General features: G+C 36.1%; 2 protein-coding genes across 2 annotated transcripts in view; both read right to left on the bottom strand.

The window, feature by feature from the left end:
* Positions 1-6,148: 6,148 nt before the first annotated feature.
* LOC113232227 (stress response protein NST1) lies at positions 6,149-42,686 on the bottom strand. The gene is made up of 3 exons (XM_026466883.1): positions 40,212-42,686; positions 7,669-7,790; positions 6,149-7,448 (listed from the first exon to the last, which is right to left on the bottom strand). The coding sequence occupies exons 1-3, from the start codon at positions 42,321-42,323 to the stop codon at positions 6,578-6,580; spliced, it is 3,105 nt and encodes a 1,034-aa protein (XP_026322668.1). The 5' UTR covers positions 42,324-42,686; the 3' UTR covers positions 6,149-6,577.
* A 13,305-nt stretch (positions 42,687-55,991) lies between these two features.
* LOC113232172 (fatty acyl-CoA reductase 1-like) overlaps positions 55,992-57,182 on the bottom strand; it is a 31,027-nt gene continuing 29,836 nt past the window's right edge. The window contains exon 15 of the mRNA XM_026466809.1: positions 55,992-56,580. Coding sequence (XP_026322594.1) covers positions 56,403-56,580 — 178 coding nt within the window. The 3' untranslated portion in view covers positions 55,992-56,402. The remainder of the gene's footprint in view (positions 56,581-57,182) is intronic.

Below are 57,182 nucleotides of genomic sequence, written 5' to 3'. Positions count from 1 at the left end.
AATTCAACGTTTTAGCTTTTTCATATTCCTTTACATGTCACTACGTTTAAATAGGTTGACTTGGGACATTTTTTTCGTGGTTTTTGTATTAGACCCGTCGTCCATTTATTTGTAAGTCAATGGGCACGACAGATGATTTACAGCTTGTACTTGTATTTTTTACAAGAAGCCGATAAAGACAACGATAGTTATTTTCAAAAAGTCCAAAAACATGCTCCTCTAGCTTGTGGTGTTCAATCGAAACAGAGAGTATTTTAAAAGAAAATAATAAAAACGATAAATCAGTTTCTTTTCGGTCACCTAACAAGGTACGAAAAGAAACAATACATTTGTTAGTTATGTATTGTTCATTAATAACTGGAAAAATATTCATTTTTACTTATATAAAAGCTCACTTTATTTACTTTATATTTTTGTTAACTTCTTTATTGAAATGGAGTAAATAAGTGTTATTAAAAATAGGGAAATAGTTTAACAGCTCTATATAGAGTTCACACGGAGATCAAAACAAAACAACAATAAGGTACTTTGTTCAAAAATCAAATTCGACTGTGAAATGGCAACCGGTATACTATCTAAATTTTCTAAACATATCACTTTTTAATACCATTATAAAACTATCTCATACACCGCAGCGTTGCAAGAAATTTCGACTACATTAAACTTGTACTAACTTCTAACCAGATGCTATATAAATGACGCAAACAATTCTTTTCTTCATCCTGCCAGTTCACAATCGTTATTATGGATTTTAAATCTAATAATTAATGGGCGCGGAAATTAATCGTGTGCATTCGATGATTGCATTCAGAAAATAGAAGCACTCACTGTACGTTCAATTATCATAGTCTCACTATGCTACGGTAACAAAAATCACATTTATTTTCAGGTTGATAACGCTGTATAAAAAGGCCAGCAAACTGACCACCTTACTTTCATACTTCACTTGCAACAGCTGGAGATTCCTTGACGATAATTTGATGAAGTTGTCCAAAAGTATGTCACAGACAGACAGAACTATATACAACTTCGACATAGCCTGTTTAGATTGGCATGAACAATTGATAATATGGTCAATCGGTATTCGAAAATATATGATTAAAGATGGTTTAAAACATACCGAGTATGCATTGAAGAAACAACGGTTATTAAAATATTTGAATTACATAGTTTTGGCTTTGTATTGTTATTTATGGTACAATGTTTTGTATTTTATTGTCCATGGATTAGGTTTTGTCTTTAGAGCGGTTTTTACTGTTTAATTTAATACGTTTTATATTTAAAATAACCGACTTCAAAAGTACGTGGAATCTATTTGCAAAGTTTCATTGAATCCGTTAACGGAAAACGGATTTAACCCAACAAACCGAATTCGGATTGGCAGCCTTAGAGGTGGAATATCTTCTTTTTGAATGCGATCACTAATAAGGTACACCCAACAAAAAAGAAGAACCACATCTTTAAAGTCGGGTAAATATATGTATGTAAGTTATCCTAATTATATAGGAACTTTGGGAGACACGAAGCGAACCTTGCTCCGCCATTGTTGGGATTTTTATTTAAAGAAATAAAAGTTTTCTCAAAAAATACATTCACAATTTTTTTTTATTTGAAATCAAACACCTTTTAATTACAGAAATTTACAATTAAGTAATTTACATTAACCATAACTAACATTTATATTTACGAAAATTATACATTATATACAAAGAAATGGTTTATTCCACAAATGCCATGGTGCTAACTTTTAAGATCCAGGAGTCGATTTTCGACTACCTTTAAACGAAAACCTAATCCATGAATCTTCGTTTTCAATCAAAGGCAGTCAATCGTAAATCGAGTAGTCGAAAATCGATTCGACGTTCTTTTAAAAGTTAGTCGAAAATCCATTCGAGGCTCTTTTGAAAGATAGTCGAAAATCGACTAAAGTCTCTTAAAAGGTTGCCGAATACCGTATCCAGGCTATTTAAATAAATACAGTCGCCCTCAGGGGACTGCTGGGCCTGCTTCGACACTGTAGCGCCTCAGGGATGTTCGGGTAATCAACAAGAATTGACAATTTTCAGCCATCCCTGTTGGCCAGAGTGAAGGGCAGCACCAGAAGTTCTTAAGGTGGTAGCAGAGAGGATGTCCATCCTAGTTCATGAAAATTAACATTTTGCATTGTACTAACAAAGTTGCAAGTACCTACTCACACTATATGAACCTGTAACTATACAGTCTGAAATAAATAAATTCTTTGTTTCTTTCAACTTAGTCGAAAATAGATTCGAGGCTAATTTAAAAGTTTTTCGAAAATCATTTCGAGGTTAAAGGTCGTTAAACTCAGAAATTCAGCTGTTTCAATCGAATAAAATCCAGTTTATCCGTCGGGATAAGACGACGATGGCGAGATCCACCAAAGTAAATAAAAATGGAAATTTGTGGAACAAACCAGAAAAAAAATACGGGAATAGATTTCGTTTAAATAAACGGAACGAATAGGGAAATCGTAAAATAACGATATAAGTTTTACACAAACTTATCTGTGTTACGGCATAAATTGAACTTAACGCTAAGTCACTATTATAACCGGCAATCCCGCATAGACACTAGCGACACCACACGTACCACAGATAACTTGGTGTGGAGTCTGTAAGAATTAAAATATTGCTAACTCGATTATTACTACAGTAAATACATATACTAATTTTTAAACATACATTGTCATCATTTTGAGTGGCGTCCACCGGTAGACACAGTTGCCGGCAACATTATTATTTTAATTTTTTTTAAATTTGGCTCGCTGGTCCTTGCAAAAAGAACCGATGACACGATTCACCGAAGTTAATTGAAACTTTGATAATGGAATGTCTATCCAATGCGTAGGCGCACGAGCATTCCGGTTTAATTATGCGCGTGCCACTATAAAGTTAATATGCAAGCGCTGTTTCTGCCTTGCTTTTGACAAATATGTTCACCAGTGGACTATTTCAAACTGATGTCATTAATAAAACCTTTATACAAATGTTTTAATAACACCATCTAGAGGCTCGTGCACAGTAATGGGATATAAATACAAGATAGCGTATCGTCAATGGAAAGGTTAACAAGGTTGCAAAGCTACTCTTAAACAGAACTCATCATGTGAAAGCGCCAAATGGATAGGTGCAGAAAAAAATATTCAAACCCATAATATAAAGACTCATTTTCGCGTAATGCTTTACAATTTCAACCCCTGCACTGACGATTTACAAATAAAATAAAGGACAACCTCATGAGAGGTAAAATTGTCCGGTATTAACGAGACTTATCTATTTACTAAACACCAAACTTTGTCACAATCGAGTACTACGGAACTCGGCAATTGCATTGTTAACTTATTTCATTGTAATGTAATCAATTATTCCACATTGTAATTTTCACGCTCCTTCGATAATTAAAATATAGAATACCAATGCATACCTTAACCGAATATTAACCTTATGTCTAAAGACATTATGTAAATTTTCATTTGCAGGAGCGAAATGATACGAGCGAGAAAATTATAATGTCAAATAACAAAATTAAACAACAATGCAATCATCGAGTTTCGTAAAACTCGAATAGCTCGGAATTTAGAAAATTTGTACAGAACTTACACATCCGATCGGTGGGGGCTGTCCAATTGTCCACCACTAACTAATCAATCTTGATAAGTTTTCTTTTTCAAAAGTATTATGGAGTTATTAATGGATAGTGGTGGGTGGATGCTCCGGAAAGTACAGTCGATGTCCTAAGATACTTCACCCTCTAGCAGACGTTTTGGTTCTGAGAGTCTTCTTACGCAGTTAACAAAAAAATTGTTTTAGTATTTAAGTAATGTAATTAAAGATCAAACTGGCTTAAAAGGTTATTTGTGATACACAGTTTATAAAGTTGTTACAGGAATTAATCACATCGATCCGAAAGCTTTTATGTAATTTTTAATATACCATACGATGCTGTCCAATGAATGCAACCGAAAACTAATAAAACATAATAACAATGGCACGTATTAGAATATTTATGTACGGATGCCCACAATTTATTTAACTTTCGACATATGCATGCCTCCGAAGTTCCGTAATTATTGACATACGTTTGTATATTTATGGCTAGGCAAACAATGCAATGGACTCTTCTATTTTTTTTATTTTAGTGAAGCTACTTGCTCGTTAGCTCCGATATTTATCCGAGCCAATAGATTATATAACGAACATTATTCAAGTTGATCAATTTTGGTACCTGTCTAATAAATAATAATGAAATGCAAAAGAAAACGCATTAGGACATCACTGATTGATGAATACCTATTTGAGCTGTCAAAAATTAAATAAATGGTTGGAGGGAGTATAGTCGTCTCAACGCGCTTTTCATTATTATGCGAATTAGGCGTCCGTACACGGCGCGCTGTTATTTTGTACGGAGTTACCGTACTCTTTTAATTCTACAATGGTTAAGTATCTTAGGGCATCGACTGTACATTTGGTACTTAGCCAGTATGGTGACCTCACAACAGCTATTGACGCATCTTTGTGAATCCTGATTTCTCAAATGTCAGTAACCATTTCACATTCCAAGGAATATCGGTTTTACATTTGTACATGAATATGTTTTTTATTGGGTCAAGTGACAGGACGAACTAGTCGTGCGCCTGATGGTAAGCGTGTACACACCCGTAACAGCTGCAGTGCTGTTAAGAGCTTTAAATAGCAAAGATCTGAGGAACACTGCCACTGCGCCTGCACCCGTCACAAAGTCTCATGTCCCTGTACTTTTATCAGCATCTATATAGTAATATACAGTCTCTCTAAATTTTTTCAAGGAAGCATGTTGTAGGTTTTAACGTCTGTTTTGAAATATTTACGACCTGTTTTAATATTCCATTTCAATTAAGTTTAAAACTTGACAACTTAAATATGGTTAATATAGGGAGGTATACAAAAATATTTCAATCCATTATTTATGTAAAGGCGCTTTCAGATTACATAAGCTTACTTTAGATTAGATAAATTTACTTTACTAATTGGACGTAGTTAAATAAAAAGGATCCAATCCACAAAATTATCAAATACTGAGTTATATGTATCAAACGGTTCCTAAAGTCTAATCTCTCAGATCAGCAAAAAAATCCAACATATATACATAAATAAATATCTCTGGATTTACACGACATTATAAGTTTTAAAAATAAAACAAGAGTGAGAAACACATTTAAACTTCAAACTGCTATATCTCGAAAGTTACTGGATGTGCGTTGGATCTTTTTTGATTGACTAAGTCTAATTGTGACTGCAAAAGTGGCGCTGCAACTGCTCTTCTACAAATTGTATGAAAATTAGTAATGGCGCCTATATACCGCTTTATAAGCGTGTAATTTTAGAAGAAGAATTTGAAGCCGCATACTTAACACCGGAATTTGAATAGAAATGAAGAAGTTGTTTGATGAACTATCAACAATTTAAGCAGCAAAAGCGTAGCATTGCCAGGTACGCCTTATATACTTAAATTATTAACAATAAATCGCAATTAAAACAATATTTTAATACAGTTGCTCGAAACGTGGTATTTTTCGTACTACAAATCGTGCCGAAAGTTGGAATTTTCGCACTAGTGCTTTTTATTTTTCCATTTTTTTTAAATTTACTGTTGTTTCTAGTCTTAATCATAGAAGAACTAAAGAGGTTGTGTATTTATTTAATATTTATGTGCTTTGTGACGTAAATCATTCCTCATTAAAACTTATATTTACTTACAAACATCTCATTTGTTTAAATTGCGTAGGTGTTTTATAAAACAACGGGTTACATTTAAAAATACCAAAATATTTTCCATAAAGATGGCTGATTGGGTATGAACAATGACCTTAGGCGAGTATTACTCGAAAGCGCTGCGCGCCGCGCCACTAAAATAGTATTTTTAATGTGGCTGAACACTGGCAACAGTTGCCTTTGTACTCTGAATTTTTATCAGACAAAGAAATAAAATGAGTTTTTTTTTTAAATACTGTTGTTATTTTACTTTCAATGTAGTGTTTTCGCAAATGTATTAAAAAACGTCGTTTGATACACGTGCGGATTTGTCATTTTTCACTTGTCTCGAGAAGCCTCGAGACACGTGAATAATGACTAACTTTCCGCACTTGTGTCAAAAATAATTTATTATTTAAACTAACTTATTTTAGAAAAACCTTTTCAATATTTAAGTTTTAAGAAAGTTGATATACTTTTGCTTGAAAAAAAAATTGTACGGCACAAATTAGATACATTAACTGCAGAAGTAAGATCTTTTCTTAATATTATTTTACTCGTCAAAATTTCCGTCAAAATATGAAATGGCTGAAACAAACTGACAACTCCCAACAGATTTTGTAATATAATTATTTCAATTGACATACCATTTAGAGATACCATTTTTTGTGAATATTGAAAGAACACGAATGGATATGAAGGATAAGGTTACTACAGTTTTTGAGACCATACCTGGTCTGACAGTGACATCCGGCAGGTCCTGTTTTCATAGGAAGTTAAAAAACGTTTGCCTATTTTTGAGTTCTCAAATTAAACTGAGATCGCAGTCAATCATTAACAGTTATAATTTTGTTTTTACTTTGATTTTCAGTATCGGTTTTGATAATATCATTCGTTTCAAAATTATTAAGTTTAACTACGTCTTTGTAATTTTCAATTTTTATACACGTTTTGTTAAGACAATTTTTTTTGTTACTTTCGGGTTTCGTGGTACTAGAATTTTGTTTTATATTCTTTTGTTGTATTTTTTCTTTGTTTATTTCGACTTGGTTTTTAACATTACATTGCTTACCTCTTTTAACATTCTGATCATCTTGATTCAATGTTGTTCCTTGTATAGCTATTTGGTTCAGATCTTGTTTAACACATACTTGGTTATTCACGTCTTGGTGTACTGGTGCCGTGTCGCTTCTACTGTCTGAAGGTATTTCTGTAACTTCAATCTGGTTTTTACTATTAAGTTTCGTATCAGCATCTATATTTTTCTTTTCTATAGACATTTTATCGAAGTGTTCTTCAGGATTTTTTTTATCTTGTAGGTCCTTTCCCACATGGTAATCAATAGTATCTCTTTCATTGTCTTGTAGTTTTCCGGAATCTTTCTGTTCATTCAATAGTTCTTCTCGTCTCTTTTCTTCAACCTTTCCCCCAAGATCATCATTTTCGTCTAGGTGTTTTGTTTCTTCAGACCCCTTGTGCATTTGTTCTTCCAATAGCATTGCTTCTTTTTCTTGTTCTTCTTTCAATATTTTCTCTTGTCTGATTTCCTCTTCCTTCTTTCTCTTTTCTGCCTCTTTCTTTTCGGCAAGTTCTTTCCTCTTCTGCGCATTCCACCAGGGCATGAATCGTTGGAACATCACTCTGGACCGGTGTTGAGGCTTCAGCACCCATGATACAGCCATGTCGACGTCAGCGATCCTGGAATGTTAAGGAAACTATGTCAAAATGCATTCAACCGTCTGATATAAATCGGTCGTATCTGCAATAAAATTATAATTTTTAGTTTAGGTTAAAGTGGTGAAGGGGTTATGGACTCCTTCAAGTCCAGTATCACTGGTAAGTATTAAACTGAACCACATTGAACCCTTTCGTAAAATCTCGCTGCAAATACAATAATAATGGCGATTTTTAAATGTACCTCCTCTTGAATCTCTCGCGGTCAAGCACATAACGCTCCCATGGCCCAGGGCGCGCCTGTCTCGCAGCAAACGCCCAGACCCGCATCACGCGCACTTTCGGCGGTTTCTCTGAGAATCGCACCTGTGGGTAAAAAACAATTTCATAAGTAACTAGACAAAAAACACATCTTGCTTATTAAGTTTGAGCTGAACGGGACAGTGGCATTTTGCTCCTCAGGTCTTTGCGATTTAAAGCTCTGAGTGGCACTGTAATTGTTATGGGCAGAGTAACTTGAAGGAAGTAATACAAATAGTCATTTTAGTAGCAGTAGAGCTCCTTGTGAAGTACTGCCACTTTATCTATTTCTGCCGCCAAGCTGTAACGTGGGCATTATGTAACAGTAATGTAATTTGCGCTTTAGAAGGGCAGGGGGAACTGCCACTGCGCCCGTACTCTGAGACATAAGTTGACAAGTCCCATGTGCCTGTAATATCACCAGCATTTTTACCCTTTAAAACCGAAGCAGAAGAAGAAGCGGTAGAGATAGGTAACTTGACAGTATAGTAGGTACGTTATTATATTTAGTATATATTATTGTACGGACAACGGCACATCAGACTACACATTTTTGTTCGAAAATCGCCTCCAGTGCAACGGAACAAGATACGTCAATGTGTAGCTTGATGTGCTGGCGTGTGTACATTTACGCACAACGCACACAATATATAGGGAAAACCCTGTGTCGCGGGTGCCATGGACACACACATAGACAACCACAAATTACACCCAAACTCACGAGAAAAACAAATGTAGTAGTAACCTAACAAATATTTCTCCCGGCCCGCGAATCGAACCTGGGACCTCTTCGTGGCAGTCCGGCATGGTAACCGTTCGGCCACACAGGCAGTTTAACGCTATGCACATTAGGCGCTAAACGCTTTTCCCATTGTACAGTCAATACTCGCTGGGGGCTTCTGTGTTGTGCGCAGCAAGCGCGTTTTAGTAAGGGGCCTGAAGCGAGGAGACAAACGGGGCACGTGAGTTGCCCTTTAAGTTGGAAGCTATATCCGGACACCGTCACAGGACACTGCGACTGGCATCTCCAGTACTGGCCCGGAGAGCTAGTAGAGGATAAGTTGGACATTCTCCAGCCGCTTAGGTTATTGGGAACTGAAGAGAAGCCGTTTTTCGGCGTCGGGAAGTGAGCAGCTCCGCCACTGATGAGGAGATTTGGTAGTGGACTTTACGAGTACATCGACTTAGCGGTGGCAACCGCTAGTTGTGCAATACGCAACGGGAAGTGAGCGTGCCTACGGCTCCGGTGCCTATCTGGAAAATAGGGATGGTATTATACGTGTACCTGAAGCGGTTCACCCTAGGCACTAGCCTCTCGAGAACCGGATGCAGTCAAGTGACATGTACACGCTAAGCACGTTATTAAAGTCGAAATTAATTTTGTAATATTAAACATTTTGTATTTATGAACATTTCTTTTTGCATCTTTATTGGGTGTCTTAAAAAACTTTAGTGCGATTGTACAGAGATTACGGTTGTTTTTTATTATTTCTTTATATTATTATAAAATTATTTGCGTCATTAATAGTAAGGATGCCTTCGCGTGTGTTACTGTAGTGCCGCTGCAACTGCGCACTGTGATTCCCCCATAGGCCATAAATCAAAAAAAATCATTGGCTTATCCCGGTTAGATCAACTCACTAAGTTAGTAACTAGTTAACAAGCTTCCAAAAACTATAAATATCAATGTAATTAGGTCACGTTATCATTCACTTTTGTGCATCGGAAGTGAGCGCATCGCGAGACTAATTATCACCAAGTGTGAGTCATCGAAACTTAATCACTTTGTTTTTGAGTGTCACTATTCCAAATCAAGTGTTTACGTGTTGTGAAAGCATGGAGATCCAAGAGCATGGTATGTACTTTTATTATCAATTTTTTTTATTTTTTTTTATGCATATTTTTTTTTATATAATTTTTTTATTGAAGGCAGTTTTTTGGTGAAAATTTTTGGCATAACTTAATTTCCTTTAGACCTACAACTTTTGGCTGCGCTGAGCTGCACCTGAGGTATATGGTTTTTGAATAAGGAGTATGTCCTTATTAAGAGCTATAAGTTTCATTTGCATCTTGCTGCCTCTTCTTGGCTTAAAGGGGTGTCAAAGTATGCATGTCCATAGTATTGAATTTTTAATTTTTTTTTAAGTTCAGCTTTCATATTGTTTTAGGTACATTTTTCAAATGTTCTGTATCGAGGATGACAATTTTTGATATTTGGCACTCTAAAGTGGGTAATCCAAATGAAAAAATGCAACACGTCCTGAGCACTTTGACCGAAACATCATCCCTTTCTGACGACATCGAAAATATTGATTTAGAGACTTTAAGCCTTAAAATTAAGAATATTTGTAAACGAATTTCCCACTACTGGGCAAAGTCGAATCGTACTAGATCTAAATTCTTAGAAAAATATTCAGATTGGCTGCATGTCGTTGAAAATATTGATGTACAGCGAACTGAGTTACGTGTATCTCAGAGCTTTGACGAAGTTAAACCATCAACTTCTTCATCGCATGGCCGTCCGAGAATTAACTTTGACGACACCAGTAAACGTACAAAAAGGAGAAGATTGGCTAGTTTGTCTAACCAAGACCCTTCTCTTGTACAGTCATTGCTCAATGCGTCCGATAGCTTGTCTTGTCCTGAAATCGATTCTAGCGAAGTTTTATCGCTCATTGTTGAAGCTCAGTTAACTCGACATCAATATATATTAGTAAAGAAATTTATAGACAATAAGTTTTCAAAAACCATTTTCCCATCTTACCAAAGTGTCGTGGAATCTAAAAAACACTGTTATCCTTCAGATATTACTGTTACAGAATCATCCGCCGAAGTCGAACTTCAAAGTTTATTAGATCATACTGCCAATCGGATTCTCAAGTCTCAAAAAGATGCTTTGGATAGTGTACCTAATGAGTCTCTAGATAAGATATCTTTGATAGGGAAATGGGGTTTCGATGGCAGTACAGGGCATTCAGAATATAAACAGTGTTTTTCTGACTCCACTCTTGAAGACAGTAGCCTGTTTGTTACTTCGTATGTGCCACTTCAGCTTGTTTTGACAACAGATAACAAAGAAAATTCAGTAGTTTTGTGAAAAAATCCTCGTCCTTCATCAACTCGATACTGTCGTCCTATACGCCTCCGATATTTGAAGGAATCGACTGCAGTGTCAGTTGAGGAAGAAGCTCATTTTAAAGATAAAATAAGGAACTTGCAGCCTACTGTTTTCAAGGAAGAAGATCGCGAATATCGCATTACTCATTGTTTGCAACTTACTATGGTAGTTGGTAAAGTGTGTAATGCACTTAGTGGTGTTTCTTCATCAAAATGTTTTATTTGTAACGCCTTGCCCAGTGAAATGAACAAAATTGACGAATGTTTAAATAAGGAAGTCGATGAGAGTAAATATGAATTTGGTTTATCACCTCTTCACGCGTTAATACGTTTTTTTGAATATTTTGTTCATGTCGCGTACAAGTTAGATGTTAGGAAATGGCAAGCTAGGTCCGCTAATGACAAAATGCTTGTTGCTGCAAAAAAATCATATGTTCAGACTCAATTTAGAGAAAGATTAGGGCTTATAGTGGATAAGCCTAAAAGTGGCGGAAGCGGAACATCAAACGATGGTAATACAGCCAGGCGGTTTTTCTCGAATTCAGAAATTTCCGCTGAAATTACTGGGATCAAGAAGGATCTCCTAGATCGTTGCTGGATCATCCTTCAATGTTTAAATTCGGGATATAATATTAATAAGACGAACTTCGAAGAGTTCGCTTTAGAGACGGCTCGGTAGTTAGTTGCCGAGTATCCGTGGTATAACATGCCTGCTTCCGTTCACAAAGTTCTAATTCATGGTGCTAATGTTATAGATTACGGTTTGTTGTCAATCGGAGAGTTGTCTGAAGAAGCAGCTGAAGCGACTAACAAATACATCAAGTCTTTTAGAAAAAATCATACGCGTAAAATGAGTCGCATTGTGACCAACACAGATTTAGTAAATAGGCTGCTTCTTCATTCAGATCCCTTCATAACAGGTCTACGAAAGTTACCTGTTAAAAAAAAAGGTGTACTGTCAAAAGCTGTATTAGACTTGTTATGTATTTAAAGTTAATATTGTTGAGATTTAATGTATTTTGGTATAATTTGTGTTTTGTTTGTATTTTGTAAAATGAACTTTTTTATGTATTTTTATTGTTTTAATTTATTCATTTGTGGTTATTGTTAATACAAATAATCATTATTTACACAGTTTTACCATTAAAAGTCGCAGTATAAAATGTTTTAGATACATCGTCTAAAAACAAAATTACTGCGAGACATTTTTACACCTAAATATTGTCAAATATTTTTTAAAATGTATAATTTTATTAATTTACGTTTACCTAATCATATTTTAACGTAATAAAATAAAAAAATAATAATAATTTCGGAGTTACGTATTTATGACCGCCTTAGTATGGAGCGTGAATCACCGTGCTGCGCCTCTAAACATTTCCATATAAAAATTATGTTCAAAATCAGATATTTTATTTTTAAATAACTCGTTTGAAGGCGCGTTCCTATTATGTCGCAACGTTTTTTTTATAGTTGAACGACAGTCGTGTCTAGCTGTTCCCACTAGATCGTGACGAAAATTTATCGGTTTACGATAGAATCGTTTGAAGATGCGATTATCTGTCGTCACATTGTTATGATGATGTTTTATTTATTACTTTCAAGCTCCTCCCATTGTCACGACAGTCTGTCGTCGAAACGTCAAAAAAATCGTGAACGTCAGTTAATCGTGTTGTTCTATGGGTGAACAACTTCATTTAAACATACAAGCCACGACACTTTAAACTGCACGACAATCGGAACGCGCCCTCATACTTTTAATTTAGCCTGTTTTCAGGATTTTATATGTTTTGGTTTTTCAACAAGAACTTTTGTTTTGTATATCAAAATAAAACAATAAATTTTGATAACAACGATTCAAATTTTTACTGTATAGAAAAAAGTAAGTTTTGGCAATTATGAATGAAAAATGATATCTGATAATAATGTCCACCACGACCACAGTTACAGATGTCGATTCTTTCATCAAAGTTTTTAATCACTGTTTGACAAAATGGTGCTTCTATTTCGTTAATCACTTCACGAATTTTGAGGGCTGCAATCGATTCGAATGGCTCCGTATAGACTCTCTCTTTAACATATTCCCACAAAAAAAGAATCCAGCGGTGTTAAATCACATGATCGAGCTGGCCACTTAACGGCTGAATTTCGTGAAATTATGCGATCGGGAAATTTGGTTTACAACAAATTCATTATTTCGATGGCACTATCTTGTCAGCACGATCTTTAGACAATATCCTCTAACACTGTTATTTACTAGTAAATACCTAAACCATTTGATCTAACAAAACAGTTTTTGTGACTCGCCTTAACAATGAAAGAAAACATGACGAACCTAGTTAGTCCAAGACCTTTCACAGTTATTGAAAAAAAAGACCCGTAGCTGTTGGGAGCTAGGCGTATCATACGTGACGGTGATGAAAGTATAAAAACAATACTTCTTGTATACCTAACAAACATAATCTCAGTACAGAGTACTAAAAAACCGACCTCAAAAGTACGTGGAATTACATCTATTTGCCAAGTTTTACTGAACTATCCCATAGTTCGCCACTATACAGGACTTGACACAGGAGATAATAAAAATCGGTTCTCACTGGTCAAAGTATATTGAGAGAGAAAAACGCCTTGAATTGGAGAATAACAAAATCAAACTTTAAAATAATTGCTCTTAAGTAAAATTTAGGCGCTATTTATAAAAATGAATGTCCATGCGTGATGAGCCACCCTTAGAGGTGGATGATTTTCGTCAAAATGAAATGGGACCACTATGGAGGTACCCTCTTTCCAACAAAAAAAAGAATCCAGAAAATCGGTTCACAAATACCGGAGTTATCGCGTAACATACATACAAAAAAAACATACAGTCGAATTGAGAACCTCCTCCCTTTTTTTTTAATTCGGTTAAAAAAAACAAGGTTTAAAGTCAAGTAAAGAATAATGTCATTCATTGTAACTATTGTCACATTGTCTCGAGTTTCCGAGATAATAAAGATTGTTATTGTGTTTTGTTATAGATATGTCCTTCACTCATACTTTTATGGGTACAGTCCAAGTTAATATTTATAATATAAGTGACTTGAGCGAGTACAAAAGATATTTCTCAGTGGGGTTAGCCAGAAAGTAGCGGTCATTAGGCTGCCAAGTTTATTTATTTTATTAGTATTCCTATTAAAGCGTGAAACACACTGACAGCGGGTGCGGGTCAGGCGCGTGTCGGGTCGGGTGTAATTCCATGTATTTATTGGACGACAATACACCACGTACAGGCGCGAGACGCTCGTGGTGTGTTGTCGTCCATATAAATACACGGAATTACACCCGCCGTGCACCCGACCCGACACATGTGCGACTCGCACCCGTTCTCTGTATGTTTCACGCTTAAAACTCTACAAAATAATAAACGTGTATGTGACATCCATTGTATGTTCAAAGCGATAACCATATTTTAAAATTATATTAGTTATAATTGGAAACGTTGAACTTACGTAACAAATACACGTTCAATTATTTCTTAATTCTATTGACTAACGCGAGGTCACGGTTCTTTAATTTGGAATAACAATTTTGCACAGTGATAAGTTGAAATAATTATTAGGAATTAACAAATAAAGATAATAATTTTTAAGTTGATTAAATGTCACAATGTTTGACCACCATGATACATAGGGCTCACTACAAGTTTCCGGAACTGGCCACTTACATAATCAATATTTAAAAAGCAAGTACAACATTTGAAAATAGAACTCTTTGGCTGTAGAATAGGTACAGTTTGTTTCCTCTGACTGTCACTTGGTTTTACATTGTGGCGTCATTTTAGAAATTGGTTGTCTACATCACCATGGATTTAACTCAAGAAAATTTTCGTTGTATGATTCTCTTCGACTTCAAGTGTAACTTAACAGCTCAGCGGAGCTTCGCTCGGCTTCAAACTGCTTTTGGCGATGAAGCACCATGCAAGACGACTATTTATAACTGGTTTGCAGAATTCAAACGCGGTTGTGTGAATCTTAGTGACGAATTTCGTGAGGGTCGCCGTCTACTGCTGTGAACAACAAAAACATCGATGCTGTGCGCCGTGTGATCAAAACAGACAGGAATGTGACATACCATAAGATTCGGGCATATTTAGGCATAGGCATGAGTCAAATACAAGCAAACTACACAAACATTTGGGTGTGAAGAAGCTGTGCTTTCGGTGGATCCCACACAATTTGACTGAGGCTCAAAAAACGGATCGCGTCACTTGGTGCAATGCCTTGCCTACCAGATTCAACGAAGGGGCGTTAAATTTGGTGTGGGACATAGTAACAGGTGACAAAACATGGATTTATAGTCACGATCCCAAAACAAAGCAGCAATCGAGCGTATGGGTCTTTCGAAATAAGCCGAAAACAACCAAAGTGGCGTGCGTGCAAAGTGCCTCTAAGCGGATGATTGCTTCTTTTTTTAATAAAACTGGACACGTGGCTACTGTTGCTTTGGAGAATCGTTGTACCGTGAATAGTGATTGGTATACGACCATTTGTTTGCCGGAAGTTATTGACAAACTCCGTAAAAATAACCGTAAACGCCGTATCATCTTGCTCCACGATAATGCCAGTTCTCGCACGCAAGGTTGTCCTTACAAGCCAATCCGCGTACGGTCCCGACCTGGCACCTTGTGACTTTTATTTATTTGCAAAAATTAAGAGCCAGTTACGTGGTCAACGACTTTCACCACCTGAAGAGGCTGTCGAAGAGTATGAAAAATATGTTTCAGAGATTGTTACGGAGGAGTGGCATAAATGTTTTCAAAATTAGTTCATTCATATGAAAAAGTGCATTAACGCTAACGGAGAATATTTTGTGAAAAAATAAATTTATTTCTGACCATTTATAGTATTTTTTTCTTATTCATTCCGGAAACTTATATTGCACCCCACGTATTTAATTATTTTTGTGAAATTACTCCACTTATTTGTTATAATTATTAATACAAAAATCGAACACTAAGAAAAACATTCCTTCGATCCGGCTGGATTCGAACCAGCGCCTTACAGCAAATCATGCCAGTTTTTTCGCGCCAAAGGTCTCAAAGCATTGAAATTTATGTACCTTATCATTGACTTACAAATAAATGGACGACGGGTCTAATACAAAAACCACGAAAAAAATGTCCCAAGTCAACCTATTCGAAATTTAAATTGTAATGTCATCGCAGTATCGCGCTGTCAGTAGAACAAATGAAGACTAAAGCGGAGTGTCGCGCTCTGTATACGATTTTAGCGCCTTACAAGTGCGGACACTTTTTAGCGCGGACCCGACGTCCATATAATTGTAAGTCAATGTACCTTATTACAAATTGGAATAGTATAAAATAAGCATTGACAAATTTCATATTCTCTGCCTTCCTACACGGGTGGGTGTTGCAATAGAGTCTCTTTTCGCAATACATGTCTAATAGTAATTTTTATTTATCAATAACACTATCTGTGGTTGATAACAAGTACGCTCGGCGTGGCACCACTGAATTGATAAAAACTTTATAAATGTACGCCTTCCTAAGTATCGACTTCCTAATTTTTTAGTAGCTTGTCAAGTTGAATTAAGCGGCTAACCCAGGAAGCGTGGTTGAAGCTTTCGGCGAAGTTCGGCTATTATCGTTTTCACTTCCGCACGCAGCGCCGGCGACCAGAAGATAGTGTTTTTAAGGATTTGTGAGTAAAGCGTGAAACACATAGCGGGTGCGGGTCATATTAGATTGTAGTAGCAGTACAGCTTCTAGTGAAATAGTATGTCCTGGGAAGTACTGCCACCTTACCTATTTCTGCCGACAAGCAGTAATGTGAGTTTTACTGTGTTTTGGTTGTAAAAGGTAAGAGTGCTGGTGAAATTACAGGCACATGAGACTTGTTAACTTATGTCTCAGGGTGATGGGCGCAGTGGCAGTGCGCCTCAGATCTTTGCGATCTTACCATCAGGCGCACGAATTGTATTGCCCGTCACTTGATATTATAAATATATATATAAACAATCTACAAAACACGGATTTGTTGTTTTTTGTTTTAATTTTCCAACACTTAAATAATTATTTGGGTGGCAATCATTGACTTACAAATAAATGGACGACGGGTCTAATACAAAAACCACGAAAAAAATGTCCCAAGTCAACCTATTTAAGCGTAGTGACATGTAAAAGAATTTGATAAAGCTAAAATGTTGAATTTAAATTGTAATGTCATCGCAGTACTGTCTAATTTTGCTTTCTTCGCTGTCAGTCGAACAAACGAAGACTAAAGCGTGAATGACGCTCTATATACGATTTTAATGCCATATAAGTTCGGACACTTTTCATCGCGGACCCGACGTCCATATAATTGTAAGTCAATGGTGGCAATACAAAAATATCCGAAAAAACCGGGTAACCGACATAAACCTAAAAAACCGATTTTCGAAATCGCTCCGTTTTTGCATGTAATCATAAGTAAGCAAATGACACTACCATCGTCATATTAATAATAATCAATATATCCACACCCCATATCTCTATTTTACATACTGATATAGATATACAAATAATTCATATTTGTGTATCCGTGTTGTATCTAGAATATTCCGACATTCATTGAATTAAGGGCAAACTAATAGGATTGAGAGGTGTTTTTAAATATGTCAATAAAAGTATAGTGAATATTTGTTTGTACAATTTTGTCTCATATGTGTTCCACTGTTGTTCATGTAACACAAACCGGTAAAAGTTTCTGAGGCATTAGAACTATTTTAAAATATCAGGTGGGCCAGTTGCTTCAACAAATGCCTGTCTCTAATAAAAGTGTTCTTGATTTGTTTTTTGTTATAATTAGAGAAGTTAAATCTCATTGAACCTGTTAAGAGCCATAAATAATTACATTTAGTAGCAGTAGACGTCCTTGTGAAAGAGTTCGTCTAGTCAAGTACTGCCACCTTCCCTATTTCTGTCGCCAAGCATATTACACACATAGCTTCTGCGTACTTTGATGACAAAAATCTGCAGTAGTGATTCGATTAGCTCTTGCTAGCTTGCTTGCTTGTTTGAAATAAATATTGTAAATGAGAAACATATTCTTTCAAATCTATATTTACAAAGAGCAACCCCTCAGTCTTCTCAGGGGAATCTGCTTTATGAACAAGCAGTAGAGTTTAATTAATATGACGATGTTAGTGTAATTTGCTTACTTATGATTACATGCAAAAACGGAGCGATTTTGAAAATCATTTTTTTTAGATATATGTCGGTTATCCGGTTTGCTGGACTTCCCTGGACGAACTTTGACACAAGAGCTCTACTGCTACTAAATGTGCACTCGCGGGCACTCAAAGGCACTTGCACACGCACGCACGCCTTGCTACCTCGCTCATCTCTGGTGGAATCGCAGCTTTATCGAATCTGGGATGTTACATTACAAGCGAATGCTCTTCGGTGAAGGAGATAGTTTGTAATGTAATACTTAACGAATCTTGAATATTACATTACACGCCTGTAATGTTCGCGGTAAGGGAGCGCCCTTAAGTTAATAAATACTTGAATATTTCTGATGAAATATAACGAACGATACGTTGCGATAAGGTCGTATGAAGTGCATTGATTGTACGTACTCGCATATAAGGTTAGTGCAGGGTTTCTCTATGACGTCGTGGTGAATGTTCACTGATCCCACGGCGCCGACTCAACCGGCGAGAGGGAAACCCGGGGGGTTTTAGTGGGGTAGGCCCTCCAGTCTGGAGGGAGAGTTCCCACATAACCCCTGAGTCTGCTCAGGGGTATCAATAAAGAGTTCCCCCCGGTCAAAAAAAAAAAGGGTTTCTCTATGAGTCTGTGTGTTATTATTGCCTTGATGACCAACTGAGTCAGTAAAGTCGATTCTTTAAGTCAACAACACTATTTAAAAAAAATATATAGCACTAAATATCAGTAATTAAAAATCCGAATAGTCAATACGTATAACACAAAGTAGCGCGCAATACGTACATGTATTTACATATAAATGTGTATGTAACCTTGATGGTAAATAGTATAATTAACCGTTTAGTAACTTTCAAGAATTTATTATTGCAATAATCTATTTAAACAGGTGTCCGGTTGTTTTGTATTATTAACGCAAGAGCGGTCGGTAGTCATGACGACCTTTGAGGAAGATGCATGGACGTCTTTCGGCTGAAACGATGATCTTTTCTAACTGACTTCAAAAAAGGAGGAGGTTCTCAATACGACTGCATTACTTTTTGTACGCATGTGTCGAGTTGTTGTTTTTTCTAGAAACAGATCTTCAAGCTTTAAACACCTAAGCAAAGTAAGTAGAGCCAAGTGCGACTGAAATTCAACAATGTAAAAAATACTTAATTACAATATCGAGCGACATCTCTAGCCGGGGCTGGCAGCTGTAAAGGTGCCTAACTGGGTGAAGAAATACTTGCATAGATTTCTCATAGATGGCGTTACGGCTGAAAAGTCGTTAAAAACCAGATACAAAGATTCGACAAACAAGCACTTAGAAAACTCGTGACTGACTCGTGTACTGTATTGTATGCTGTAATATTTGGCGAAATAAAATATTTTGAATTTGAATTTGAAAAATCCGTGAGGTCCGCTGGTTCGTTCCGTGGCTTAGTAGGCATAGCGTCTGCCACGGTTTGCTAGAAGACGTCGGTTCGAATCTTTGTATAGTAATATAAAATTATTACATATTTATAAGGAGGAGGAGGGGAGGGGAGGCTTATGTCCAGCAGTGGATGCGTGTAAGCTGATGTGATGACGTATTTAGGATTTTTTGTTAAATAACTCCACTAGTCTCATTATGATTAATAGAATAAAATTGTTTATTTCAGACCATGATCCATAATAATGTTAATACAAAGACGACTTAATCCTACGGGTCAAGTTATCGAGTAGTCGAAATTCTCCTGTGTTTTTGTTAAAGGTCTTTGTACTGGGTATCAGCATTCTGCGTTACTAGTGACATCTAGTGAGAGATTTTAGAACCTTTTCCGGTCGAAGTTTTTTTATGTGCTCGATTTCTGTATTAACAATAATATAGGTACATATATAGTTCATCTGTACTACCAATACATTTACATTGTGATTTCCGCTTGCGTTATTTTTCAAGGCAAACCGCGTTCCGCCCGAATATCTATGTCGCAGTATAAGATATGACCAACTTAGCGCACGATTATCAACCTTTATCATGGATTGTCTGATTACGGGTATTAAGAGGCCGCCAACTGAATGTTATCGACCTGTAAGTCCAATATGCCATATCGTGCTGGATATGATAAACAACAAGAAGCCGGGGCAGCCTAATAATAATAATCAGAAGTTCATGCAGATGGAAGAGTACGAAGTAGGATCTTATTACACACCCACCACATACTCGTGATACACGCCATACTGCATTTACTTGACATAGGTCCGTAAATGTGGTTAAAACCAGCTAACTAGCTGAGAAGGCTAAAGTAAATAATAATAATAATAACGCACACACTCAACATAGCCCCGCACTATGGAAACCCTGTGTCGCGGGTGCCATGGACACACACATAGACAACTACAAATTACACCCAAACTCACGAGAGAAATAAATGTAGGCCATACAAATATTTCTCCCGGCCCGGGAATGGAACCTGGGCATAGTAACCGTTCGGCCACGGGGGCAGTACCGCCTTTCAATGCCGTGGGTTCGAATCCGGGCTTGAGTTTCTCGAAAATTAATTTGAAATTTATATATCGTGATAAAACCTGCACGCCGATGAGAGGTCACAACCCTCGGATATGTTATTTAAAACTGTATTAAACTCCCTTTGTTTCTTACATACTTGTGTTTTTTTATACTATCAAGTGACTGGACGAACGATGTAAGTTACACGCCTGTCCATAACAGTTCTAGTGCAGCTCAAAGGGCACCGCCACTACGCCCGACACTGCGACATAAGTAGACAAGTCCCATACCAAGGAGCACACTTTGTACGCCTCAAAACTATTATATCTATAAACAGTCTTATTATGGTATAGGTTTAGATAATAGTTCTCTATAAATGGTTTTAGAAAAAAAAAATGGTCTTATAGACTTATTTCAATCAAGTCGAAATTTTAAAACCTTCTTAATATTAAACAACTTAATTAAGTGGGATCTCTCTTAAGATTTACTCTTATAGTCCTTATTTTAAGTCAGTTCATCTGTAGATAAAATTAACACACGTATCCAGTAAAGTCTATTAATACGCTAAAAACTAGTGTTCTTAAGTTTATTTTTGATATATTTCATTTATAGACATTCTGTAGTAAATGCTTATTGACAAACACGTTATAGCTCGTCTTCAGTGGATTTTATTTTAAAAAATACTGGAATAATTAGAGTTTTTACTCTATTGGACGTTGTAAGAGTTCATGCAAAATGGATAAAGTAAAAAAGATCTGGTGAAGAAGGTTCACCCTTGGATATTATGTCACATCATTCGATACATAGTCTGTAATTTGCGCGCGAGCCGGGCATGTGCATTTTTGTTTGTTGACAAATAAATAAATATTGTGATATAATTCCGTGTTCTGAAGTGATAAAAACAATTGAAATGAGCGCGTAAACTACTGTACTTCCATGTTGTGTATGTGTATTGTGCCATCTATCAATAGAATACAGTGAAATCATTATGTGAAATGTGGTTGGCGTGAAGAAATAATCTAAATTTTGTAATGAAAATTTTATTTCTTCCAACATAAGTTAGGTATATCATTGAAATATACCTTATCTGACAGGGAATTTATCCATCTTTTTATCATATATAACACATTCCATATAATTATACAGAAAAACGTTTTATTGCGACAAATTGGATTTTTTCAATTGTTTTTTTGACCTTGTGTTTTGAAAAATTTTTTGCATAATACGCTCACCATTCCTATAACTTTTACTCCATAAAAAGGTTTTGTAATACTGTCAAAAGAAAAAATCGCTTAGAAACATCGCGTTTTGTAGACAATCATAAAAGCTTCATAGAAGTGAATATTCTTCTACAAGATCAACTACACTCAAGGAAGTAAAAATAATCTTTTAGTATTCTAAAGTTTTTCTATAGATAAAGCCACAGACAAAATGCTCCCAACAGTGTTTTGAAACAAGTTTTAAATTCTTATCGCCATTTTTATTTTTAAAGAATGACTACAATGTAGTTGAGAAAAATTTCTTTTCTCTTTAAAAAGGAAATCTAATTTGAAATTAGCTTGAAGAAGCCTAGAACTTCTTGGAAATGATTATTAATACAAAGATATATTTAAGCTTTCTATAAATATTTAAAACCGAAAACCGATAACTGTATTTTTAAGTTATTATTTATTAAGTTTATATTTATACATAAATATTAAAAATACAGCGAGCGCATTAGTTTTATGACAGGTTTTTCAGTACTTTTCACAATGTATTTCAAGTCGCAAGTCTACTTCGCGCTTTCTAAACGATTAAACATTGCGCGAAAAATTCAGAAATATTATATTTAATTTCGCCATGTTGCAATATTGATAGTTTATATTTTGTAAGCCATTAAACTTGAAATCTATTAGTATTAAGAGAATTGCGTCTTATGTTTGTAACGCTTTAGTTACTTTGGTTTTAAAATAGCATTACTAAGAAAACTATCATAGACTATAAATGGCCTGTTGTACAAATGGTCTTGTAGCTTTCTAGAAGGGTTACTTGAGAAAAAAGATAAGAATCACTCTTAACACTACCTATAGATAATTTCTCAAAGCACTCTTGTGATCTACTAATAAAGTTGTGCCCACTTTTACTTTAAATTATCTAGAAACCTTCTTCGAGATATCTTGAGGGAATTCTAAAAAAGTTACAACCGAATCAAAATTCTATTCGATATCTTATAGTATATCTTTAGATATAGACGTGCTGCTCGTGATGTGCCAGCAATTTCACCAGCACCCTTTCCCTTAAAAACCGGAACGCAGTAATGCTAACATCACTGCTTGGCGGCAGAAATAGGTAAGGTGGCAGTACTTCTTTCACAACGAGCTCTGCTGCCATTATAAAAAAATATATAACAAAAAATGAAAAAAATAACTTTCATAAACAATATCTCAGTTTATCATTTTATTGTAGTTCGTGAAGAACTTAATTAAAATATTATGTTATAACTGCCTAAACGCCTAGTTATAAGTATGGAAACCTATTTTTGAAACAGCTTCGAAAATCTCGTTTTTGTCCGGGATTTTCGACACTGAACCTCAATATGAGTCTCAATATTTTTTCCTTACCATTACATTGTTCATTTATTCAAATTCAAATTCAAAATAATCTTTATTTCATAGGTAAGCATTATTACACTTGAAATCGTCACAATATTAAACTCTACCGCTCACTCGTAAGGCAGATTCCCCTGAGAAGAATGAGCAAGAAACTCTAGGGGTTGCACTTTGTAAATAACATTTACAATATTTTTTTATTATTATTTGAAACATCAGAGATCGAGACTACCTCCATGAGCTAAACGGGTTACTACCACGGATTTTTGTCATCCAAGTACGCCGAAGTTGTAATAACCTTTAGTATAAAGTTTTTGTTACGCTATAGTTTTAAACCTCGTGTAAGGCAAATTTTGTATATCAACCGGAATCTTGTTATAGAAGCGTATACATTGCCCCTTAAATGATTTTTTGACTTTGTGAAGACGACTATCAAGAAAAGCTAGTTTATTTCTATTCCTCGTATTAATGTTATGTCTGTCACTATTTTTCATAAATAAATTACTATTCCTTTTAACATAAATTACATTCTCATAAATGTACTGTGAGGCTAGTGTAAGAATGTTAATTTCCTTAAACTTATCTCTCAAAGATACTTTGGGGCCCAGATTGTAAATTGCCCTAACTGCACGTTTCTGCAGGACAAAGATTCTGTTGATATCGGCGGCATTACCCCAAAGCAAAATGCCGTATGTCATTTGACTGTGAAAGAAAGTAAACCAATCTAGCGGTTTCGACGTCTGAAAGGGTACACAGCTTTCTCGCTGGCCCACACCAAACATGGCCCTGACACATTTCTTCTGGGTTTTAAACAGTGGTGTAATATGTGTTGCAGCAGCGTTCCCCCAAAGCAGCAGACCATATCGCAAACTAGAGGCTACATAAGCGTGATAAGCACAAAGAGCAGTTTTTTGTGACGTTATTCTCGTCAGATTTTTCAGGACGTATACGTATTTACTAAGTTTAGTATTTAACTTATTTATATGTGACAACAAAATCTGTGCCCAGTAGTGCAACGTGTATCGTCGATACCGTACGTGTAAACAGATCACATGGGAATTAGAAAGCCGTTTGGCACGTAGCCAGTTTTTTTGCAAGGCCACGATTAAATCTAAAAATGTTTCACATCAACATTATGGTTCTTTTGTCTCATTAATTACAATACTACGCAATTATTGGACCTTTTTAGACGAGCCTTTTGCCTAGGAGTGGGACGCAGGTACATAAGGTTCAATTTGATATGCAGAGCTCATTCGTTCGGGAAAATAATGCCACCTTATCTACTTTTGCCGCCAAGCATTAGTGTGTTCCGGTTTTGAAAGGTAAGGTTACTGGTGAAATTACAGGCACATGGGACTTGTCAACTTATGTCTCAGGGTAACGGACGCGCCTCAGACCTTTGTGATTTGAAGCCCTGACAGGCTTGTCGCTTACCACCAGATGCAAGACTTCCTCATCCTGTCACGTATTTAAAAAAATACTAATTTAAATAAACTTTACGCTGCTTGCATTAAGAACGGTTCAAAGATCAAAACTGTCGTTGACTGTACAAATAAATAATATTTTATGTGTGTAATAATATTAAGTCGTTAATGACACTAAACCTATATCAAACTCATACACGGCCCATCCCTGGACAAGTGTCTTCTCTAGTAAGGGGTCAGAAATTCTGCAGACACTTGAAGTCTCCAACCAGCTATTGCTGAGCATAGTGGATTCGAGGTAAAATTGTAAAGAGAACCATGCTCTGCAGACAAAACATATCATTGTCGAAATACATCCCACTGCTGGGAACTGGCCTTTGGTTAAAAAGAGGGTTTAGGCCATTGTCGAATTTTCTTCGACCTGCAAGTTATATCACAATGTTTTCGTTGTCGTTAAAGTCAAAGTAAAATAACCCTTATTTCATAGGTAAACAAATTACACTTTAAATCGTCATACTGATTAAACTCCACTGCTCATTTGTAAGGCAGGTTCCCTTGAGAAGAATGAGCTAGAAACTCTAGGGGTTGTTCTTTATAAAATACATTCGAACACGTAAACTTTGCAACATTTAGATGTTTGGTGGTCAATATTTACCATTAGAAAGACTCAATTCAAATAATTAAAAGATTCAGGCGTCACTTTGCTGTAATTCATATTAATAAAACGCTTTGTAGCTTCGGCCGAGTGTCGAACAATCAACAACTACTGAAAACGTATATCCTTGGTGGTTTGCGTTTGTGTTGTTTATTTTGAGAGAATGGGAATATAGCAGCTATATTTTTCGATTTAACCTTACAGTGTTCGCGGCGTTGCAAATTAATGTACTTCTTTTTTCATTTAAATCCAATTCGCTTCCATTGAATGACGTTTCATATTGTAGTATCTGTATCATCATAGTATACTACGGTGTCAATATCGCGTATTTCTTGCTAGATTTAACCTAGGGTCACGTTCACACTCACGTCACCATGCGTCATGGTATGAAGAAGCCAAACAAGTTAACGGTTATGTTGTGACGCGTTCTGACGTTACGACAAGTCAGTCGTTATTTTTACATAGATACGTAAGCTTCGATGCTCCAGTCCAGTTTTTAATATTCACATCATGTTCGGATATCAGTATTTACGTTTGAATAGCACCATTAGTATGAAATCACGTCTCATTACTGTACACTTTGGGGTGCACGAAAGGGGAGGCCTGTACTCTGGCGCACCCTGGGCAACAATTAGCGAATACCTTACGCTGAATGACAAATCCTATCACCACGACGCAATGCAACGGAACAAGGTCCGTCATTGTATAGCTTGAGTGCGGAGATGCCGCACCGGATTATGCCGGACCGTTCGAACCGCTGAGCTCTCAAAGAGAAGCAAATGCTCAGCCGTTATCGCACAAATATTAGCACGTACGTTGCTCTGATCCCAAAGTACGTAGCCAAAGCTCTTGTGTTATGGAAATCGAACATAAATCGAGGAGGAGGGATGTAGTGCAGGCTGGATAGATTATATTAAAATTTTATATTTAGAACTGTAAAAATCAAGAAGATGGTTTTGGATTTAGAACTAGATAAAAAGAGGGTTGTTATCAAAGGCAGATCGGGGAGTTCTGGACGAATCTTCTAGCTGAACACTCAGAGTAAATTTCTAATTATGATCACTGCGCTATAACCGGAGAAAATATGGAAAAGTTAGTTTCTACACTGACCCGGCCGGGGATCGAAGCCGGAACCTCAGAGATGGCGACACGGTGAAAACCATGGTATGCTTCTTAGTAAATATAAATACAGACAAAACAATACAAAATCAACAAGCGTCATAATACATAAAATTGAAAACGAAGATGAGTCACCAATTATCACATCGATGACGTTACTCGCCTTATTCACGTTTCCTATAAAAGATATTTTAGATATTTCGTGTGTAATATAGCGTGACACATTTGTCACGGTACCGACAACGGGTCACCGTGTACGGTGGGTCAGAACTTTGTTGATAAATTGTTGCTGTACCTTACATCACTTACAAAACGATCAAACTAGCATCATTTTGTAAAACTTAATGAGAGACCGAGTGTAGACAGTACGTGATATACCAACTTCAAGCGATCAAAACCTCTTATTGAATAGTTGTTGAAGTTGAAGACCCAACCAGGCTATAACGTTTATATTTGAATTCCATCAGAGAAACTTAGAAACACTGCATTCGTTCCAAAATTGAAAACGTTGAATTGCCTATTTAACAAAGACGGGTGTAACCAAGGTTATAACTTACAACGACATTACCACAACAAAAAAAAGTGGACGGTTGAGCCACGTCATCAAAAGGGTAATTGTACGACACGTCATTCACACCGAGTTGCAGAAACGTTCTTATATTTTGAGATAGTGCATTACGCAATGGACAAGCAATGTCAATGAACCTTGTGCAATTGAGCAAGTCACCCCTGATGCAGACAAAGAGGTTTGTTGTGCAAATACCACGCAACAGTAATACTTGTTCTTCAACCGATCAATAAAGCAAAGGGATTTCCCTGCACTAGGACTTTCAGTCTCGCTGCATATCCGTGTCCGGGGAAAAATTGAGAATCAGAGCGGTTTCGAAAGTCCCGAGAAAAACGAGACCTTCGAAGGTACTTCAAAAGTAGAATTCCACACTTAAAGACTAGGCAGTCAAAATATGATATTTAAGTTCTTTATTGACCCAAATAATAAAATGAAAACTTATTTATTCATTAAAGTTCTTTCAATTAATAGCCGGCATGTAAGAAAAAGGGCTCGTTATGAAGTTTCGGACAGAGAATAGATCTCATTTTTTATGAAAAAGCATAGATTATTCTATTATAGGATAATTTGAGCCCTTTACAGGTCCCATGGTAAGTCAGTCGTGACCATAAGACGTGTAAAGGGACTGGAAGGTTGTTTTGTTTAAAATTGCGTCTTTGTTGCCTAAATTGCGTCGCCTATGAGTATGGAAGCTTACTTTTGAACCGTCTAGAAAGTCTAGCTTTACATGTGAATTTCGAGACTGCACCGGGTCTCAATATTTTTGCCGTGCCGTTTCCGACTCGTGCGCAACCAGTCTGCCGAAGACGATGATGAATGGAAGAAAAAATTAAATTTCACGCCAATACAGAAAATAATCTGGCAAAGAATCCTTGTACCAATTATTCAAATAATCAAACGCAAAATCATGACACGGTTTTTGTTTTTTTTTTTCATGCCAAAACGAATAATTGAGAACAGATGGCAACAGCCGGTCACTAAGAAACCTTGAATATTAAGATAACTGTCCTAGGTCGCGCGACGGGCGAGTCGAGCATTTCGTTGTTAGATATTCATTCAAATAATTCCTGTATTGATTGTACATTGTACCTATACATTTTTATGATATCAACATTGACTTACAATTATATGGACGTCGGGTCCGCGCTAAAAAGTGTCCGAACTTATAGGGCGTTAAAATCGTATACAGAGCGTCATTCACGCTCTAGTCTTCGTTTGTTCGACTGACAGCGAAGCAAGCAAAATTAGACAGTACAGCGATGACATTACAATTTAAATTCAACGTTTTAGCTTTTCCATATTCCTTGACATGTCACTACGTTTAAATAGCTTGACTTGGGACATTTTTTTCGTGGTTTTTGTATTAGACCCGTCGTCCATTTATTTGTAAGTCAATGTATATCAAATAACGGGACAAATAACTCGTGCGCGCATTAAAGGAGATAACACTTGCCATTACCATTCAGAGCCTTAAATCGCAAAGATGTAAGCGGCAGTGCCGCTGCACCCGTCGCCTAGAGATATAAGTTGACATAAACCTTGTGCCTGTACTTTAACCAGTACCTTTATCCTTTATAATCGGAATGCAATAATGCCCACATTACTACTTCGCGGCAGAAATAGGAATGGTAGCAGTATTTCCCTGGACGAACAATTTCATAACTCTACTGCTACTAAATACATAATAAATTGTTAATACAATAGCGTATTAACTCAAAAAGTGTATTTTTCCAGAAACGATGAAAAACGAATTACTCACTTCCAGTGAAAGATCGTTAAAATTTATGTATAGGTCATTGACTTACAAATAAATGGACGACGGGTCTAATACACAAACCACGAAAAAAATTTCCCAAGTCAGCCTATTTAAACGTAGTGACATGTAAAGGAATATGAAAAAGCTAAAACGTTGAATTTAAATTGTAATGTAATCGCAGTACTGTATAATTTTGCTTGCTTCGCTGTCAGTCGAACAACCGAAGACTAAAGCGTGAATAACGCTCTGTATACGATTTTAACGCTCTATAAGTTCGGACACTTTTTAGCGCGGACCCGACGTCCATATAATTGTAAGTCAATGGCTTTAAAATACAAGCTGTATCTGTATTGCGTTGCGACGCCACTGACCCGTAATCAGTAACTCGCGTTGGTCTTTAACCTTCTGACCATCAGTATCGGGTATAGAAAATGTTAAAAAAAATCATCGAGACTTGTCAAATATTCGAGATCGAAATTGTCGGGACGGAAACCCTGTTTTTCAATATGCGTTGAATGGACCTAAATTGGACGTAGTTAAACAAAAAAGATCAAATCCACATCAAGTCACTTTCGAGATATGGCAGTTTGAAGTTTAAGTGTTTCGCACTCTTGTTTGATTTTCAAAACTTATAATGTCATGTAACTACAGAGATATTTATTTATGTTTGTATGTTGGATTTTTTTGCTGATCTAAGAGGTTAGACTTTAGGAACCGTTTGGTACATATAACTAATTTTTTGATAATTTTGTGGATTGGATTGTTTTTGTTTAACTACGTCCAATTGTATCGGAGAAGTGAGGCCGCAATTAACTAATTATATCGTTATGAACTAATTAAGCAAAATTTATCAAGTTTTGTGGTGAACTGACCGCAAAAATCCGCAATTTTTAACCAACTTAAAAAAAGGAGGAGGTTCTCAATTCGACTGTATTCATTCATGTTACGTGAATCGATTTTGACGAGTCTTTTTTTGTTGGAAAGGGGGTATCAGTATTGGTCCCATTGAAAATTATACACCAAAAACTTTTCACACAAACTGCTCCAATTTGAATCTAATTTTTAAAGACAATACTGCATTTTGTATCATTATTATATGTATTTAGTAGCAGTAGAATTACGAAAGAGCTCGTCCAGGGAAGTACTGTCGTCATTATACCTATTTCAGCCGCCAATTAGTATTGTGAGCATTACTATTTCCGGTTTTGAAGGTCATGGGTGCTGGTGAAATTACAGGCACATGGAACTTGTCTGACTGTTATGAATAGGCGTGTCACTTAAATATTCTAAAAAAAACCTTTCAATCATTGACTTACAATTATATGGACGTCGAGTCCGCGCTAAAAAGTGTCCGAACTTATAGGGCGTTAAAATCGTATACAGAGCGTCATTCACGCTTTAGTCTTCGTTTGTTCGACTGACAGCGAAGCAAGCAAAATTAGACAGTACTGCGATGACATTACAACTTAAATTCAAACTTTTTAGCTTTTTCATATTCCTTTACATGTCACTACGTTTAAATAGGTTGACTTGGGACATTTTTTTCGTGGTTTTTGTATTAGACCCGTCGTCCATTTATTTGTAAGTCCATGCTTTCAATGTACTCTATTGAGTATGCAACCAGAAATTGAGACGAAATGTTATTTAATTTGTTTGTAAACCATTCTCCCATTTCATTAGAGTGACAACTGCGCTCCGACTGGCCAGCCCGAATTCGAAACAATTGACAGGTGTACTCAATTGTTTCACTTCAAATCGACCAGTTTAACTTGAGCTTTGCTATAACGGACGAAAATTGAAAAATTACATAATTCTATATTTTATATTGACGAAATGTGATTCTGTTTGTTTTGCTGTTTATCCCCACACCACGGAATGGAACAGCCCCTCATAGTTTGAGATATTATCTTTATTACAATAAATACAGAATATTTTTGGAATATACGGAGACGTACACACAGGTCAGTTGTTGGCGCTGTATTATTACAGCTTTCTAATTTGTGATTTCAGCGCAAATGAGAGTTGATATTTAAAAGTGATATCGGTACCATTTGACTGATGAGTTGCCAGGGATGGATGGCCCTTATTTCGTCTCTATTTGTGGTTATATACTCGATGATAAACACAGAGTGTTCAGCGTTTTTCCCACTGTAGTTTGCTAGGTTTTAGGAGGGTATACATTTTTGCTGTCTGTACACTAACGTCCATCCTTTTTATATGATCAAACCACCAATTTAAGATTTAAATAAATAAGTAATAAAGTATTTTATAAGACATTATCTGGTGACTTTTTGAATATCGTTCTAAATATATGATAATATTTTCAGGTACTAGACAACATTTAGAACTACCTATATGAAACAGTACTAGGTAAATATATAACTTAAATAAAGACGTTTAATAACACATATCACAAATTTCCAATAAAACACATCCAAAATACAGCCTTTAAAAAGATGACAGCTTACAATACAACAGCTGAGATATGATTAAAGATTACCAGGTCAACACAATACGTGCTTGAAGTAGGTAATTCCCCATACTACATTTCACGATAACATCTAGCCCACTACTTACAACACAAAGCATTAGGCAATTGAAGCCTGCTGGGTGCATAACGCAATAAAACATCGCAAAGACATTTTTTTTTCATCAGTGACTACAGATGTTATTTACAATGTGAACCCCAGAATATCTTTAAGAGATAATTTTAAAGACATTAACATTCTTACAGTAGCGTCACAATACATTTATGAAAATGTAATTTATGTTAAGAAGAAGAGTAATGTCTTTATGGAAAATAGCGAGAGACAACATTAATACGAGATAAAATAAAAATAAACTAGCTGTTCTTGATAGTCTTGTAGTTGTAGTAGTAGATAGAAATCTATAGTGAAACAAACACTTTATACTAAAGGTTATACAACTTCTACTTTGATGTGAAAAATCCAAGATAGTAACCCGTTTAGCTCTTGGAGGTAGTCTCGTTCCATGCTTGAAAAAAATAATAAAAGGTCATATTCATTTAAATTGTACATGTAACTAAACAGAAATGAAACGGAAAGTAACGAAAATAACGAAACGGATCATAAGGGCTTGCGCACAGTTGGGGAAATTAAACTAATTTTATTTAATAAAAATAATCGATTACATTCTTTTCCTTTCACTCCACGACGACGTGACGAGGAAATAATCATTACATAATGTAAGACATAAAAACATATAATAATATTTAGGGAGTCTTTATTCGCAATATAAGCTGATTTAACATAATTTAATTTTTTTTCTAGACATAATAAAAAAGTTGTCAAGGTTTTTATTTTCTGTCGACAATTTTGTTGTCTCAGCCTTCGTTCGTTTTTGTCAAAATCAGAATACATTTTTTCCAGCATTCGTTGAATATATGCAGGATTTCCATTTAAATTTATTATCTCTTGTAGGCTTACATTATTTTTACTTCTATTTTCATATTTCCATTTCTGTCTTTCTATCTCTTGGTCTTTCTTTTCCTGATTCCAAAGTAAGTAACTTTTAAGCATTTGTTATGGAAATCTAAAACAACGACAGTACGATAAACACTCAGTCCCGAGACAATATAGAAAAGTTAGTTTTTTCTGCATTAACTTGGCCGGGGATCGTACCCGGGGGCTCAGACTTGGTTTCAACCATGAAAACCGATGTTCGATGTGATGATGAACAAGCCATTCGGCTGCGGAGGTCGTGGATTATATAGCATTTGAATAGTAACAAATAAGTACATAATTTTGTATGGTTAGAAAGAGCTCTATGTGACCACAGCCTTTTCCGTATCGTTACGCAACGAAACGTCACTAAACCGACAATAAAAAACCAAGAAAATATAACTTAGCTCTTTGAATAAACGCTCGCAAATGTGATGAAATGAAGCCTTACTACGTAATTTTGACTGTACTCTATAATAACAAAGAAATATTAAAATAATTTGATAGGTTTCTTACCGTAATCACTGAAATTTAATCAAACCGAAAATTAAATGTACCTGAAATTGAGGTGCGATCAAATTCACAGTTGATGTTTTAAAATAGGCGTATATCCATGATACATTGGTTGATAGAACAATTATCCCCACATTAAAATTGATTATTATTTGTTTTTAATGAATCTGTAACGTTCGATTTGCGTAACGATACAAAATGTTACGAAACGGAAAAAAAAACTGTTATAGTAATATATAATGATTTTTTTAAACATTATTGTTTTAAAATGTAATTATTTATTAAAATTCTAATAGCTATATTAATATTACAGTCATACTATGTCAACTCCATGAATTTCTCTGCTAACCGGCGGCTGTAATGATCCGTTGAGTTCTACACCCCAGGCATGTGACATTTACAATTTCATAGAAAGTAAAATTGTTAAAATTTTAATTGTTCAAAAAGCTATTATAATTTATTAAAATTCTAGAGTAAATTAATGTTTTTAGATATAAAAATACCAGCAGTACATAATTTTAACGGTATAAAATAATATTATTGTATTTAATTATATTTTGAACCACGAAAAAGGTTTGTGACAAAAATTACCTGCAAATGTCCATTTTAAATGAATATGACCCTAAATGTGTACAGACGTTATTTACAAAGATCAACCCGTAGAGTTTCTTGCTCATTCTTCTCAGCAGAGTATAACCAATGTGACATTTTCAAGTGTAATAATGCTTACCTATGAAATAAAGATTATTTTGATTTCTTATTTTGATTTCATTGATTTATTGTTATTGAATATCATAATTTTTTTATAGTTAGCCTATTTATGTAGTTCCACTACTGCAGCTTGATATTGATTGCCTCTCCCGATCGAAAACTGCGTCTTGCCCGAGTCGAGGCGCGTAATTGCGAGTCACAACTGGCTGATTGGAAACTTTTGACATTTCTAATCGGAACAATAGTTGATTCAACTCACTAATTAGAAAGAGATAGTAGGAATAAGGAACCAGGAATCAGAAACCCATCTGATTTCGAGACTACCCGGTCGGATCAATTCAGATTTGAATTGATCCGACCGGAATGGGATCCTCCTCGCAGAATGGGAGGTCATAGGCTATAGTAACCATGCGGGTCCAAATTATGCCCTCCTCGTCTTAACTACAAGTCCGGTCATGTATGGAGTATTGCTGCCACTTATGGGATGACTCTGCTAAATACCAACTGGCCACATACCAATTTTTTATATACATTTTTTACTCAGTAACTCTAAAAAAACCGACTTTAAAGTCATTCATCCCCTAGTCTGCCACCCATAAAGGTAGAATATTATCCTTTTTCCAAAAAAAAATCATCAAAATCGATGCCCAAACGCGTAACATACATAAAAAAAGACAACTTTTTTTCAAGTTGGTTAATAAAATAGAAACTAAATAAGATATATATAAAAAACCGCTTATAGTGGGCTATAGATCTCGTTCCGCTGCTGATCCCTGATGTGTTAATAAATCAATTTTACAAAAAACTGTCGAATACGTTAGTCATGTTTAACAAGGAGGGCAGAATTGCTTTGAAGATGTGTGAAGGTTTCTTTACCGAAAAACTTATGGTAAACTTTAAATTAAATTGCACCCACAAAGTCCGAAAAACTCAGACGTGCAAGCCCGGATTCTAAGCCAACAAGCACCCTCTGCTTGTAAGGCGATAGGTCAGACAATTAGGGTACCACGGCTCGGATGTTTGATGTTTTTACCACTACGATATTCATCTTTAGTTTGTTATTACGTCGGCGTTTTTGAGAAAGGGCGTAAGTAAAATTTCGAATAAAAAAAACGGGAGCGTATATTTTAGGTTTTAGGGCGTAACTAGCCGCTGATCGACGCGCTGCAACCGCGCGGCGGCCGCGCGACTGTCGCGCTGCATCACGCTCGGTTGCAGTCACGGTTAGTGAGGTGTACATGTTGTTTTTTCAAATTAACCACGACGAAACACAACACAAAAAAACACGAATGAAAATCGAATTGAAGAATTTATAGAGAATGTAAAACAACACACCGCAATATGGGATAGCAGTTCCGCCAGTTATTCCAATCGACTGGATAAAAGAAAGGCATGGGCAAAATTTATTGACAATTTTGAAACTGAAACGACAACTGAAAAAAAGAACATAGCAAGTGATGCATTTTTAATAAATATATGTGTAGCGTGTGCCCCAAGAACCAGGTAAAAGTAATGTTTCTTCGTCAGAATCCATCGCGTATCGTAATTTGGTCGCACTTCAGCAGCGCGACAGTTATTTTGGTTTTAATTCAGTTTAAGTTCAAAATTGAATTTAAAACAGGACGTAAATATGTTAAAAAAGTCGTGAAAACCTAAAACAAGCTCACCTGAAAAGCTATTCGAAATGTCGCTTACGCCCATCGAGTATATAACCAGAAATAGAGACGAAAAAAGGGCCATCCATCCTTGGCAACTAATAAGTCAAATGGTACCGATATCACTTTTAAATATCAACTCTCGTTTGCACTGAAGTCACAAATTACAAAGCTGAAATAGTACAGCGCCAACAACCGACCTGTGTGTACGTCTCCGTATATTCCAAAAATATTCTGTATTTATTGTAATAAAGATAATATCTCTAACTATGGGGGGCTGTTCCATTCGGTGGTGAGGGAAAAACAGCAAAACATCTAATTACAAAACAAACGGAATCACATTTCATCGGTAATTAAATATTAAATTATGTCATTTTTAAATAATCGTCCATTATAGCAAAGCTCAAGTTAAACTGGTCGATTTGAAGGGAAACAATTAATGACGCCGTCAATTGTTTCGAATTCGGGCTGGCCAATCGGAGCGCATTTGTCATCGTAATGATTTGGAAGAATAGTTTTCAAATAAATTAAATGACATTTCGTCTCTATTTCTGGTTACAAACTCGACGCTTACGCCCTTCCTCCAAAATACCGACGGTCATTGATACAACAAACACAAAAAAAAAATCTCCTTCGATCCAACAAGGACAGAGAAATTTCTAAAATCTGCTGGCTCGATCCGTATCTCCATTGCTAAGAGCGGTAGCCACGTTGAGGCAACTGACGGTTCGGTTCCAGTCTGATCGAAGAAATTTTTCTTTGTACTTGTTCGATCTTTGTGTCAATAATGACAATGACTACAGACATGGAAAAAACCATATTTTGATATTATACCAATCACAATTATCTTTATTCAACAATAAACGTAATAATCATAAAGAAACTTGAATGTTGATTAAGATACAAAAAAAGCCTGATGTAAAGTCCCCAATCCGCAATGTAGGTGGACATTATTTTTTCTACAATAATCTAGAACAATGTTTATCTAAATTACATATAAATAAATATCAAATAAATGCCTAACTTCAGATACAGTGTTGATAAAATTATATACATACAGTAAAATAACTTTCATATTATTATTCAAATTCAAAATAATCTTTATTTCATAGGTAAGCATTATTACACTTGAAATCGTCACAATGGTTAAACTCTACCGCTCATTCGTAAGGCAGATTCCCCTGAGAAGAATGAGCAAGAAACTCTAGGGGTTGCTCTTTGTAAATAACATTTACAATATTTTTTTATTTGAAACATCAGATTGAGACTACCTCCGTGAGCTAAACGGGTTACTACCACGGATTTTTGTCATCCAAGTACGCAGAAGTTGTATAATAACCTTTAGTATAAAGTTTTTATTTCACTATAGTTTTAAACCTCGTGAAAGGCAAGTTTTGTATATCAACCGGAATCTTGTTATAGAAGCGTATACATTGCCCCTTAAATGATTGTTTGACTTTGTGAAGACGACTATCAAGAAAAGCTAGTTTATTTTTATTCCTCGTATTAATGTTATGTCTGTCACTATTTTTCATAAAGAAATTACTATTCCTTTTAACATAAATTATATTTTCATAAATGTATTGTGAGGCTAGTGTAAGAATGTTAATTTCCTTAAACTTATCTCTCAAAGATACTTTGGGGCCCAGATTGTAAATTTCCCTAACTGCACGTTTCTGCAGGACAAAGATTCTATTGATATCGGCGGCATTACCCCAAAGCAAAATGCCGATAAATGCCGAAATATTCTCATGAACATATTTATAGGAACCCTAAAAGAAGGCTGAATAATGATAATAACGTCCTTAAGAACCCTAGTCACGTAGCAACTCAAGGCCACATAATAATCTAGTAAGTAAGTGAAGACCAATATGTTAGCGCGGCATATTAAGGGTCGTATTCCAGAACTCTTCTCAATACTCAAGTCAGGACTTGAGTATTACAGTGAGCACTGAAAATCATACTCAAGACCTTGCAATTAGAGTCGTATTTCCAGTGCTTGAAATCATACACAAGTCTGCTCAAGTCCTGACTTGAGCATTGAGTAGAGTTCTGAAATACGACCCTGAACGCCGCTCGACCAGGTGAAAGTTACTCTGTTTTGGGCATACTGTCAGGCGTTTTATACGAGTTAGCTGTGGTGCAATTACATAAACGATCGATAAACACGACGTCTAACGTAACGTCTTTATCGCGAAAAGATGATTTTGGCTTCTTCGCGATTTTATTATAGGTTATTGTATTATTTATATAATCACCGCCTGAACAATAGCAATAAACTTGACAGTAATGTAACAGCTGCCATCTGTTGACCTTTTCGAATATTATTACAATCGCATCGCAGGTTTACTAGGTACCATCGATTGATCAGCATTAAGAATTTAAATAAGCGTCCGAATAAAAAAAAAAAAAAAATATTGTCGTAAGGCAATCTCCATTTTCTCACAAAAACTGTACTTATTCCGATCCCTGGTGTAAATAAAACAAGATGTTTACGTGCTCATAGGAATAGTTCTCTGGGCCTCAATCACTATACGTATTATGTAGATTGTAATATACACGGAGCCTAAGCTGGTTACAGAATGGTCAGGAGTTGCGAACTTAGACAAGTTATCGCTTGAGACCGAAGGCATTATACAGAATTGGTAGCGCCAACCTTCATCATATTGGTGGACAAGACAACACCAGAGCACGAGCGATTCGTTCTGTTTACCCTGTAGGTTCTCGGGTTTCATTCAGAAAAAAAGTTTAGGGAGACTGGTATCATGACTGTGGCATCACAGTACATTTACTCAAATATTTTGTATGCTCGTAAAAACATACATAATTTCATTAAGAAAGAGAATATCCATAATATTAACCTTAGAACTAAGTCCAAACTCATGGTACAACGATTTCGTTTAACTAAGGTAAACGTTTCTTTTATGGGGAACTGTACGCGTTTCTACAATAAAATTCCTTAAGATTATCATTTCCTAAGTTTAAAACATACATTAAAAGTATTTTAATTGAAAAGTCGTATTTCAAAATTGACGAGTATGTGTTAGATAAAGACGTATGGAAAAACAACATGAGTCTAGATTACACACGTTTATGATTCAAAGTGTATTCCATAGCATTTCAGTTTATTTATTAATAATAATTAATATATATTAATAATTTAAACTTTGTATTAGAGTCATATTTATTTATTTTAATGTCGTGCAACTGTAATATGCGATACCCGCCCACTGTCTTAATCGATTTGAATTGTCAACCACGACACAGGCATGGCCTAGTGTGGTTGTCAAAGCCTATCTACAAATGTATACCGTTTGCCAATAAATTATTTGTATTTGTATTGTATTTGGAAATAGCAAGCCCTAGAGTTTCTTGCTCGTTCTTGTCAGGGTGGTCAACGTAGTGAACGAGCAGTAGCTTAAAAAAATTTACTTATGGAATAAATTATTATTTGACATTGACCAATCTACCAAAAACGCGCGGTACGATATCGTCCATATAAATACACGGAATTAGACCAGCGCCTGACCCGCACCCGCTCCGTGTGTATCACGCTTTATTATAATATCCTTTAATTAATACCATATAAATAATACATATGAATATTATTTACAAATGACCTAAAGTATGTATATTAAAGAAATCATGAGTACACAAGGTTATCTGTAAATTACTAACAATCACGCAGGACTACAGTCATTATCATTATAAACAATGACTATTGTTCAATAACTAAAAAAAATATAACTTTTCACAAAGTTTTAAAGTTTTTATTTTGTACTATCTAACACTTTTTAACTTTGTATTTGGTAGGAAGGTAATAAGTTCAAATGGCAAACATCTTGCCTGACAACGATCAACCAATTCCTGAGTTTAGCAACGGGCCGGAACTCTAACACACAACTGCCTCTGTGGCTGAACGGTTACCACGGCCACTGGGCCGGGAGAAATATTTGTATGGCCTACATTTGTTTCTCTCGTGAGTATGGGTGTGATTTGTGGCTGTCTATATGTGTGTCCGTGGCACCCGCGACATAGGCTTTCCCTAGTGCTATGTTGAGTGTGAGTTATAAAAAAAAATTAAAAAATCAATGTTAGCATAAAAAGTTGTCACCATGTAGAGCGATCTATTTAAATATATTTTATTTTTGTATAATCTGATGAATGATTAAAAGCAACAAAAGTTGTTGTTAATGATGTTAGTAATATAGTCCTGAGAGGTTGTTACATTTTACAAATAACCATGTATATGTAAACAAAGTCCAACTTTGTTTATCTAATCAAGAGTTCAAGTAATTATTACTCAAAGGCTAATTCCATATGGTAATTAGTGTTATCTGACACATAAAATTTCGAAGAAACTATGTCGCCATTGAAAGTACTTCTTGCACAGAAATTTCATAATACAACATGAGTGTCACAGAGTTACCGATTTAACCGATGAGTATATTTTACGAAACACACGCAAATAGAAGTAATACTTCTACCTGCAACATATTATTTGTAAAAAACATCTTGTACATCTCGCGAGTGCCGTGGACCCACAAAACACACCCAAATTCAAGACAGAAATAAATGTAGTTCAAACAAATATTTCTCCTGGCCTGGGCATTGAACCCAGGACCTCTGCATGATAACATGGTAAACGCTCGGCCACAGAGGCAGTTTGATTGATTTATTAATAACATCAGTGGTGTTATTGAATCAAGTTCATTTAATTTGTATGTCTAAATTCATCATATATACAGAAATATTAATAACACAGAAAAAAACAACAATTTTGTTTTTACTATATGATATTATTATACTTTTTTCTAACATTTTAACTGATGGACTTGAATAAACAGCCATGATATAAAAAAAACCTGTCTATTAATCATTTAAACACGATTCGCTCTGGGCCTTTTGGAGGGAAAAGTGTCGTTTTTATTTTGGCTTTCAATTATTTTGTGAAATCTAGTTTAAAGTGGAATAGGATAGTGCTATTGTGCCTTAATCGAAGATTAAAACGCGAAATTATACGAATCTCGAACTAAAATACCCGCATCGGCCCGTTCTAAGGAATCCCAAGTCTATCCAAACACGACGCCTCAAATTGCCTATCCTCTTTGTGGCGGTCATATTTACAGAAACAATTAAACGAAGACATGGCTCAAAAATAATGTACCAAGACTTGGCTGTATGGTGTAAAACCTTTGCCTTTTCCTTTATGGAAAGAAGAAAAAAAAAAACATTTAAACACTCACCTTCTTAGGCGGCTGGTTCTTTCTCCTCAGCTTCTTCTGTTCATCAATCAGCAGTCCAGGATGCTTTCCTTCACCAACTTCTTCACTTGGTATTTCTTCAAAAGTTCTTACTGCGCAGTCAATCTCATCTTTTGTTACTTCCTTATCTTGTTCGTTTTCATACAAACTGTCATCTGTCAGATCACCAATAGTCCTAGACATGTTAGGTGACAGCTTGCTAACATCATTGCAACCCGAATCGGACAATTCAGAATCTGTTTCAGACACGTCTGACTCACAATCTGAATCACCGAATACATCGTTTGATGTATAACAGCTATCTGGAGAGTCTTCGAAGACGATGAAAGAGTCCTCTGAGTCACAATCTGATGGTCTACGGAGTCGTGATACCTTTGGACTCTCAGAAAAAACAATTTGGGACGAATCTTCACTATCCGTAGTTGATGATGTATAGAAGCGACCTTTCATTTCATCGAAATAGTCATTTTCTACTGAGCTAGCAGGAGTTTCAGTCAAGTGATTGAGACTCCTTGACATTGGAGAAGCTTCTGCACTCAATGTGTCCAGACAATTATGAAATGAATCCTTGCATATTTTGCTATTGTGGACCTTAGGTGTATTATCACTTATATCTCCAGAGTCAATCTCATTTGCGAATAGCATGTCTTCTTGAATGACCTTTCTGAGTCTGGAATGCTTTCTCTTATCTGTAAGACGGTGTGAGTTTTTAAATTTCTTATCTTTTGGTTTCTGTATGGGTATAGGTTTTGGTGGCTTTTTTGTCACTACTTCTTTTGTACATTCAGTAATGGAGATGTTTGGAAGACTCTCCGTCCCGAGATTGGTTGTTTTAGGCTCTGCTGCAATGTGATGAGATGAGCTGTCATTTGCAGTCCGATGACATTTGTTTTGACGCCTATTTTGCAGAAGAGATTTCAATCTTGCCATTTTGTCTTCACACGATGTTATTATTTCTTTCTTTGTTACTTGTTCAGTAACTGTATTTGAGTTTTCACGTTCCGGAGTAGTTGTTATAGTATTCACAATTTCTGTTGAAATAATTTTATCAGCTGTGTTTGAAACTTCACTTTTAACGTCAGTTTCTAGAATTTGAGGCAGTATTTTCACAATATCTGTAGTTTCACTATCTTGAAGGGAAATTGAATTTTCATGTGAATTACTGTTTTCTGATACTGATATATTTATTTCTTTATCTGACAGAGGCAGTGATTTAATAATATCCGCGCTTGTTTCTCTTTCAGGAGCAAATTCAGTCTTCATGTTAGAGGCTTGAACTTCACAATTTTCACCATTAATGTTATTACTTACACCAAAATATTCTATGTAATCTTCATTCGCCAAACTTACAAACTCACCAGTATCAAACTCTTCTACGTAGCTATCATGCACCGAGCCTGGCTGCACAAACACTTTTTTTGGTCGTCTGAGCCGAAGCCTTGAGGGTTGTGAACTTTTAGAAGACTTAGGTACAGACTCTGAGCTGAGCAGCCTACGTACCTCATTTAGTTTAGTCTCACACTGGGCTACAGCAGCCCCAGAGTCGTTCATATTGTCATTTACTTCACAACTATCTGTAGCAAATGTTTTATTTAGTTCATTAATTTTGGATGACGGCCAACTGCTCGGTGGTGGCATCTCGTGAGATTTGTCAGCATCACAGCAATCAAAATATTGTACATCAGGTGATTTAGGACGCTTAGTAAATACCGCGCCTGATATTGCATCAAAAAGGCTTGTCATAAAGCCTGTTATGCTCGCCATGTAGTCGCCTCTGTTGTGGTTCGAGTTACATGTTATTTCCAGGTTTTCTGCATCTGAATAACTTGGATACTGATAATTCTCGTCGACTACGGACATTTTAGCAGCTTTTACCTTCTCTTCTGCTGAGACTATGACGGTGTCAGCCAAATTCTTCTTCAAAGGATCAGGTATAGAGCGAATTTTGCTCAAAAGTGTATCGTCAATTTCAGTTTTCTTCTCTATATGTGTGTCTGTACTGTAATTTGAGATGCCATAGTGGAAAGTACGAAAGAACATATTGCTGTTGAGGATGCTACGCCTTTCGCGCCTGTCGAGACCACGGAAATTCATAGCGAAATCACTTTGTTATGCTAAAGCTACGATCGGAGTTTATGAAGAGATTAAGCCATTCCCGTATAGAAAAAGGTGGCGTTTCTGTAATGAAAACGCTTTGTAGAGTCTCTAAATGGTTTCTTCCGAATTCTTGAGCACTCCAAGGGTGAATTGTGAAACAAACGACCACTCATATGATCCTGCGAATGAACACACAGATTCTTCGACAATGTGTTGGAATCGTTCGAATTACACACCGTTTCACTACAGTAAACAATGTCGGTAATATCAAACACACTCGCGGATTTAATATTTTCGAAATATCGCACGTTTTCAAGCTCCATTGTGACGAAAAAAGCAGAAATACGTGTTCACTGTTCGGCCATTTTGTAGAAATAATCATAATCATGGAGAAGGTAATGATTTTTTTGACGTTCGGTCGCTGATAAATAATAGTGCATCCAAACGACAGACGCAAAAGTTTATCGATATAAATAACATATGCTTGCCAATCGATTAATAAATAATGATAAATTTTTATCTACTTACATGAATTTGCAAACCATAAAAATTTTCAATTAATAATTTCTTTCAAGCAATTGCATATAACCTGAAAAAAAATAAAGAAAACAGCCTAAAATCAAAATTAAATTATCATTATTAATATCCAAATCGATAATGTGAATCGATACAATATTCAATCGAATCATTAAAAAAAGTAAGCGTACGTGGCTATCTTATGAGCATAGAAAAAAATGTGGCTATACTCGAATATCCATAGACAAATTGTAATTGTTTTTCTTCCAATCTGATGCAAGATTTGTTTTCATTGCTCCATATAATAAACCTTTGAGTCATTTTGATTGGTTGTAATATTTAATTGGATAATACTGGTTGTTTATAAAAGTGTAAAACTCATGACTTTTCTTTCTAACTAATTCATAATCCGTTTTATCCCTTAGAGGATGGAAAAAAACTAAGTTTTATTCACAATCGTACTTTATCGTTATTCTTACTATCGTGATTAGCCTAGATATTTTTTCACTCCAACCAATCTAGCGTCATTTGGCGTCATATAACATTAAAGAAAATTCAAAATTAGTAACCGGCCGCGGAATCAAGTGTAGCAAGTGCCACTAGGTAGGTACTATGTAGGTACTATACTATTTAAATATTACTATTATATTAGGAAAAGGCTCTTCAGTGTGCTGGGGGTCTACTCTCGATCTCCGTCCGACATCCGTCGGAAACAATTACTGTCAAATAAGTAATATTAGACAAAATTAAAAGACAAATATCAAGTATGAACCTTCATTCGCATCACGCGTCTTTTCATTTGGTCAAGTATTGCTTATTTGGCCATAATTGTTTCGGACGGAAATCGAGAGTAGACCCCTGTCCAGCATTCCCACGTTGGAAATCAAATGAGAGTAGGAGTTTATGAACCATAGTAACTGTAGTTGTCCAATGAAGATGATTTCACTATGACGTTTGCTGCATAGCGTCTGAAAAAAAAAAGATTAAAAATATTGCAGCATCCCTTAGACTATTATTTTTTTCCATCATATATGCAGCATCCCATTGGGCAACTGTCAAAAGGGACCGGACAGGCCGTGGAGCATAGATTTAATATATATACTAAATTGATGCCGTAGAGGGAGATCTCCCTCTACAAGACAGGCGGAACGCTATTGTTTATACCTATTTACTTAGTTTTTCTAAGCCTATGTACCTACTTGGTACTTGGTGCAACGGGCTGGTATCCGCAACTCGACGACAAAGCCCTATTTTGCGTTAAGCCTATGTATAATAGTTGCGTACGCTTTGAAGCGCATGAGGTAGTATATATGGGTAATATAGCTTTTTCTGAATATCATATCGAAACCTTAAATCGATATTCGTAATCGGATTTCGAAATTATATATTTTATTGGATATAGCCCATATGCGCACTGATACGTTGGCGTTTGATTAAATCGTATCGTCCACAATTGGATGGGAACGCGTTACGAAAAACACAATAATTTCCATTAAAAAATTAACTTCCCTTCACACAGTATACAGTTTGGAAGATGCACAAAAAACGGTTTCGCGTTGATATCCACTCAGTGATTATTTGATACGAAGCTATATCGGTATATAGTTTGGAAAATATGCGATTTCGATTTCTCCGTAATCGCTCGGCTTGATTCGGCATCGATATATAGTTTGTAAAATACCAATATCGGATATTCTATATTGCCGCAAAATATAGATTCAATAACTATATACGATTTGTAACGCCCATCCCTATGAGGTAGACGCGGAAAAATTCGATTGCCTTTTCTAAACAAAATAATATTTAGTATACTAAACTCCCTTACTGTAACATGTAAAATAAGCTCATAATTTCCTGACGTAAGTATTTATTGTGGAACACGGGAGAAAAAATTTAATCGAAATATCTCACTATAGCAATCAGACGAGTCGAGCCGAGGTTTCACGCTTGCACACGAGAACCTCGTTACTGTGCTGTCGCGTTATGGCGCATTCCCATTATGTCGTGACGACAGATAGTCGTGCAGTTTAAGGTGTCGTGACTTGTAGGTACGTCATTAAATGTAGTTGTTCACATATAGTACTGCGACGGTGTGACCTCCTTGCATCGTCATTCCACCTTTTTATTGCCTTTCTCCGGTTCCTGGGCACTCGTATTTAAATTTAAATTTTGAATTTTTTCATTCTTTTGCCTCCCTGCCCGATCGCGACAGCGAACACGTCTTCTCTCCTTATTTATTTGAGTCGTTTACCAGTTACTAAAAATGTCTTGTACGATAAACATTTTAAAGATCATAAATATTGTTAAAACTGGAATAAATATTTATAAAACTGGATTTATTACCACTAGTTCTTTACCCGTTTGAACTCCTGAACGTTAAACTCACTAAGCTAGATCTGCGGTTGGCAGAACATCTCAAGCGGCTACATTATAATCGACACGACGTGCTTAAGCGGTGTCAATCCACCAACAACATCGGCACACTCGCAGTACGACACGATTAACTATCGTTATAACGACAGAATGACAATGGGAAGAGCTAGAACGACAGTCCTCAGACGACAAATAAAACGTCACGATAAAAATGTGAGGACAGATAATCGCAGCTTACATCTGAGACTACGTATTTGGAGCACGCCAGTTCCGCTGCAAAGAAGATCCTAGCACTTTGCCTCGTGCTAAAAAATTGCTCAATATGTATGTATGCCACAAAGCTCAAACTGCGTCTTTGAATTCTTACATTAAACTTCTTAAGCCGGCTACCATTACCGACCTATAAACTGTAAGAGCGCGTTCCTATTATGTCGTAACGTTTTATTTATTGTTGGACGACTGTCGCGTCTAGCCTGTTCCCATATCACGACTATCTATCGTGACTGTGTCGTGAACGTTTATAGTATCGTTGAACGACTGTCGTGTCTAGCTGTTCCCACTAGACCGTGACGACAATTTATCGGTTCACGGCAACTGTAAGTCAATGGTGGCTGCCCTTGGCATATAACTTTATAGACCGAGTCAATGCGTCACGGGTAGAGTGTCGTCCGTAGCTGCGCGGACTTCCCACTGTTAAAGGGGTGGGTACGACATGGACATTCGACATAAGTTTCGTCTTGTCCATGTTTATTTTTAGACCCACCTGCTGGGAAACTCCGTTGAGGTCACCGTGTATGGTGCCAAGCTCTTCCAACGATTCTGCCATGACCACGATATCGTCAGCAAATCGAAGGTGAGTGATGTACTCGCCATTGATGTTGATGCCGAGTCCTTTCCAGTTCAGTAACTTGAAGGCATCTTCCATAAAGCAGTGGTAAACAGTTTCGGAGAAATGACGTCTCCCAGTCGCACTCCTCTTTGCAATTGGATAGGCCTTTTGCACTGGTCCTGGAGTCGAACTGACATAGTGGCGTTTCTGTACAAACACTTCACCACTTCGATATATCGATAGTCAATGCGGCACCATTATAGAGATTGTAGCACCGCCGCAATCTCGATCGAATCAAAGGCTTTCTCATAGTCCACAAACGCTAAACAAAATGGCAGGTTATACTCCTCGGTCGTCTGCATAACCTACCGCAGCATGTGGATGTGGTCTATGGTACTGAAATCCTTTCGGAAAAAGGCTTGTTCAGAGGGCTGGAATTCATCGAATCTGCGCGTAAGACGGTTCGTGATGACTCGGGAAAACCGCTTATAAATGTGGCTTAGAAGCGAGATGAGCCTGTAATTCTTCAATAGGGTGTTACCTCCCTTTTTGAAGAAGAGTATCACCACGCTTCTATTCCACGCGACTGGCGTTGACCCTTCTGGCTAGACTGAATTAAAGAGCTGAAGGACTCCAGTGCCGGTGTTCCACCCGCTTTCAGAAGCTCGGATGTAATTCCGTCTTCACCCGGTGCCTTGTTGTTTTTTAGCTGTTTCAGAGCTATCCTAATCTCGTACAGGATGTCCGGGATATCTATAGAATCTTTAGAATCAGCAACTGGCTGATCAATCGAGGCATATAGCTGGCTATAAAACCTCTCGATCTACCCCAGTACCTCTGGCTTGGACGTGAAAACGTTGTCATCCTCTGTGTTCAGCTTTGTAAGCTGACTTTGCCCAATTCTTAAAGTTCCAAGGCTTGTCTGAAGGACAGTGGTAACCGCTGCATGGAAATATTTTTTTATTAATTTAACCGTTTATTGTACGCTATAATACGCAAACGGAGCGCTTCACTACTGTTTCGCTTCCGGGCCAGCACCAACGGAATTCTGAGCGCTCTGTCCGAGCGCTGGGATTCGCCTATGACGTGCAGGTGGTTGCAGCTGCATGCCAGTGCATCCCGCTTTAGTAAGTAAGTAAATAGTAATTTCCATTTTCATTATTAATACTTTGAATTTTAGTTTATTTTTATTTTTGTTTTATATATTTAATTTTAGAAATTCTTATTTTCATTGTTTCAATTTTAATTATTAGTAATCAATTTTAAAAGTTTATTGTATTTTTCAGCCTTAATTTACAAAATGTTTTCACTAATTTATTGTACTTATAATTAAAAAAATTTGAATAGTAATTAATTTAAACTGCCTCCGTGGCCGAACGGTTACCATGCCGGACAGCCATGCAGACGTCCCAGGTTCGATTCCCGGGCCGGGAGAAATATTTGTATGGCCTACATTTATTTGTCTCGTGAGTTTGGGTGTAATTTGTAATTGTCTATTTGTGTGTCCATGGCACCCGCGACACAGAGTTTCCCTAGTGCGGGGCTGTGTCGAGTGTGTGCGTTATTATTATTATTATTATTGTATTTGCTGTAATTTATAAATATGGGTCAAATTGCCTGAAATAAATGATTATTATTATTATTATTATTATTATTATTATTGTACGCGTTTCCAGATGTCTGTAAAGAGCCTTTTTTTTATGATAAAATATGCAATTATAAATAAATTTCCATAAGTTTCCTTAAATTTCCATGAACTGCATGGAAAGTTACGTGGAAATTTATCACGCATCAGCGGAATGAGTAAAATAGTACTTATATTGCGTATGTATATATATGTACACAGACTTTACTATTTTTAACGGAATGGAATATATGTCGGTGACACGGTCAAATGTCTATATGTATATATGTGCTTTTGTCTATACTTCATGTTAGACCAGGCCGAGTCCGTAGCACGGCCGAGTCACGGTCGGGGCACGGCGTAGAGTATATTTTTCCGGTTCTAACACGACCTGATCGTCACACGTCGTAAAATGAATGCATTCGCCGGGCGTAGTCAACGTTGGACTATAGCGTAGTGGACAGCGCTAGTGCAAAATGCTCTCGTCATCTATTAAATCTTTGCAGAGCCTTGCAAATTCTCCTTCGGATTCTCGTTTCCTTGAGCCAGGATGTACACACCATCTCCTTTTTTTTAGTTTCAATTTGTGTTTCCAATACTTCGTCATCAAGAGCTAGTGCAATAGCTGCCAACTCAAGTTGTGAAAATTGCAATTGTAAATGTTATTTACAAAGAGCAACCCCTTGAGTTTCTTGCTCATTCTTCTCAGGGGAATCTGCCTTACGAATGAGTGGTAGAGTTTAACCATTGTGACGACTTCAAGTGTAATAATGCTTAACTATGAAATAAAGATTATTTTGAATTTGAGTTTGAATTTGAATTTACATTAATAGCAGGAACCGGGACGGTGTACCGTGAATCAGACTTAATTTCATAAGTTTCACATTTTGGACTTTGAATTGTTTTATTGTAAGCGATAACGGGTTAATTCAAAACTTAATTGTCAAGATTGTCGTCCTCGTGGTCCAGTACCTATTTATAAGGTAGGTAGGTATACACGTCAACTCCTCGACGTGATTACGCTGCTGTTACCGCTGCCAGCCGACACATGTCTCCACAACCACAACCCAGGCAGATGCCAACGAAGGGGAAGAACAAGCAACGAGAACACATCTTTAGAACTGTGTCGTTAGTAGGTTTTAAAAAGGTGGAACGGAAAAAGAAGTATACCAACCATTGACTTACAAATAAATGGACGACAGGTCTAATACAAAAACCACGAAAAAAATGTCCCAAGTCAACCTATTTAAACGTAGTGACATGTAAAGGAATATGAAAAAGCTAAAACGTTGAATTTAAATTGTAATGTCATCGCAGTACTCTCTAATTTTGCTTGCTTCGCTGTCAGTCGAACAAACGAAGACTAAAGCGTGAATGACGCTCTGTATACGATTTTAACGCCCTATAAGTTCGGACACTTTTTAGCCCGGACCCGACGTCCATATAATTGTAAGTCAATGATACCAACCATAACATTAGTGGGACTGGTTCAGCGGTACGGACGATGTTGTTATGGGCAAAAAGCCGCGATTTTCTGCGCCCATGCATTAAATTCCATTTATTTTTTATCAAAACAAAAATCTACAAAAATACAGTGTATAATATAGGTCGAAAGCTAACTGGAAACTACAAAATATTAGGAATATTCCCAATAAACCTTTTGAACCTAATGGAAAAATAATCCGAAATGCCTATGACAACGATGGCATGTCCCGAATGCAAAGTGTCATTTTCTTTCAAAATAGAAACCGTATTTCAATATTAGACTTCAGTTCATGTATAATAAATTAGATGACAGTACTTATAATCTGAATTTCACAATAAACTAGACAATAATTTTATCACATTGCCGAGATTGCTGCGTGTCCCAGGCTTACGCGGGATGTCGGTGGTAGTTACTAATCAACACGCTACACATCACAAGTGAAGCATTTTAGAAACTTCGCAATTCATCATGCCTTGCTTTCTCAAACACGTATCTTAGAGTTATTATTCAGGAGATGGGAAAACTTTCTATTTATTTCAAATTACTTATCAATGTATTAATTTGGACGCATTAGGAAATGAAACTATTTTTCCGGATTTAAATCGCGTATATTTGTTTTTTCAAACAAACCGACGTTTCGGGCCCTTTACAGGTCCCATGGTCACGGGTGACTAAGGTGGTACAGTCTTCAACCAGTTATGTCTAATATTAATGCAAACCACCCTATTTTTTCACTATAGTTACAATGGTTATTAATTAAATACCTTATTTTTAATTTTTGCAAAGAAAACATTGCAATTTACACTACATTAACCTTTACAAATTATTTTATTGAATGAATGTTTATTAAGTTCAATTTATTATTAACTAATAATACAAATTAGAATAAACTAAAACATATTAATTAGTACTGCAGTCTTATGTCTGTTTGGAATTTTTCATCGGAGGAAATACTGGATCCCAAACTTGTGGTATGAAGGAACCATCTTCCCTGTTGAAATTAGGATGTTTTTTTAATTTCAATGGCCTCTCGCAGCATCCTGGGTAGATAACGGACTTCTTTTGCAAGGACCTGGAGTTTGTCAAACTTCATTGAATGTGTAGGTTTATCCATGACATACTCGCAGACTGCAGACTTGTTTACGCGACGTGTTTGACATCAGCCATATGTTCTTTGACGCAGGTACAAATACTTCACTTCGTTTGTCCAATATAAGAGAGACCGCACTCACAGTCAAGCTTGTAAACTCCTGCATCCTGTAAGGGGATGCTACATTTCACGGGTCTCAGCAACTGAGAAATCATCCTCAGGGATTTGAAATAGGTCTTGATAGATGCACGCCTGAGGACTCTTCCGATCTTGTCTATAACACCTCTCACGTAAGGTAAAATGGCAGGTCTTCGCTCGACTGTTGGTGGTTTCACACAGGGCCTGCGGCATTGGCGTGGAATCTTCAACTTATTCGCATGTAGGACTTGCTTTATATGCTGAAGTTCCCCTGCCAGATGATTACTGTCGCAGACACCATGTGCTCTCTGTAACAAAGATTTGCCCACAGTAGCTAACTGGCTAGGATGGTGATGGGAATTACAATTGAGGTGGGAGGATTACGCCGAAGGGAATCATGTTACCGGACGCACGTTGCGTTTTGATTACCGTACAACTATTTTTCAATTTAGAAGACTGCTACATTCGAATCCTTACTTACCTTAATTTCTTTCTTTATGTTTTTTATTATTATTCTAAGGTTTTTTATATATTTTATTCTCTTTTTTTTATTTGTTAAGCATATTTATATAATTTCTTCTAGGTATTAAATGTCCACTGTTTTTACTAAAGTGTTGTGTATATAATATATGCTATAATTGGATTGCAGATTTATATCCATTCATGTAGAATGGTTTTGTTAATGTATATTCTGATCTGTAATATGTACTCCAATGTAATCCAATAAAATAAAATAAATAAATCTGGAAGAGTTAATCGACTCTGTATTTCATCATTATAATATTATGAAGTTGTGAAAATTAATATTAATATCTTAGTGTAATTAACTCGAAAAGTGATTAATTAATGATTTGTGGATTTCAATAACCGTATTTTATTAAATGGTAATGTAAATATGTAAAACATTTATTGTTTTGTCGTGTTTAAAAAAATAATAATTTGCAGGACGCCGCTACAAACGCCGTTACGTTGACCAACTTCTGCTGTTTTAATTTTTTTCTTCCAATCCAATGAAGTCATTTTTATAAATAAGGAACTAAGTCTATTAGCATAAAAAAAATTCAATGTCCCGATTTTTTTCGTCTCACGCTATGAAATCATTTATTCATAAGATTGGGTGGATCAACACTAAAAAAAAATTTATCAAATTTGTTCCATTTTATGGACAACTCACGCTCGACCAAAAAAATTACTATTCCAAAATTGTTTTCATAAAAAAGACTTACTTAATGGTTCCCAGATTCGCTCTGGACCTATTGGAAGGAAAAGTGTCGTTTTTATTTTGACTTTCAATTATTTTGTGAAATCTAGTTTAAAGTGGAATAGGATAGTGCTATGTACCTTAATCGAAGATTAAAACGCTAAGTTATACGAATCTCGAACTAAAATACCCGTATCGGCCCGTTTTAAGGAATCCCGAGTCAATCCAAGCACGCCCCGCCTCAAATTGCCTATCCTCTTTGTGGCGGCCATATTTACGGAAACATATTTAAACTTCATGTTTAGGCTGATGGCTTTGCCAAAGCCTTAATAAATAAAAAAAAAAATTAATGGTTCCTATTGTATCTTCTATGGTTTCAGATTTCTACTGTCCCATTTAAAAAAAAAACCATGTATAAAGAAAACTCAAAATTATTGTGACTATTTATTTTCACTTATTATTATTGTAAAATAATGCAGTGCGTTCATTCTTACAGTTTAAACCTTCGACAATATTTAAGGCATCAAAATCGTGAAAAGAAAGATAACAATATTCCACCAGTACATTTATAACAACTTTAGCGCAATGGTCAGGAGGTCTACTCTCGATTTCCGTCCGAAACAATTACTGTCAAATAAGTAATATTCGACAAAATTAAAAGTATCAAATATGAACATTGACTTACAATTATATGGACGTCGGGTCCGCGCTAAAAAGTGTCCGAACTTATAGGGCGTTAAAATCGTATACAGAGCGTCATTCACGCTCTAGTCTTCGTTTGTTCGACTGACAGCGAAGCAAGCAAAATTAGACAGTACTGCGATTACATTACAATTTAAATCTAACGTTTTAGCTTTTTCATATTCCTTTACATGTCACTACGTTTAAATAGGTTGACTTGGGACATTTTTTTCGTGGTTTTTGTATTAGACCCGTCGTCCATTTATTTGTAAGTCAATGAGTATGAAGCTTCATTCGCATCACGCGTCTTTTCATTTGGTCAAGTATTGCTTATTTGGCAGTAATTGTTTCGGACGGATGTCGGACGGACATCGAGAGTAGACCCCCAGAAACTAAACATCTAATGGCATTTAATATTTACATAAAGTTTTTTAATATCAAAAATAAATCGAGTTTTTAGATTCTCGCTACTGTTACACACAGGAAATGAAACTATTGTTATGGCGCGTGTCCACGCTAAGTAAAGTCGCCGGGTCTGTGCAAGAATTCGTCGGTTTTCTATCGGATACATTTCGGGGAGTGTGCGCAGGAACTTTTCAATTTGGTTCCGCCCTCACCGTTCCTCCTTCGGTCGACTAGAAGGTCCGGAGCACTCCATTCTTATGTCGTTGATATTCCACCTATTCGCACTAAGCGCTTTGCTTCCTCCTTTCTGATGCGTACGGCAAAGGAATGGAATGCTCTACATCTGTATGTATCGGCATCTGTATTTCCCGAAAAGTACAATTTGGGGCTATTCAAGGCTAGAGTGAATAGGCATTTTTTAGGCAAACGCGTCCCATCATCAGTCACATCGTCGCTTAACATCAGGTGAGATTGTGGCCGAGCGTGTGTCTATTATATATATAAAAAAAAAAAAAAAAGAATTCGTGCCATTTCTACACACGAACTGTGTACATTGCCTCGACGCAGAACAAGAAAAAATCTTGTCTACCCCCAACACGACGCGCGTTTGCTGCTGTTGTAATACGTACGAGGAGACGTGCGTTGTCAGTAAACGAACGTTTATGCGCGTGGACGGGTGTTGCTAGTCAACATATACAACAACATATTTCTTCCCACAGTCGGTAATAACACGACAGCTTACACATGTCTGTCCGAAAGCATTCGTACCGTGTACATACTCATCATTTTCTCGTCTGTAACAGTCACGACATGTTTTCGTGGCTAGATCCGACAAAATTCTTGTCGTGTACAAGACCAGTATCATGTTTTCTGTAACAGACGCGACGAATTTCTTAGCGTGTACACGCGCCCTTACGGATCTTAATCGGGTATATTTGTTATTTAAGATAAATCAACGTTTCGTGCTCTTTATGGCTCTGAGTCTGCTCAATTTAAAATCATCTCAGTTGGGTGCCAATAGAGTGGTCAAAGGCAGGATATTCTACTAAAAATTAAGAGTAGTATCTTGTAAGAGACTAGCCATCTAGCTACAGATCAACTGCCATTGCATTTTTGATATTCTTCTCTTCAAATATGCGCTATTAAGATCCGAAAAAAATAATCATTTCTAATGTGAAACAATTATCAAGATGATAGAATTTTGACCCAGTTCATTAACTACTTAAAGTTTTAAAAGAAATGACAAATTAAAAGTGAAAACAGAGCGTTTAGGTCTGATTTCGATTATGTCTAATTCTAATTGGCTGGCTTAAAAACCATACTTGCTCATGGAATAAAAAACTAGTGGAAGTGTGACGAAGGAGTTCCCTTGTAGCTATACTTATATCAGAGAACAAAAAAGTAACGAGACCGGACACTCTCCGCCCCTCCCTAGTTCTAGATACCGCACTACGCCCCGCACATTGCCGGTCACATTGACTGAACGACAACAAGGCTGTCGGCGAGTCGTTTTCGCACTAAGACGGCTTTGATATTTGAATATAGTTTTCAGTTACTCATTACGAAACTTATACGTTAATATATGTATATAACATTGTTTTACGTTAGTACTTATAATGTGAATTGTGCTGTGTACAGCTGTTTGTGAAAAAGAGGAGTTTCTTCCGTTTTCCGAAAGATGAAACGAAGTAAGTAAGAAAAACTTATGTCTGAGACTCATTCAGTTATTTTTTTCTTCATTTATTTAGTGCAGAGTAATATATAATACAGATTTATTATATCAATATAATAAGACACCATAACTTCGTGACCTAGTAGACAAGGGTTCTCGAATTTTCAATTTGTATTGCCGATAAATATTACTTAGTGAATATACCTAATCATCAACTAGGTAATGATAAACTTGACCACGCAATTCCAAATACCTTGGTTACATACCTTATTTAAAACTCCAAAAAATAACATTTTAAGTGCTTTTAACATATTTTTCAAATAAATCTTCAATGTTATTCTAGTTAGCGAATTAACAAAAAATATAACATTATAAATACCTAATGAACATGTGTAATTATTAGGATTCTATCAATAGAATTATAGATAACAGATTCGCGTTACAATTTTTGCTATCTTGCCGCCCTGACCACGTAACGTAATAGTACAAGAAAGTGATGGGTAACCCTGCCACTTTATATTCCATAGGACGAAATTTTTTGATGTTTATATGATTTCCAAAGAACTATTGAATATAGTGCCATCTAGTGCAGAGAAAAGGAACACCAAAGACATGTAGTTCGTATTTAATTCGTTCTTGGACAGTAACTGCGTTTACCGTAAATAAACATCAGAATAATAGAACGGGGAGTCCCGGTTCTCTATATGAATCTCAAAAAACCAACTACGAAGCTTTACAGCGCGATTTTCAACTGCTTTCTGTGTGGTTGCCGCCTGCTACTTCTTCATGGAGAAGTTTTTTTTTAATAATATTCTAGAGTATTTGAATAATAAAAATTGCCAACCAAAATTATGTAGAGAAAATTTCTTAATTTGCACCCGAATTTCCGATCACTGGGGAAATATAACTGTAAGAGACCCCTCACACTAATGTCTTGCCAAAAAATGCACAGCGTTGACACGGCGTATAAATAAAACGGATTGGGCGACTAAAAAATAGAGGTGGGCGTTGAACCGAAAAGTACTTAAAAAGTTTGCTTTTTAAAATAAGCACATAAACATGCTTTTCAATTTAATCGTTGGCCAGTTCAATACTAAACAATATGATTTTTTACAACGTGTTTATGTTTCACGTCCCGCCATTTATGTTTCCTAAACAAATTAATTCGTCAATGAGAATAATAATTTTATAAATAAAAATAAAACTCTTGTTTTACAAATAAACTTACTTATCTTAAAACCTGTGGCGGTTTACTCTGCTTTTCGCTATCAACACAACGTTGCAACGCTGCAAACTTTTTTTTTGATATAAAAGGCTTTGCGCTCAAACGTATTTCTAAATGATTTTGAAAGCTTCAAACTAAAAAGCGTTTAGAAAAGCACGCTTTTTTAAAAGAAAGCACAACGTTTTAAGTTTTAAAAAATAAGCGAAAATACAAAGAAAGAAATAATGATGAAGAAAGTTAGAACTGTATTCCTTATTTTAAACCAAATTACAAAAGAGTTTATCCTGAAAATTCCAAAAGTTTTTGTTCAAAGTGAATATAACGCAATATAAGTAAAAATGAAAACATAAATATTGACTCCGTCCCCGTAAAAGACTGTCTAGAAATCCTAAACAACAGAACTAAGTTATTTAAGAGAAAGTGAAAACAATGTTGTAGAAATGTAATTAAAAGTGTAATTAAATGACGATATGGCTCAAAGTACTCGTATCCAAGCCAAAACTCTTAATAAAAAAATAGAGTAAAAAATAATAAAAATAATAAAAAATAAAATAAAATAAATAAAGTCGGGTATACGAAACGCCCCGTTGCGTCGCCGCCGCACGGACGTGGTATCGACGCTGTGCGTGCGCCAAAAACGCTAGTGGGGTCTCAAAGTATTTTGATCGCGTGCCTACTAGATGGCGCCAGGGTATTGATTGCACTTGGGCGCTATAAACCTACCGGCTCTATCCACTAGTTTCTTTATTTCGTGTATTTGCCTACAATCAATAAAAAATCTTTTCTTTTTTTTTCTTTTATCAACAGAACACCGTCTTTTTATTTGTATTCTAATCCTATATACTACTCGTAATAGTAGTTCCTTCAGCTTTAACCTGGTCTATGGGCGAAAGGTTCTTCAATGTGCTGTCCAGTGTTCCAACGACGGTGGAGAACAAATGGGAATAGGAGTACATGAACCAGAGCAGCAGTCCTAGCAGGACTATTTTCGCTATCGCATCTGCTATGTAGCGTCTGTAAAAAAGTGTAAAAATCGAGAATAATAAACCCACATTACATTTGTATTGCAGAAGTAGGTAATGAGTAGTAGTTGTAGTACTTCCTATGTACTTCGGTGAAAATCTGGTATCCCACCAAATGCCCAATTTGATGGCAATACATTATTGATCGCTGCGACTCAGAGGCTAAGAAGTTCTAATTTCAATGTAAGAGTTTACAGATTCATGAGCCCAGATGAACAAGGTAATCTCAAAAATACAGACTTTTCATGAGAGGTAATTTTGAAGTTTCTTGTAGAATTATTTCAACCACTATTGTTATTTGGTTCTCCTTGCCTATATGTATTTAAAGTCTACACACTTTTTCGAATACTTTTTATTCTTATTCAGTTCCGTAGATTTGACAAAATCCTGTAATTGTTCACAGAGGTCTATGATATTACCCTTTTGAACATAAAATATTTGTGATTCAGAGTTTTAACTAAACTGTTCCTTAAATTTTTATTGAATATTATTCATTGTTATTATTATTATGTGTGTATATGGTAGTATTGTATTGGTATTCAGAATTGGTATGCAAGAAGACGTCGGTTCGAATCCGACCGGATCGAAGGAATT

The sequence above is a fragment of the Hyposmocoma kahamanoa genome, unplaced genomic scaffold (genome assembly GCF_003589595.1).
Source record: "Hyposmocoma kahamanoa isolate Upper Pololo Valley unplaced genomic scaffold, ASM358959v1 67, whole genome shotgun sequence".
Lineage (NCBI taxonomy): Eukaryota > Metazoa > Arthropoda > Insecta > Lepidoptera > Cosmopterigidae > Hyposmocoma > Hyposmocoma kahamanoa.
The sequence above is the reverse complement of the archived record's forward strand: the minus strand, read 5'-3'. Positions and strand labels throughout refer to the sequence as shown.

What these genes read in the sequence shown, in the direction of transcription:
- LOC113232227 (XM_026466883.1), bottom strand. Translation starts at nt 42,323, where the DNA reads ATGAATTTCCGTGGTCTCGACAGGCGCGAAAGGCGTAGCATCCTCAAC. An exon ending in AGAACCAGCCGCCTAAGAAG is followed by an intron (nt 7,791 to 40,211) that starts GTGAGTGTTTAA and finishes TTTTACCCACAG; the next exon opens with GTGCGATTCTCAGAGAAACC. An exon ending in CGCGAGAGATTCAAGAGGAG is followed by an intron (nt 7,449 to 7,668) that starts GTACATTTAAAA and finishes TTAACATTCCAG; the next exon opens with GATCGCTGACGTCGACATGG.